The sequence below is a fragment of the Ursus americanus genome, chromosome 1, assembly GCF_024610735.1.
Source record: "Ursus americanus isolate L20-20 chromosome 1, mUrsAme1.1.p, whole genome shotgun sequence".
NCBI classification, from domain to species: Eukaryota; Metazoa; Chordata; class Mammalia; order Carnivora; family Ursidae; genus Ursus; species Ursus americanus.
The window spans coordinates 66,529,843-66,601,931 of record NC_142127.1 but is presented as its reverse complement, the minus strand read 5'-3'; the positions used below and the strand labels follow the sequence as shown (position 1 = coordinate 66,601,931).

The following is a 72,089-nucleotide window of genomic DNA, read 5'->3' as shown; positions in this document are numbered from 1 at the left end:
AGAGAGATAGTGAGAGAGAGAACACAAGCAAGGGGAGCAGCAGGCAGAGGGAGAAGCAGACTCCCCACTGAGCAAGGAGCCTGACGCGGGGTTCAATCCCAGCACCCCAGGATCATGACCCCAGCTGAAGGCAGATGCTTAACCGACTGAGCCACCCAGGTGCCCCTTGATCCCGCTAGACTCTACTAACTGGAAAATAAAACAATAGTGAGGGATTTCTTTTGCCTAACAAAATGACAGAGACTTTTCTAAAACGTGAGTACATGAATCTAGTGCAAGTACAGTTTCTGAACCATTGTAGACAATAATGAGGTGATGTGTGTGAGGGGCCTTCGAATGTTCACGTCATTTAATCCGATAACTGTATTTCTTGAAATCTGTCTTAAGAACTTTCTTAGGTAGGCATTCGAAATGTATAATAAGGCTATTACTTGCGGTATTTTAAAAGAGTAATAAATTAGGAACTATTGTCCAACAATAAGGCACGGTTAAACAAATTATGATGAAGCTATCGGATTGACTATTATACAGCCATTAAATTGAATCTTGAAAGATTTTTAATAATATCCAGGATATTCTCACAACATACTGCTTAGAACAAAAACAGAATACAAAACTGCATATATTACAAAATATATGCAAAAGAGGAGGCTAATAATGGTTAACTCGGAGTCATAGGATTTAGGTTATTTTTATTTTCTTTATTATACTTTATTTTAATAATAAATATTATTACTGTTATAATCATAAAAAATAGATAATTTAAAATTCCAAAGTGAAGGATAACAGATGTTGGACCTTGAGCCTCAGAATTCTAAGCAGGACGGAAAATAGAGTGTTACACGCCCCCGAACGGCAGCTCCCACACGTAAGCCGGGGACCAGCCATGCACATTGTTCTTTCCCAAACAAAGCCAGGCAGCAGCGTGCGCAAATCAGTACCTCACGGTTCGCACCGCCGCCCACAGAGGAGTAACAGAGAGCAAGTCCGAGCACAGAACTCCAGACCCCGAGGAGAAATGGGCTTTCGCCCCTGCCTTGGGGCCTCCAACGGATCACAGGCACAGTGTGGAGCCTCCAGAGCGAGAAGGAAGGACTAAGCAATGTGAGTTTTAATTAGATTCTAACACAGGAGGAAGGAACTAATTGGAATGGCTGAAGATTGCGTTCGATAAACACATCAGACTCAGCACAGTTCACAATGCGCCCTTTTATTCACTTGGCAAAACAAAAAAACACCCCCCCCCAAAACCAATAATATTAAATTTTGCTATAGGTTTCTAGAAGGAATACTCATTTCAAAGTGTGAGTTAGGGCTACCTGATGCTAACTTTGTCAGTAACTAATAGAAAGTTAGCTTTATGACAGCAAGGATATTTTGTTCATTGCTACGTGTCTGGTGCTTAACACAGTACCTGGCACCCAAGAGGTACTCAAGAGATAATTGGTTTTTGTTTTTGTTTCTGTTTTTAAGTAGGCTATGTGCCCAGTGTGGAACCCAATATGGAGCTTGAACTCACAACCCTGAGATCAAGACCTGAGCTGAGATCAGAGTTAGATGCTTACCTAACTGAGCCACCCAGGCATCCCTCAATGGATGACGGTTAAGTTCTTTGGACCAGTAGAATTACTATATTCTACCATCAGGTTAAATAGCTTATCACTTTCACAGGATTTGAACTCACTAACCAGAGCCAGTACTGGGGAATTAAGACATCGATACACTTCTCATACAGGAGTATTACTGTAAGGGAAATCCTGTGTCAAATCTGGAAAGGAAATTAAACCTCTTCAAATTCAGGCCCTTCCATTTAACACAGAGAACAAATGCCTCAGAGTCTAACGTAAGTTGTCCAAGGACACACCTCTGATAACGGAACCAAAGTGGAGGGGTCTTTCTTCTCCCTTGCCCACGCCGAATGCAAGCCTCGGATGCTGCCACATGGGTGATGTGGCAAGTGGAGGCATGTTCCATTGGGCCAGCTCCAGGGCTCTTACCTCTCTTCTCACAAAATATGACCCCACCACCATAGTAACCCACACTGTCTACACCCAACCCCTGCCATTTTTACATTATTAACTCTACAACTGAATATGGATGACATTACTTCTCTCAAGACTACTGGCAGAGATCCTTTCTCAAGTCAGTTGCCAAGTGATTTTGAACTCGGCTCAAGGCACGTCATATCTGAGGACGCTGAATACTGCAAGCCCAATAGACTTCCTGCTCATTGTAATTGCCTTGTTCATCCTTGAAGTCTCTGTATTTGACATTTTGCCATTGTCGGCTCATTAAATAAATTACTTATTAAAATAAAAGATCATCCCTGCAGTAAGTGCCTGGCCTGCTGACATCCTGCTGAAGAATGATGCGTGTGGGTTTTCAGCTTTGTCTGATTGTCCCGAGTCAGCTTGGCAGAGGCCACCGTCCCCTGAGCAGCCCCTGCAGAGGCTGGGGACACACAGAACCAAGGCATGGCACGCGTGGCAAGGCCGTCTGTGTTCACAGCGAAGGGAGATACTTTTACAACCTGGGGGCCAAAGACATGCTGTTTAGCCATTGCAAGCCACTTACTCTCCTTAGTAAAGTCTGGGATTTACGGATTACGTTTTTTCTAGTCAATAAAAAGAGCGAGGCAGATAGATTGCTGGGGTCACTCACAGAAAGATGTTGGCAGTAGCCCACCAGAGGCAGACACAGAGACAACACCATCGTGAACACACCTCCAGGCAAGAGAAAGACTTGAATTCTCTCACCTCTCACCTCAAAACTTTTTTTCCAAAACTAAAATTCAAGCAGTCAACATAATACATGAAAGATGAGATCCCCCCTCAGCCTCCCTCCAGGCTCCCGCCTCTTCCCCTGGAATGTGAAGCAGCAAATGTAGATTTCTGTGATTCTTTGCAAGGAGTACTGGAGCAAAGAAGGTCTTAGCTGAGCTGGGACTATGATAAACATTTTCATGGACCGCTGAGTCTCACTAATTGGATACTTTAAGGAAACCTGAGCTTTCTCTTCTTAACTTGTATCACCCCTTTAGCCCTGAACAACTAGTCCGAGCAATCTTTTAAACAAAAGAATGTGTGATCCTGGAGTATCTTTTCTTTTTATTTTCAAATGGATGACCCAGTGGTAATTGATAATGGCTCCGCATAGAGGAAGGATCACTGTTTTTTCCTGCTGCCTTCAGAACTGCTAATGAAGAGAATTTTTTTCCAGTATTCACCCTCGGTGAAATTAACATTAATCGAACATTAAGTCCTAAGGAAACGCCCACTAGAACTTTCACACTTCTCCCCCACAATCCTCATCCTACCAATTCTTCTGCTAACATACTAGGTGGAAAGATGTCTCTTCCTATTGTACCTAAACAAATCAGTGTATAGGGAAGTGATTTATCATTCATGAAAAGCAATCAGATTGCTTGGGGCTGACAGCTGTTCCCCAAATGCAGCTGAGAAACAGACCTTTGGCAAAGTGTAAAATTTGGAACAAAATCATATTACTGTACTTCAGCCGGCAACAAAACAGGCTGATAGTGAGCTTAATAAACAAAATCCCATGCAACCCGAAATGGATTAGCTAGGCTACACTTATACAAAAATAGTCATTGTCCCCATTTTTCCTAGGTTACTCTCAATCATACAAAACACCTAATAAAAGTGAAATATTCTTTTTAGGATTTTTTTTTAAGATTTAGACACATTTTTGGTAAAGACTCTTTTTTTTTCACACAGTTCATTATGGGAAATGAACCAGAAAAAAATGCTGAAACATGTACAGAGGTTAAAGAGGGACACAGCTTTTACTAGAAAAGGAAGAATTCCAGTATATTCTGGCTTCTGAGCCATAATTCATTTCATTTCCCATGTCGAGAATGCTTTCCCATATCTCTGCTTGTCTAAGATCTAACTGTCCTTTCAAACAAAATACACATCCTCATCAAACATCCAAAATGCTACAATTTTTTTTTTTAGTTTTATTTATTTATTTGTCAGAGAGAGAAAGAGCACAAGCAGGGGGAGCAGCAGGCAGAGGGAGAAGCAAGCTTCCCACCAAGCAAGGAGTCCAATGCGGGGCTCCATCCCAGGATCCTGGGATCACGACCTGAGCCAAAGGCAGACACTTAACCCACTGAGCCACCCAGGCTCCCCACAAAATGTTACAATTCTTAGATGATTTTCCCAACTGTTCTGACCCTCAGGGGTCTCACCTTCCCTTGAACTCGTGACATTTCTTTCAGCTGCCCCCTGTCTGCCCTCCTTCCCTAACTTCTTTTATTCCCCAGCCCACCCCTCCATTCAATTGCATTGAACCCCTTGCCCTACCCAAAGCAAAATACGCTCTTTTTATACCTCTGTGTTTCCCTAAACACTGATTCTTTGGCAAGGAAATGTCCTTCACCCTTTCTTGCTGGCCAGTCATATTCAGTCTTTGAGATCTCCTCAAATGTCCATATCTTCCTTCCTGTAATAAATATCAAATGAACGGCTATGATGATTTCTGCTTTAAACTTGTAGCTACTGGTGAAGACATGAAAAAGACAACCTCCATCCTAAAGACACCCACTTTTTTTTTTTTTTTAAAGATTTTATTTATTTATTTGCCAGAGATAGAGACAGCCAGCGAGACAGGGAACACAAGCAGGGGGAGTGTGAGAGGAAGAAGCAGGCTCATAGCGGAGGAGCCTGATGTGGGGCTCGATCCCATAACGCCGGGATCACGCCCTGAGCTGAAGGCAGACGCTTCACTGCTGTGCCACCCAGGCGCCCCAAGACACCCACAAATTCTTAGTATTAAAAACCCAAACCCTTAAATTCTTCTAAAAGTCACTGTGTCATGTGGCCTCTGTCACTAGCCTCCCCATCTGTCACTCATCCCTTAAGTCCTTGGGCTCCAGCCACGTCAGCTTTCTCTCAGGTTCTCAAACTCCCCACGCTCCTTCCAAACACAGGACTTTATACATCCCATTTGCTCCCGTCAGGCACTCATCTTCCACCAGCTAATCCCTGCTCTGCTTTATACCTCAGCCCCCATGTCCCTTTCTCAGGGACATCTTCTTCAAGTCTTTTGAAAGGCCCAATGCTCTTATTAAGTATTCTGGCAGCACTGTATGTCTTCTGCAAAACCATGATAGCAGGCCTAGTTTTACAATCGTTGATTTGCTTCTTTAATGCTTGCTTCTTTCAAAGGCTATAAGCTGCATGTACTACAAACTTTGTGGTATTTTACCAGTAAATCTTCAGGAACTGTAACAGTGTCTGTATTTGTTAATGTTCAATAGATACTTCCGGAATAAATAACCAAAAAAGTAGATATGTGAAATGAAAAATCCAGTTGGTATGAGAACAACAAAGCCCTTTATCATGCAATAGAATGCATGACGGAGGGAGTCCTGCATGATACAGGACCCCTGAGAAGGGTCAGATCTACAAGGAGGCCATTGATCGTTTTCATGAACACAATTTCATCTGACCATCAGACAGGGAAGTGAGACTGAAATCAAGGGGTGAATAGCAAATGAAGCAGTGGACGAGTAAGTGAAGAATCTCCTTTCAAGAAGTTCAGTTGTACGGTGGCCACAGGAATGATCTAGGATGAAGAGGATGATACACACGTACTGAGAAGAGTTAGAGAGATGAAGAGATTGGATAATCTGCATATCCAGGTTCCTGAAGATCTGGAGGGGATAGGAATTGGAAGAGAGGTAAAAGGAACATCCTCAGCAGGAACAGGGACCTCTTTTTTATTAAGTAGGAGTTAGGTTAAATGTATAGGAATGCAGCATTCGTTCCACAAATATTTATCGGGCGTCTACAGGTAAGGGGAATGAAGTACGTCTGTGGAGGAAGTGGAAAGGGATTCTAGATAGGGCAACGCCCACTGAGATGGCAATTGAGCAAAGACATACAAAAGACCAGAAATTGATGGTGTTCCATACTAACAGTTTCTAAATTTTCTTTGGGAGGCAAAGAAAGTTATTTGCTGACAGAGGAGCTGAGGCTCGCTTGAGAAGAATAGGAAAAGTTTCTATCAGCTGCTGTTGAGGATAGAAGAGGGAACTTACGTGGGATATGTGAAGAATTTCTGCAAGCATTGAAGAGTGGAGAGCAGAGTTTGAGGTCCATAGATTTCCCTGGCACCATTCCCATCCCATGGTCCAGTCCTAAGAGCTAAAAAGGCAAAGAGGTTAACTGATCCAACGAGTGGACAAAAATCCCAAGAAACCTGTGAAAGGATGATTCTTCTGAAAGATGCCAAAAACAGAACAGATGAACTTAGTAAAATGGAGAAAACCTTGCTTCCACAAAATCGCTCGAACAGCTAGTCACTCTCTCCTGTGACTTCCATCGCAAGGCCCTCCTACTTTCCACTGCAATGTTGAGTACGTTGCACTAGGGCACGTTTGTGGGTAAGAACATCTTACTTTCCTTTGGATCTCCCCCAAGGCTTTGCCCAATGCCTGACCAGGAGCAAGCACTTAGTATGCGTTCATTGACTTAATGAATGACATAATATATATTCATGCTTTGCTACCTTTTATAATTATTTATCTTTCCATGTATATCATCTGTTTTCTCTACTTTATCATGTGGGTTAAGAGCAGGAATCATGCCTGTACTTTTTTGTTTATCTAGGAGAGTGCCCTAGAAATAAAAGAAAGTCAATACTTTTTTGTTACTGCTGTTGAAGGGAAAAAATGATTAAGATGGTAAAGCAAGGTCAATTTCTGGGTTTCTCTCTCCCCGAAGCAGTCATAAACTTGTAGTTGAGTAACTGTAAAATTTTGAGACTAGAGCAGAAAAAATGATGTAATCAGAAGAACTGCAGTGACAAGTGTTGAAAAAGATGACTCCTTGTGTCTCCAACATCACCAAGTACTTCTAGAAAATTATTTTCCAGGATAGAACCATCCCCAGGGTTAAGAAGGACATTTTACAAAACCATCACAGCTTGATGGAACTACCCTTCGGAACAATGATTCTTCAGTTGTGGTACGAATATCCTCAGGAGAACCAAGGGTGATTCTGCAGATATGAGGAGCCCTGGGGTAATAAGCATGGTGCATTTCTAAATACGACTCAATGGCAAATTAAAACATATTATTAAAACTGAAAGAATTGCAGATACGCTATGAGGTAAAATATAAATCTTAAGGATAAATAGGGACCTAATTTGGGTTCTCCTCCTAGACCCAGTACATGAAATTGGGATCAGAGTTGGAGGGGTAGGAGGTGATATTCACATCAATTAGCTCTTCTAGCATTTGACTAGGTGAATTTGGGAAGTACCACCTCATTGTTACCAGCTCCTTGCTGATTTCATGAAACATCAAGCAACTTCTTAAGTCACTTGAATTTTTAGTGGATCTTACCACCAGAGAAAAAGTGCCTGTGAAGATGACTTTCTCACTCCCAGGCCATGTGTATCCCTTCTGATAAATCCATGAATTGTCCTCCAGGTGCAATCCAATCTTAAGTGAGTACAGTTTATTTGGGTCAAATAAACACCCAAAACATTCATTTGTCTTAAAAAAAAAAAAAGGTATTTCCATTTACTTAGATTCCCCCAAAGCTTTAACTAAAATGTTCATTTTATCGACCCAATGTAGACCCAGCCCTACAACCACGAATTCACCACACTGGAAAAGAACAGCTAGATTTCATGAATACCGCAAGGGTATTGATCCAAATTTTTAGTAGGCTTTTTCTCTCCTTCGACTCATTGATTTTCTACTTCCATGCTTATGGCTTTATGGTAAATGTGCCCTCTACTGTAATCTTAACCTGTACTTAGCAGCGGGTATTTATAAACAATGAATTAAAATAGAAATGGAGGGGCGCCTGGGTGGCTCAGATGGTTAGGCATCTGCCTTCAGCTCAGGTCAAGATCTCCAGGTCCTGGGATCGAGCCCTGCATCCAGCTCCCTGCTCCGTGGGGAGTCTGCTTCTTCCTCTGCCTCTGCCTCTCCCCCTGCTTGTGTGCTCTCTCTGTCTCTCTCTCTAATGAATAAAATCTTTAAAAGAGAAATGGAAAAGGTGGATCTTTGGGGTGGCAAATAAAAGAAACATGGAGAGTTCTCTTCCTTCTTCACAAACTCGTGCCACCCAAATCATCCCCCACTACCTTCAAAATTCTCCCATCCACAAGCCCCGGGAGAAGTACACCTTCTAAAGTGTCTTTACCCACTCAGAGAAAAGAAATGTACAAAGAAAACATAAAGGAAAGAGAGATTTACAACGTTATTTTTATGTAATGCTCCACCAAAACCCGGAAGTAAAGAATAAAGGATACCTGGGGATAACTTCTTAGAAACTTAAAATTAATTTACTATGTTTACTCTCAAACTCCTGCTTTCTCCCTTAAATATATACATCATTAAAATTCAATATTCAAACATATATGTGGATTTTATCTAAGGTAAATTAAATTTAGATGAGGTTGCATTTATGTTTCATTAATCCATTTATGTATTTATTATTTAATCATCAGAACATTAGCTAATGATTTCTAAAGATTGGATTGCACAAGTAGGCTTTTTATAAATCTCATAAAGTTTTTTCTTACTATCTTGATTATTTGAATGTTAGTCATTTTAATCAAATTACCTTATTCAATTGCCAAATGAGCCATTTTTATGGAAGGAGCTGAAATGTATTTAAAGGAAACCACAATAAACTTAAAAATTATTCTCATTGGTCTTAATATGGAAACAATTTAAAGCCAATTTGGTGGTGGTTTAGATGTTTTTCAATCAGCAGGATAAATTAAATTATTCAACAACAAATACCCAGAAAGTTTTTCCTCTATACATTACCCAGGTTAAGTAATCAAGGCATGCGGTCCCAGAGAAGGATCTCCTATCCAATTTACACTAAGATCTGGTTTCGGAAAGCCACTTCCTTTCATGCTTTTTCTCCCTCAAAAGCCCACAGCAAATTTTTCAAGGAAATTCACTGCCAACTGTCTTTCCGTAAAGTACATGTCTTCCTGGAGTACTTACTAGTATTTTTCCTCCATTACCTTTCCCTATTTCAGGTCTACCTAGCGGGCTTTACTACCGGGTATCCTTCTTCCTAGACAAGCACAGCATAACCCTAACAGCTGCCCTAAGAGTCCAGCGAAAGCCCACGGTGTTTGCAAAGTGCCTGTGTGTGTTCAGAGTAGTTTGAGTTACAATCTTTAGCTTTGATTCTCTGCTCTCTAAACAGCACCAAATAAAAAGAGACAGGTAGAAAGTACCCATTTAAGCTAACCTTTTCTATGTAATTTCACTTGAATTATTTCGAATTGGATTTCTACTTTAGCATGCATTTGCATATTTATTATTGGGCCCAGAAGTCAAGTTTTGAAGCTGCCTCTGAACTCCCTTTACTCGTCATAAAGGAAAGAGGAAAATAAAATTAGATTTTGACATAGATGAATTTATTTGCGTTTATTAAAGCATAATCTGAAATGGATGCAAAAGAGTCCCCAAATTAGGAATTATATCTGGAACATAAAGCCTATTTACGGGTAATATGTGCAATGTGCTATAATTTAAATCCGCTCAGCCTGTTCTGCCCCAGCCTACACTAGCAGGCCCTGGTCAGTTGTGTCCTAAATTACCCTGGACAGACAGGAAACGTAGTTGTCCTCCCCTTTCCTCTGCATGGCAAAAATTGGTTATGTCCAAAGATTGGGCATTTTCAGGGAGGTCCAAGAGATGTGCAGAGTGTCCAGTGGGGAAACTAAGTGAGATAGAAGAGGAAAAAAAACAAAAACAAAAACCAAGCTTTCTTCATCTTTCCCCGTTTCTACTTTCCTACACGGCACACATATCTACATAGTATGCCTCATATTTAATGGGGGTGAACAATAAATGTTCAATTAGCAAAATAAACAGCAAAGTAAAAACCTCAGACTCAGGTACAAGGGGCCCCGACTTTAGAGGATATGCACTGAAGAGGCGTCCCCCTCTGGCACTCCCCTAGCTTCATCCCTTCTCTTGGGGCAAGGGGACATGCCCAAAAGAAACCTGTACCCATTCTCTACCCTGACATGCTCTGGGAGTTGAAGACCTTAAGACCCCCTACCTAAATAACCCTGAGCCCCTTCCAGCGCCTGCCTATGCCTCCTCCCAGGGTCCCTATCCCCAGGACTAACCAGAAGGGTACACATACTTCCAGGGTGGCCAAGAAGCAGCTGATTGGGGTAAGTGGATGGCCTAGGGCAGAGTCCGGACCTATAAATTTCATTATCCACATGTGGCGAGGCCCTCCAAGAGCTGGAGGAGCCAGACAGAGGTGGGGAAAGGCAAGGAGGGAGCCGGGTGCAGGGTACCAGCAGTAGTCTCGCTCAGAACCCCTGGATTCTAGCTCAAAACTCCTCAGAAAAACTCCTTGGAATTCTAAATTTGAATACTTCTTAATCAACCCAAGAGTATATTTGTCGGAGGACAGAAACTGCTTCCAGTTCGTAGGCTTATTTTTTATAGTTCTTAAATACTTAGACACAGATTAGATAGACCTCCGCTTGCGCTCTCACCGGTGGCCCCATAAACGTTAGAGGCAGGTTTACGGAGAACAGGGAAAGAAAGAGGTGGGAAGAAGAATGGAGAAACAGAAGGAGAGAAAGAAGTAACAGTGAATGGCTCACGAGGAAGCCAGGATGAGGGGGTTTATCCTGATACATCGTACTCAGTGCCCTGCAAAATGCCGGGAACTTTTCAGCTGTTTAATATAAATTCATTGAGTGACCAAATGATCAATCAAGCGTTCAGTAATGAAGAAACCAGGCTAACTTCGCCGCACGGTTGGGACCGAACTGGGCCTCACAAACCTTTCCAGCATGACCCGCCAACTACTTATTCAGGCACCGGATCTCAACCGCAAGCATAAAAAAGACAAAATTGGAACTGATCTAGTGTGCATATGGAACTCTCCCGATAGATCGACAAAGCCTCTTACCGGAGAATGAGTCGGCCCAGGAAAACATGGCCTCATCCTGGGCTTCAGGCAGACCGGATCATCAAACCAGCAGGAAGGCTGGTTTCAGGACTTCTGAAACTGTATCCATGTGAGATGAAAACGTTAAATTCGGCAGGGACGATGGAGCCGAAGAGGCGGGATTCGGACTCGGACGTAAGAATATTTCAAAGGAAAATCAGTTTAGTCGCTGAATGTAGTTAGTAACATTATTCATTCAGAATTACTTGCTTCGACGTTTAAAAAATCTATTTTTGTACACAATTGAATAAGAAAGCGTGTTAATGTTTCTCTCCTGCCGTCTCTGTACCTACCTCTTCGCAGTGGTTCTCGATCCTCGTTCTCAACTTAGAATCACTTGGAGGTACTTGAAAAATACCAGGGCCTGAGACCCACGTGTAAGAATTCTGATTTAACTGGGAATTGGGTCTGGGCATTGGTATTTTTGAGAATTATTCCACAATATTCTAATATGTAACCTAAGATGGGAACTACTGAGCCCCAGGGAGTAGAGCTATTTGGTTCATTAACCTGGTAACAGCACTCTCCACTTGGAGGAAAAGGAACATCTAGACGGGAATGAAGATCCTCTGAGGAAGTGACCTGCAAAGTCAAAATCTGAGGAGATGGTTATTATTATACCATAGTTTGGTTTCCAAATACATCTCCTTGCTTTCATCATTGAAATTTATTCTGTGTTTCAAGGACTCACTTCCAAATTTTTCAAAATCACTAATTCATATTTTAATTTTCCAGAATAGTAGCTATCCCTTCATACTTAGATTCATCTGAGTAGTTAATGGTATTCTCAACTCTTTGAGCCATATAAACAGTAAGAATGTTTATTAGGTATTGAATAATATCACTCTTCTTTACAGATCTCAAACTTCAAGAAGCATGAGAAGCTCCAGGGCGTTTGGTAAAATCACACACCAGGCTCCACTCAGAGCTCCCATGCAGTGAGTCTGCAAAGGGGCTCAGGGGTTGGCATGTTTAACAAGCTCTTCAGATGATTCTGCTATTGGTGTAGCAGGCAACCCTTCAGAGAAATAGTGCTCTTGGGCCACTCTATACATAATCACTAGACATGGAAGATTTCTTCTCTTTCCACCACACCTTGGCATTTTGTAAAACAACGACACAGTTCTTCTAATTCCATCAGTCATAAGAAATTCAATACAGATTTCTTTTGCTCTTGTAATGTTACAGAATTCCAGATTCCACAGTATACTCAAATCAACTCTTATGAAATCTTGGTGAATTGACTCAACCTTACAAAAATCCTTGAGCCGATTGCTTACCCCATTATCATTCTCTACTACAGGGCACACAATACAGTACGTTACCAAATAATTAAGGATAATCACACATACGCCAAAAATTCGCAGGATACTGACGTTTTGAGTAACTCAGCTTACATTAATATCTTGAGAGTCATGCAGGATTTCATGGTCATTTCCTTATCTTTGGGGCTTTTCCTCAATGATAGAGGCTAATAAAATCGGTAAGGTGTCATTTGATTTTTTTTTTTTTAAGTACGTTCTACTGTGGAGCCCAACATGGGGCTTGAACTCACGACCCTGAGATCAAGACCTGACTCAGATCAAGAGTCAGGAGCTTAACCAACCAACCGAGCCACCCAAGCACCCCCGCATTTGACCTTCTTAAAGTATATAGGTTGTTTCCCAACCTGTTGGTTCTTTTAAATTGTTGCTAATTAATTGCTTGATGATTCTTTCCGCTTGCTTCTCAGGTATCAGTGGAAACTGATGTACGGCTCGGTATCTTGCAGAGAATTGTCCTTCAAGATTTCTCAGAAGCCAAGTCTGGCAGCTGTGCAACGACATCTGCAGTTGTTACATACGCCATAGGTCCAAGTCGTGCTTCGTTATTTTTTTCATGTACTCCGAACAATCCTATAAGGTAGGTGATATTATCTCCATTTTACAGGTATGGAGAGCAAGGTTCAGAGACCTTGTTTTCCCAAGGTCACTTCATTAGTAAGTTGAGGCTAGAACCCAGGTGTTCTGAATATTCATCCAATTCTCTTTCCACTGCGTTACCCTGCCAGTCATCTGGCTCTGCTAGTTCAACTGTGCCCAGACATTCCAGGTACTCTTTAATTACTTCTTTCCCAGACCTAGCTGGCCTGCCAATCTCCTCTCACAGCTGAGACTCGTGTTAGCCAAGTGTTCACATCTGACCGTTTATATTAGAGGCAGAAATGAAAACTACATTAAAAGCTTGTGCCATTTCACTGTCTTCTAGCATCACCTTTCCTTTCCCAGCTATCAAGGGATACCATGTGTTTTCCTGGCCATCTTCTCGTGTCTATTATTTTCATCATCTTTAAGTATTGGAATTGGCCACCGCTATTTGGTTGGCGCCATACTAGGGGCTACTGTGGTCACACAACAAAATGACAGTCTTAGAGTGCCAAACTCACACTGGCGGCAGCTGAGAAACAGGAGGGGAAGTAGATGTGGGCAGGAGGCGCTGGGCCAAAATTAGTGTGTGCTTTGACAAGGACCAGGTGCAGAATGGATGGGAGAGAGGCAGAGGTAGGGGATTCTGTTCTCCTAGCCCCAGTGCCTGGCTGCGACCCTGTACCACCCCTAGGAGTGGAGATGGAGACTCACGAATGTGGGTACCTACCTGTGCTGTTGATCAGCCCACCGCAATGGCTGCTGAGATGGGCACCCACTCTGGGCTTCTTAGAGAAAGCTCTTTCTGGCTCACCTTGGATACCCGGAATCGGTCTTCCCCCAGCTTCACCAACTACCCTTCTGCTCTACAATCATATGTACTAATTTTAACCGTGTTGGACTGTATTTCATGTTCAGTTGTTGAAGTTCATTTTTTAAAATTTTTTTTTAAAGATTTTATTTATCTGTCAGAGAGAGATTGAGAGAGAGCACAAGCAGGGGGAGCAGCAGGCAGAGGGAAAAAGCGGGCTCCCCGCTGAGCAGGAAGCCCAATTCAGGACTCGATCCCAAGACTCTGGGATCATGACCTGAGCCAAACGTAGACGCTTAACCCACTGAGCCATCCAGGTGTCCCTGAAGTTCATTTCTAACAAGACCTTACCATTTGAAGACAATTACTATTTTAGCCAACAAAACTATTTACTCAATGAATAGTTATTGTGATGTATGTGGAAGTCACTGTCCTTGGGGCTAAAGGAACAGAGACGACAAGACACAGATGTTTCCTGTCTTCATGGAACTGACATTCTAGCCATCATAGCTATTATTTACAGAGAAACTTTCACATAACCATGTTATCCATTTCCCATCAGTGTATGGTGTGCAATCATACGTCTGGTGAAGTGTAATTTTTACTGTTCCAAAGCTTGGTCCCAAGAGAGTCTGTATTAATTGGTTTTGGGGGTAAGCCCAAGCACTGATATATTTAAAAACTCCTCCAGATAACTGAATATGTCACAGGGACTGAGAACCAGCTTTGTTCCAGCATTTCCTAACCACCCCTCTGGATCCTAAGAATCATGCGGGAATATGATTAAACCTGGGCCCCAGACCCACTATATTAAAATAAGAGGGTTGGGAGGTTGTATTTTTAATAAGCATTCCAATAATGTTTATAATCAGACCAATTCGGGAAATACTGGTTGTTGTCAAAAATAAAATGTATTAATTGAAATGTGAATTAATCTATCATAAATTCTAGTTTTTAAGTTATATTTAAGAATTTGTAAGCAGTTTTTTATTATTAATGAGCCAGAATTTGCCTTTCTTATAAACATCATGCCATTGTTTTATGAAATGTCAGAATGAAGTGGAATTAAAACAAATATGGCCTTATACGTTGTTGGCCTTTAAAAAGCCAAATAAAAAAATGGACTTTGTCCTTGCATTAACACAATTACAAATCAGTTTGTTAAAATATGTTTGGTTTGAGAACATCTGATTTCTGGCTCACAAACTAACCTAAACATTTCTTGTTAAATGAAATTTAGTCATGACTTAAAATGTTTGAAGAAAAGCAGTCATCCAGAAAATTAAGGTCAACCAAAAACAGATGGCATCTATGAAATAGGGTGTTGAATTCTCTGTTATGCCAAGTAAAAAAATAAAACAAAATCTGTGTTAAAAGATAGTCCCTCTGAAATTTGTATGTCTTATCTCAGGATGCATATACATATTTTTTTAATAACCCAGACTTTTTAAATAGTAGCAGACCTTTCATGTTTCTTTCCAAGACTTCTGTTATTTGAAAATAAATTTCCAGGAAGCTTGGTGTTTGGAGGAAATACATTTTTATGTCACAAATCAGTTAGGTCTTCTCAGGGCCCATTACATACACTGCATTTCCATTTACATCCATTAAAAAGAAAATATCTTTTTGCTTTCTTACTGTACCCTTTTAAAGAACTTTATTTTCAGCCTAGTGCCGCTTTTGGAGAGAAACTTTTCCCAGTTATGATGCGTAGGGGGAAAAGCATCTTCTGGAGTCTCAGGTGACTAACCCGTCTAGACCCCCCACAAGAGGGTAGGCAGAAAAATTGACCCTGGCAAGGGAACCAAATGGGTTTTGGTGAAGACAAAAATAACAGATACTATTCTAGGGCAGAGAACACAATGGAGCAAATGGCCACTGTTGCAGAGCTTTTTCATCACTCATTTCCACTACATCCTTCTATCTTTCAGATATAATGAGCAACCCAGATTTTTCCATTTACGAATGGGGAAAACCTCTTTCTAGGGCACTGGAATGTGAAAGGCATGAATAAAGATGAAGAAATGGGCATTTTCATTTTGATTGGAGCTAAGTAGTTTAAAAAAATGATAATAGGATTGAAATGTATTTAATAAAAAATTATGCTGTGAATAATAAATCAGGTATTGTAATTCTGACAGTAAATCATTTTCTAGAGTATCTCAGTTTTTCGGTAGCATATGAGTTCAAAACGAAGAACTAGAAAATACGTTAGACTTTTTTTTTATACCGAAGGGCATTTTTTTCTTCTTCGGAGAAAAAAGAAAAGACAAAACCATGCCCTAAATTAATATTTATGGATAATGTAGTGTATAGTTTTAAAATTAAATATGTTGTGAACGTTTTTACAAATATTAATTTATTAATCATGACTAAATTCCTTTGTAGAATATAACAAAAATGCTATTAAAGTAGTCATATTCTTGTCCAGCTATCCAAGTGGCTTTTCCTGTACCAGACTTTATGTGAAGAGCTGTATATTTCATGATTATTCAAGTTCCTAGGAAGAATTTGGTCTTTTTCTGACTAATGATACCATTTGTTCCAAACATCTGATTTCCAAGTTACAGAATAAATGATTCACAGTATGGATTTATTCCAACATAACTTGCTCTCAAACCGCATTTTCTGACATCTCACTGAAATCTAATGATGTGAAAAGATATTCATATTATGTTATTAAATAAAATAATTTATCAAGTAACTACATGGTACCAAAATGTATAAATATATAGCTATAGTCCTAGCTATCAATATGTCTGAAGGAAATTAGAGTTGATTCACACTTTTTTTCCACAATTAACATGGCTTCCTATTATAATTTAAATGTTTTTATTTTGTTTTATTTTACTTATGGTATATGGCCAGGAATAGCCTTAGTGTGATAAGAGATAAAGTACTTGTCAAGATTATATTAAATATTTAATAATATTTAAATAAACCCATATAAACAGAAAGAATCAAGACCACAAAACTAGAGTTAGGCTTGTCATTAGAATTTCCAAACTCCTGATTAAGTCTTTTTTTTTTTTTTAAGATTTTATTTATTTATTTGAGAGAGAGAGAGAGATGGAGATAGCAACAGAGAGCACAAGAGGGGAGGAGAGGGAGAAGCAGATTCCCCACTGAGCAGGGAGCCCGATGTGGGGCTTGATCCCAGGACCCTGGGACCATGACCTGAGCCAAAGGCAGAAGCTTAACCAAAGCTGGCTGAGCCACCCAGACATCCCAAGTCTTTTATCGTCTGTTCAACCAACAGCTGGGCTCCTGTCTCCTTACAAACACTCACGACTACCCAATGCCCCCCTGGATGTGCACTAGATATCCGGGAGAACTGAAGATTTCCCGCAACAGGAGCAAAACAAACCGAGATCCCATCCTCAAGGAGTATAGAAGAAAAGAGAAGCCATATTCACAAATACCAACCATTAAAACAACATAGGATAAGCTCCTTAAAGGGAATAAAACCATGGTGTTACAAAATTTTAACACATTGTTCCATTGCCCACCCTTCCCTCCCTGGATGTCTTCATTGTCTCTTCCTTTGTACCGCTGATCTCTGCTGGCTCCTTGCCTCAATTGTGATAAACTTTCTGGTTTGTTCTGCTCTCTCTCTTTTATATCAACAAAGTTCTGTCTTTCCGTTTGCAAAATAAACATACACATTTCCTGTCCTATTGTCTTACTCCTTTCCAACATGGCTTGGTACTCCCCTCCCAAATGTAGGCATCTACGTAGAGCTACATTCAACAGTTTACCTCTGTGCTCATGCCCCAGCCCAGAGGCAGGCCAAGGCTTCTCCCTTGGAAGAGTCAGTCAGGACACTACCTCCTGAATAGCTTCCAGCACTTCTCATTACTTTCCCCAAGGAATTGCATACAGCAAAGCATGTGAAACGGGCAATGTGGAGGAAACAGTGTTAGGAATGGAACAAAGGTTGGTAGCAACCAATATTTCTTATGCAGAGTCGGAGTTGTAAATCTGTATTTGAATGTGTCTGATCTGTTTGACAGAGCTAAAATTATTAATATATTCACCTCCTTTCTTCCCCCACCAGTTTTAGGAGATGGCTTGCTTGCTGCTCACTGCCATGGCCTTCCTTGTACGGACACGGGGTACCCGATGAAGGTAAAGAACCAAGAAGGCATTGAGCTGCAGACTAAGGAATAGAATAGATCTGGAAGATTGAAGGAGAGAGCAGGGGAGGGCAGAGGAGCTGGCAGACCCAGGAGGAGGTGGGATTCTGATTGACTGTCTAGGAGAGAGCAAAGAGAGCTGGGAAGGGAGAAAGGGCAGTACTGTAGCCATATGGGTAATGGCAAAGATGGCTGTGCACCATGTGACGTGATTTCAGGTTGCCATCTCTTCAAAATACTTCAGCAAAAGCACACAGGAATTTTAAAGGCATTTTATACTTTATGTGGGTTTCTTTTACATCTGACAGAAGCAGAAAGACCTAGATTTCTTCAGGTTTCGGTGCCTGTTGATGTCAGGGTGAGTGAGTGGTGTGAGGAAGGGGAGTAGGCACAAGGGAAAGAAACACAGGAAGCTCATGGTGTCAGTAAGACCACACAGAGTCTAGTCCTTTAGTCCACAAGGCTTAAAGAAGACTCCATTTGGGAGCGATTTTACCCTTATTTCTGCTAGACGCTTATTGCTGCCAATCTTTCCCCACTAACAAGAAATGTTCTGCAGTGTCACACTAATCTATTTAGAAACTAGAGAACCGTGAAAATTCTGCACAAAAAATCCCAAACCCATGACGAAACAAACAGAAACGTGTGTGCTGCCGTATCTAGGTCCTTTAAAAGCTGTCAGTGTTCATTACAAAATATTCAATGACTGAATAAATATTAGCACAGATTCTTTTTTTTTTAAATTTCCGTGGAGTTAGGGACTAAAGGGGCATGAGGAACTCCGTTTCACTGATATGAATGATTCATTTCGTCCTAAGTAAACTCCTACTAACCAAGTTTATTATACCACTCCGTATCATCTGTTTGGTTAAAAAAAAAAGTAAAATAAAATAACAAATCTGTTAATAGGCTACAAATCTAAATTCTAAAAATTAATGTTGCATATTAAAAATATCAGATTATAAAACATAAATTTATTCTGGGATTAAGGAATTATGGAAATGCAAATAAACCCAAGAGAGAGACAGATAGAAAGAAATAATTTTTAAGATGGATACCATGAATCTTTTGACTTATCCTACTCACCAGAGAATTCTGATCTAGTTAACCCTGATTTTGCCCAGATCAGAAGCACTGGAGTCTGACCCAGCTGCGCTTCTGCTATGTCCTACGTCAATAGTAAAATTCAATGTTAATAGGACACATCCCATACACAGGCAGCTGACCTTTGCCTTTCCCTGATTCATTAGGCTCATTTGTTACCAGATTTTAACTTCACAAATCCAGAACTTTCAGTATCTCTTGCCAAAGGAATTCATACGGACCCCAATCTGTCCAGCAGTTCCTCTGTGGGATACGTCTGCAGAATACCCTCTGTTCACTGCAGAGCTTTCTTCCTCTGGAAGTTGAAGGTCTTCTGAATCATTATGAAAATGTCTGCTGAATGACCTCTCCTTTAGGAACTTCTAGAAAAGCTGTATGATGGCCCGTCATTTCCAAACGGATGGCCAAGGGAGTACATACAGTCTCACGGAGTTTCCCAATATTATTACAGCCATAATTACTGCACCCCCCAAATTCCTTCTACTCAGCTGACTTTAATCCTTCCAAAAATCATTTCCTTCAATCTTTCATTATAATTTAGAATCCTGTGCAAGTCCTAGGGAAATGGAGAAATATGGTCAGGCCATATGTTTTTTTACTGGGGAAAAAAAATGTTGATGAGGTGAGCCTGTCTATTTTCATTCTACTCAGCACAGGTGGGAAAAAAATCATGCTTTTATTATTTTGTTCTTCTCATGTGCCCTGTTTACCCTTGAAAAACAAAGACAAAATTGTGCTTCCTCCAAGTTTTACCTACTTACTTTCCAGGATCATTTATCAAGAAAGCAGTTGAATTGGGTAAAAGATTAGAGTTAGTGTTGGAAAAAAGGCAAAAGTAGGGCTCAGCCAAATAAACAGTCCCAGACAAGGTGTATTAGGAGGCTAGAGGAGGGGTGAGAAATGAAAGGAGTTCAAAGCTAAAGAAGGTTTAGGTACACAGAAGACACTCTAGGCTCCAAAGTCAGATGGGTGTGATATACCATGAAGTTTCCTTCTTGTTTGAATTGTCTGCAAGCTGAGAATTACATATTTATTGTTGACTTACCATAAAGATTTCTGTATGATCTCCCTTCCCAGGTGCATGGGGAATGTGGTTGTGGCCACTAATGGAAATTGCTGTGGGTCTGAAAGGCCTGAACGGGGATATGAAATCAAGGGGCAAAAGTAGCCTTGTCTGGGGTTGTTCTCTGAGTACCGAAAACCAAAATGTAAACATTCATAAATATGGAACCTAAAAGACCTCATGTATGGAGCAGGGCAGAACAGGTGGAAGAGCTAGGAGCACTCGAGAGTTGTATATGGCGCCAGTAACCTCTCGTGTGAGCATTTGGAAACACATCGAGGTGCTAAGATGCTACGGGTAGCAAGGCCTCGGTTCTGGGACCCGAATTTCCCCCACCTTACCCGGGAGTTTGGATCCTCTATGCCGCGCTCTACCAGAAAGCATGGGGGACTTCGTGCACGCAGCTGGCAAGCTTCAGCACCTGGCAGCTCGTGCTGGCTCTCACATCACACCCCTGCCGTCCTTGCTCACACACTGTTCGAGCCGTTCTTCTCTTCAAGCTCCCCGAGGGTTCCAATATCTCCATTTTTCAATAACTTTTCAAAACCCTTTATCATCAACCTTACCAAAAAGTCACATTTTTCACGTTAAAAGTAGACTTGACTCCCCCCAGATAAGTTTTGGCAATTTTCCTTTCCACTATTTGTTTATGGATATCTATAGATATCTACAGAGATGTATTTACAATCATCTGTAACCTAAAGTCCCGTTGACTACTCTTGCGCCTACAATAAATACTTACTGCTAAAGAGGCTCTGAGACGCTCTAAAACCCAGAACCCAATGTTGGGAAGCCACAATCTGGACAGCTCTGTTTTGGACTAAATTTAGTCCTTGATAATTCATGCGATGATAGTAACAAATATCTACATGATATTTTGTATTTTATGAAACGCTTCTAGAATACTCATCGTGTCATTTGGACCATACGACTCACTGAAGTAGGAGAGCAGAAATTCTTGTTACTCCCCAGTTACTGATGGGGACATGGAGACTCACGGTGATCACATGACTTGCCCAAGATGAACAAGTTTTAACTGTCAGAGCAGTGCCTGAGAACCAGGACTTATGACTCCGAGTCAAATATTCATTCCACCATTCTATAATGGTGGCCTTTTCCTGTCCTGAGCCTCCATTAGAATTAAAGTCTCAGACGAAAGGGCAGTAGCCACTTTGCGGCATAACCGAGCAGCTGAATGTCACTGCTGATGTCCCTGCTCTTGAGTCTTCATAGCTGTTTCGTGACGGCCTGGTCTTTACATCTCCTAAATGCTTTTCCTGTATGGGAAATGTCAGAGACAGTGGTTGGTCATTGTCATTTCACTCTTAATGATTTGATGGAGAACGTACAAGTGGCCTGCGGATACTCTATTCAGAGGTCAGCTTGAAGCAGTGAGTCACTGTAAAGATAAGCATTCAGCCATTATAGTCATTCATTTTAGGCAAGGATGCTACTTTATCATTTACCCTTTCTTCCTTGGAGCTGATAAAGAAAGGGATAACTCTTCCGACTGCTAATTATCATGACAGAGGGAGATCGCCTGGCTTTTACCAGCAATCAGAGCTACGGATTATGCTGGAGGGACCATGGATAAACTACCTACCCCGGAAGCCCCGGAACAGGTCCCTGAGACTGTCTCCCTTTGTGTTCATTTAAGTTAAAATGATGTTGGGCCACCCTCTCAGGGTACACCAAACTTGTACACTCAGCGTTCATATTAACTCCAGCTTCTTCCAGTGTAAATACAATGGAATATATTGGGAATACCCGGAACAGCCCTCTGTTACTCCCCCTCACTGTCATGGGTTCCCTTCTCTCTCCAGAGCAGCTTCCCTCCAGACTAGAGGGATAAGATGACGTCATCCTTTTTTAATAAGGACTTCTTTCCAGTGTTAAAAGAAAAAAGCTCCCACATGACAATACTTGTTATCTTGCTGTCTGTTGGATAAGAAAATAAAAAAGAATAAAAAAAGGCCTAGGTGAAAGCAATATTTGAGAAAACTTTGTTTTTATTCACCATGGTACTATCAATAGGCTTTTGGAAAAGCGAAGAGTATACGTATGCAACACGTATTTATCTTTTTGTCTGCTCGTGGACTCACAACCATCCCCTTCCTCGTACATCCTCCCACAACTGATCTAGAACTTTTGCTTCTCGGACTATCCCATCATCTAAGGTCTCCATAGCTCAGTTTTTCCAGGTATAGAAATTGGTCTTTACACACGAAGAGCACGAGGCCTCTGCCTGGTGCGAATTCATGCACCCCTTCGGCGACCATTTCTTGAGCCCCTCCTCTCCCAGTGCCATGTGAGGTCTATGTGAGCCTGGTTTCTGGGGGCTTCCCCACCCACGGATGTCCGAAGCGGCACTAGTCAGAACTGCATTCCTTTCCTCTAAAGCTTGGATTTCTCAACATTCAAATTTCCTGAGAAAGATAACACTTTTTTTTTTTTTTAAGATTTTATTTATTTATTTGACAGAGATAGCCAGCGAGAGAGGGAACACAAGCAGGGGGAGTGGGAGAGGAAGAAGCAGGCTCATAGTGGAGGAGCCTGATGTGGGGCTCAATCCCACAACGCCGAGATCACACCCTGAGCCGAAGGCAGACACCCAACTGCTGTGCCACCCAGGCGCCCCAGGATAACACTTTTAAGTTGTCCATTGCTTCCCAATCCGAAAAATCACCTGGGCACTTTTAAAAAACTATCAGTGTTGGGTCCCACCCCAAGCCAATGAGAGCAGGAGCCCAGACACTGACCCCTCTTCTCAGCTGCACATGTTATTGGGCATTTTCTCATCCAAAACACTCTTCCGCCGGCTGGACCCCTTTCCCTCATTTATTCAAAACACACTAATATTTATTGAGTACCAGGAGCCAAGCACTAGTTCTGCCCTTCTAGAATTTACATTCTCACTGTGGAGAAAGACAATAAAACAATGAAGTTAGCTCCTCTGGGGATCATCTCTTTTCTCCTATTTGCGGGCATCTGCCCCATCTCGGTATTACTCTATGGCTCTATGACTGGGGGCTCATGGCCATTGGCTCTCATCGTAGATTCTTTTCTATGTCAATATGCACATCACCATGTAGGATTTTTTAAAAAGAGTATATATAATTATAATCCACAAATCTATGTTTGGGATGACTAACCTTCATCCCGCCCTGAGAAAATGAAGGTACATTGGTTTCAAAATGTTTCCATCTCCAGAAATGTGGAACAAAGACAGGATTTTAAGTTAAGGGACCCAAATCCAAATTCTGACTCTGTCTTATTAGCTGTGTGGTCTCAAACTAGTTGCTTAACTTTCTAAGATCTCAATCAGTAGGAATGCGCACAGAGCACATGCACAAGATGAGTAGCCAAGACTGAACTGGCTCTGAGACGAAGACCACCCTCCTCTGTCACTTCTATCTCCATCATCAAAGGTGAAGACAGACCTCCAGAACCCCCTCCTCTTTACCACCATGCACAAGCTCTCCCCACCACCACCTTGATAACCATCTCAAACCATCTCATTTCCTCATTCATCTTCAGTCTATCAGCCACCACAAAACCTCCCAGATTCCCTCTCATCTCCACACACTAAGCCCTTTCAAACTCCCTACTTACCCTATTCTGTCACCTTCTCCCTTCCTTCCACCAGTCCTGAAACCCATCCACTGTGCCTTCTGAAATTCGTGGCCATTATTTGCAAAATCCCCTTATATTAATTACCAACAGATTTGCTGCATAGCAAATAGCTCTAAAAATTAGTGGCTTAAAAAAAAAAAAAAAACATTTGTTATATAGCGTAGTCTTGCCAGATTAGAAATTAGGTAATGGCTTGACTAGATCGTTTTAGTTTGGAGTCTCCCATGAGGCTGCAGTCCGTTGTCAGCTAGAGCTACAGTCATCCGAAGCTCTGGGGAGGAGAGATCTCTTCCCATGTAGCTCACCCTTATGTTGGCAAGTTGGTGCTAGTTGTTGGGGGGAGGCCTCTCGTCCTCTCCACAAGGACCTCTGCACAGGACTCCTTGAGTCTCCTCCTGGCCTGGTGGCTGGGTTCAGCTCTAAGAGAGCAAAGCAGAAGCTGCCGTGCCTCTCATGACCCTGCCTCAGAAATCACACGTCATAACCTCTGCAGTATTCTGTTGGTCACACAGCTCAGCCTGATTCAATACAGCAGACGGCTTTAAAAAAGGCTTACTTGCCAGAAGGCGAGGATCACTGGGTATCATCTCTAGTGGCTGGCTGCCACACCCTCTTTTCACAAACAGTTCTCTGAAGGCTCCCCACTCTTTGCTTTCATCAAAACCTGACTTTCCCCTAAGAACATCCCATCAGCCTCCCAGTTGAAGACTGCTTTTCCTTTTGTAGCACTCGGATCTTTGAGCCTAGAGATAGGTAGGTGTCATCCTTACTCCTCATTACTTCCAGACAATTCTCTTTCCCCCTTCCCTAAAAATGCCAGCTTAGATCTCACATCATCATATATCACACTCTGGTGAGGCCTCTGCCATCCCCCACATTTCTCTAGATTCTAGTTCCTGGCTCATAATCATACTGTCCAATACGACTCCTGTCGGAATTCCTGAAGCTATGGGCACAGAAGTGAATCATCATGCACATACCCTCACCTCTCAATTCCTTAAACTTCTCCATGTCAACCCTTCTACCACAGACTTAAATCCCATGGTCATAGCCCTAGACCATATCATTAGCAATCAGCGCAACCCCCTTTTTTTTTTTTAAAAGATTTTATTTATTTATTCGACAGAGATAGAGACAGCCAGCGAGAGAGGGAACACAAGCAGGGGGAGTGGGAGAGGAAGAAGCAGGCTCATAGCGGAGGAGCCTGATGTGGGGCTCGATCCCATAACGCCAGGATCACGCCCTGAGCCGAAGGCAGGCGCTTAACCGCTGTGCCACCCAGGTGCCCCCAACGCAACCCTTTTTAATGTTAATTGCATGTATTCTACCGTCTGACCACCACCTCCAATCTGTCCAGCTCACTTCTTCTACTACCCATCCCCCAATCATCTTTAAAACTCACTGGGACCCTCAATTTATCACCACCATTCCACTGTCCCTTACCCCTTAATGTTATACCATCCCCCTACACATCAGGCTTAATTCAATGACTAATCTTTATCATTGTTTCTTTATATACACCCTTGACTCATTTGCCTCTCTTCAGAGTTATCATACTTACTTGAAAAATTAGAGTCTTGGTTAAAATCCAGCTTTCTGTCCTATGCCTCACCTCCACCATACAACTGAATGTGACTGGAGAAAAACATACATCATGCTGAACGGTCTCTTTTTAAACTTTGAACAGATTCTCAAATATGCTCTTAATACCGTCGTAACTTAATTTCCCAAGGCCATTCAGCTTCCCACTCTCTTGAACAACCTTTTCACACTCTTATTCATATCAAATATTCCAAACTTCTTCTTGTCTCCACTATCCTATGTCACTAAGAAAATTAAAACAATCAGAAGAGAACTTCCAGAGACTTCTACCACCACGTTTATCCACCTGCCAGCCCTGTATTCACATACTTTGCCTCCACACCTGTTCCTCTCCACGATCCTACCCAAAGCCAGATCATTTCCATTCAAGCACAAGTAACATGCTGATGCTATTCCCATCTTTCAAAACAAATATTAAAAAAATAAAATAATAACTTCTCTGGAGTCTTCTTATTCTCCTGGCTATTGTCTCATTTTCCCCCTCCCTCTTGAACAAAAACTCCTCCAGACAGTTATTCTATAGCTGCTATCTGTATTTCCTCTCCTACCCTTCTCCATCAAAGCCATTTTAGTCAGATTTTTGCCTCACTACTCCACCGTAACCACACTGAACAATGTGAACAATATCCGCCATGTTGCCAAATCCCACAGCCAGGCCTCCCGTTGCTTGCCCTATCAGCAGCATTCAGCACAGTTGACCACTCCCTCCTTCTTGACACACTTGCTTCTCTTGACTTCCAGGACACCGCTCTCCTGTTTTCCACCTGTATCACTGTCTCCTTCTTCCTAACCTCCTTTGTTGGCCCTTCTTCTCTCTGACCCTTTATGTTGCAATGTCCCAGGGCTCAGTCCTTATTAGTCTTGTTCTCTTCTCTAACTACACCGATTCTCTCGGTGATGACAGCAATATCATGGCTTTAAATACCACCAATATGCTATTGACCTCCAAAGGTATATTTCCAACACCAACTCCAGATTTGTATGTTCTTGGATGTAAAATAAATATCTTAACACAACATGCCCAAATCTGAATTCCTGCTCTTACTACCAAAATCTGCTCTACCCTCAGCCCTCTCTCTTAGTTAATAGCAACCCCACCTTCCCATTCAACAGATGAAAAACACTAAAATTCTCTTTGAGTTTTCTCTTTCTTCTACAGCCCACATCCAATTCAACCACAAGTCTTGCTGGCTGTACTTTCAAAACATGCTTAGAATCTGAATGCTTTTGACTACTTTCTCTGCTGCTAGCTGGTCCAAGCCCTCGCCTCTCACCTAGCTCCTGCAATAACCTCTTAACATTTCTCCCACTGCCCCCTGTCCCTTCACAAGGTATTCTCAATGTGGCAGCCAGAGTGATATTTTTAAAACATTCTTATATCACTCTTCTGCTAAAATCCCTGATTTTCTCCCCATTGGCACAGAGGAAAAGACAATGGCTTCCTAGACCTTATGACTGACAAGCATATCACTCACCTCTCTGACCTCATCTCTAACTACTTTCCCCCTTGATCACTCCATTCCAGCCGCACTGGCCCTGCCCTGTTCCTAGAACACAGGCCAGACAAGCTCCCACCTTACCACCTATACTTTAGCTGTTCCTTCGGGGTAAATATTACTTCCAGCTCAGTTAACTCCCTCACCTCTTTCAGGTCTTTGCTCAAACGCTATATCATAGAGGCTTACCTTCACCACCTTATTTATTTCTGCAACAACACAATTGCACACACACACACACACACACCTTGCTAAGCCTCACTTACCCTTTTCCATTTCCTTCCCTTTTCTATGTCATTTATCATATTATAAGGTAATTGATTATCTTTTTATTGCCTGTTCACTATCTTTCCCTTCTCCCTACCTCCCTCCTCTATAATGCAAAATGAAAGTTCTTTGAGGGCAGGGATCTTTGCAATACTCACTGATCTATCCCAAACCTAGAACTTCATGTAACATATTCCATAAATCAATAAATGATGTCTTTCTGGAATTTACAACCCAGAGATTATAGGTATAGCTTCTATAGCTAATTAGTAGAAGAGCTAAAATTTCAACTCAGACATTATGAATACAAGTTGAAAGAAATAACCCTTTCTCAAACCCTTGAAACATCAATACTATTTATTAAGTTTTGACAACAAATAAGAATAAATACATTATTTTAATTAAGTGATTGATTATTAGGAGAGACAAGCATTTTTCGCTCTTCTTTGCTGAGTTAACTGTGAATTTTCAGTATATTTCGCACCTCCAAAACTTCTGTTTTGTGGCTTAGAATCATTGTGTTCTTAGAACTCCTTACTTTTTATTACCATTAGCAGCACTAGCAGATGATTTTCTTTTATAGCCTATTTTACACAAATAAACTAAGTTTTTATCACTTTAGGGGAGTTTGTGTGCATGCTAATGAGTATAGAACAAGACTGCCAAGTTAAAAATCAGAGGCTGTGCTGGACCGTCCCTTCCTCTGTGAGTCATTCCAGCACATCAGTGTTGCAAAGCCTGCAACCAAAATTCATTCCTCAGCAAAACTGCAGATCACTACGTGTTAAGTTGCTTGAAAATAGCCAAAAGCGCAAATATTTAAGGCTCAAGTTCCTGCACTGTAATTGGACTCAATCATTACAACGGACACCAGGAAGTAGGGGGTAGGACACAGATGAAAAAGAAAAAAGGATGGAAATCCCAATAGCTAGAGCTCAGTATTTAGAGCTAGAACTTTTTCTGCTCCAGGCAACCCTTTAACTCTTTCAGGTGGTGGCAGTGGGAAGGTAGCAAATGCAAAAATGAATTGTCCAAGTAAAAATGTCTTAATGTTACAACTATGACTCTTACAAATATAAAGTGTGTCAAAACTTACACAACTCATTCATGAGGAAATCAGCAGAATGATCAAGCTGGTTCAAAGAATATTTAGAGAACTGAGCAGTTATAGAAACTGAAGAAAGAAGGTTGGAATAAGATTACTAGATTAGACACAATGCTGGTGGATAGTCTACAAAGCAATAAAACTGTAACCTTGGGGATTATATTTTCCAGTAGACAGAAATCATTTGCATCTCTACCAGATAAAACTGTGCATGGCCATGAACTCCACAGGATGCAGGCACTAATTACTAGTAAATGATACATCAAGCAAAAGGAAGGATATTCCCCCAAAGAATTAAGTAATCCTTGGGTGGGCCTGTATGACACTGCAAGGACACACAGCCATCCCCTTGCCTTATTTCTAATTTTGGGGGGATATACTTTTTTAAATAAAACTAAAGTAGGAGAGCCTCCTTCCCTTAGTCACCTTTGGAGAAACACTCTATTCCATTACAATAGAAATGTGTCTGGTCTGTTTTGAGAAAAAAAACAAAACAAAACGAAAAAATGTTCTAGTTCCAAACCCTGAAAAGATTCTTTCAGACCACGACCTATTTTAGTAAGAGAGTAGTTTGTTTGAATAACGTATTTCTCCTACAAACAAGAACATAATTGATTAATGAATGAATCCCATATTTCAGTTTGACTTATATATTCTTTGTATGCGAAAAATTCATCCACTGCATTTTAGAACTGGAAGGCACCTTAGGGAGGAGTCTTGGGAGGCACATGATGTCCAGAAAGGTTAAGCAATTTGCCCAAAGTCGCACTGTGACCCTGAAACTGAGTTATAGAGAAACTTAAAGTTAAACAGAAAAACATAAGGGGCTATAACAGGTGAATTTCTAACTTCCTGCGGTTGGTCTACGGATAACTGTGATCTCTGACCCTCAAATCATGCTGCCATGGCAGAACACAGGCTTTATACAAGGAGCTCACGTTTAAGGACTGTGAAGACTTTTTAATTATTAGCAATCGTCTCCAATAAGTTGCACAGCAAAACAAATAGGTTAATTCATCTGCAGAAAAAGAAGAGTTGAAGGCTTAGACACAGCACCATTTACATTGGCTCGTCAAGTTATTTCATTTTTTATAATTTGATTTTCTTCTTTTCTAATTTTTTCTCCCAGGTCTTTTTTTTTTTTCCCAAAGAGAAATCTGCCTTACTGATAAACGCTTTCATTTAGAAAATAAAGCTGTATTGTTAAAATAATCAGGTTTTAGAAAAGATAGAGAGTATTATGAAACAAAAACGAAACAAAATAAAAAACAAGGGAATTTGACTACTGAATAACCTTGATGGCAGATTAGAATGCATGCCATTGCTCACCTCCTTTTTAATTCTCCTTATCTACAAATTGAATTTGGAATACCGGATGGGCTGACAGCGTTGAGAGAGAGTTTTGTTACTTAAAGTCGTTATGTCAGTCATGGTAATTATGTTTGGGCAATAGTAGTCTTTCATCATGAATTTGTAGAATACTGTTCCTTCCCCTATCAAAATGATTCATTTAAAACGAGAGATTTGGCATTGGAAGGTAAAGCCCAATGAGTGTTCAAAATTGGTTGCTAATTGCCACCTTGATTCTGTAATCCCGAAAGTTTCTTTGAAGAATAGGTTTTACACAACTTTAAGTTAATTCAAACCTACATTAATTTAAAACATATACATGCCACAGTGGCGCTTTGATACTGATGGAGACAAAGAAATCTGCCCAAAAAACAACGTAACCAAACTGGAATATCAAAATTCTGAAAAGTTTAGGAACAGTTGTAATATCATTTCAGCTGCATTTCAAGTTTTAACCCCATATTATCCTGTAATTATCTTAAATTCTGAGGACACGCTTAATACTTACCATCTAACTTGGACTATTCAAAGTATCTGTTTTATTGATACTCTAAATATACTATTCAAAGTGACTGAATAGCAATCTTTTCAAATGGAAGCTAATGATTCTTCTTCCATTTTCTCAAGGTTGTTAATAAACATTCACTTTTTTAAATAAATGAGTATATCCAAATACAGAACAGATGTATCAATAAAATTTGGACAGCTTGAGCTCCCCAAAGCAGTATTTCCTAATAGTTTTCTTGGCACATTCAAATGATTGCATATTCTCCTACTTTGGCTAAATGTAAACTAAAAGGAAAAGTATTATTAATTTGACACAAGTGCCCAGAGTGGGGGTTTTGGTGGTGCCAACCCCATGCTATGATATGACAGATTGGAGCCTTCAGAGAGCAGAGATTCTTTATGATGGAGAAACCAGCCCCTGAAGGCTGGGGAAACATCAGCATCCCCACTCCCCTAGAAGAGCGAAAGCTTTCAATTGTTCTTAAAAATATGGTGAAAAGACAATGATACTGTCCATTTTTTTTCAGCATCTAAATTAAATGTATGTGAAGGGCTATGCCTAGGAGAAAGAGGGAGCTGAAAATCCCCAGAATCTTAAAATCCAGAAACTTGTTTTGTTAAGTGAAAGTCACAGGTTCAAAAATGTCCTTTGGCCATTGAATCATGTCTGTGTTCCAGCTGACCTTTTTTTTTTTTAATACACACCTCCTTAAAGTCATTAGAAATTTATATCTTGAGCGATACATACCATTTTAAAAATAAAATTCCTTACTGGAACTCAGATACAAAGTCACTAAGGTCACCCGTTGACCTATTCTAGTGAATTGATGGACGCAGACAGTGATGTGCTGCTCCTTCCTCAGATCCCTTGATCCTGAATCAGGCGAGTATTCACACAGATTGAAATGGGAAAAGCATGGACGTTAGCTATGATTTTGGTGCCCACGGCAGCAAAGGTGCTAGCGAAACGCTCCTTAGAAGGTTTTGTTTGTCCACCAGCTTCACAGGTGATGAGATAGAAAGGAAAAAAAAATTTTTTTTCTTAGATAAAGAAAAAAGCCTCAAACTAGAAATGTCAAAGATAATCGAAGCCAAATGAGACATTCTAAAGCCAGGGGTGACATCATTGCCTTTCACCTTCCCATCAACAGACACAGTATATTTTTTAATGGAATGACATAAAACTATGTTTATGTAATTCTAAAAGAATGAAATATCACTATCTCATGAGATCCTGTTATTTCCCAAGGTATACATGCCCTTCGGGAGTTTAGATTAGAGCATGATATGTGCATTATAAAGATAAGCAAGGTGAAAAATGTTCTACTTAATGATAAAATTGAGCAAATACACTGGGAACATGACATGTCCTAAAGTTATCATTTATAACGAAAACAAAAGTAATCTGGGAATAAAGACTTTGAAGAAATAAGAGAAATAAATTCACAATCATGCAGACGGTCAATGTGAAGCTAGAAATTGAATTTACTAACGTATTTTATGCCCTGTTAGTAATAAGTTTTACAAGACCCTAGGTTTTCTTATGCTATGTTCAGTCTTTTTGTTGTTTTTAGTTGTTTTAGTAAATGGAAACATTTTATATGTAAAAGAATTGATATATTAATGAGTATAACCTACTAGAACACTATTGGCAGCATATGTTCAAGACATAAAATAAACCATTTAAAACACATTTAAATTACTCAAATTCTAGCTTTTTTTAAGTTTTAAAATTCTTTTTTTTTTTATAAATGATTTTTTATTATATTATGTTAGTCACCATACAGTACATCCCCGGATTCCGATGTAAACTTCGATGCTTCATTAGTTGAGTATAACACCCAGTGCACCATGCAATACGTGCCCTCCTTACTACCCATCACCGGTCTATCCCATTCCCCCACCCCCTCCCCTCTGAAACCCTCAGTTTGTTTCTCATAGTTCATAGTCTCTCATGTTTCATTTCCCCTTCTGATTACCCCCCTTTCTTTATCCCTTTCTTCCCCTACCAATCATCCTAGTTCTTATGTTCCATAGATGAGAGAAACCATATGATAATTGTCTTCCTCTGCTTGACTTATTTCACTTAGCATTATCTCCTCCAGTGCCGTCCATGTTGCAGCAAATGTTGAGAATTCGTTCTTTCTGATAGCTGAGTAATATTCCATTGTATATATGGACCACAGCTTCTTAATCCAGTCATCTGTTGAAGGGCATCTCGGTTCCTTCCATGATTTAGCTATTGTGGACAATGCTGCTATGAACATTGGGGTGCATATGGCCCTTCTCTTCACTACGTCTGTATCTTTGGGGTAAACACCCAGTAGTGCAATGGCTGGATCATAGGGTAGCTCAATTTTTAACTTTTTAGGGGACCTCCACACTGTTTTCCAGAGTGGCTGTACTAACTTGCATTCCCACCAACAATGTAGGAGGGATCCCCTTTCTCTACATCCTCTCCAACAATTGTTGTTTCTTGCCTTGTCTATTTTTGCCATTCTAACTTGCATAAGGTGGTATCTCAGTGTGGTTTTGATTTGAATTTCCCTGATGGCTAATGATTTTGAACATTTTTTCATGTGTCTGTTAGCCATTTGTATGTCTTTATTGGAAAAGTGTCTGTTCATATCTTCTGCCCATTTTTTGATTTGTTTATTTGTTTCTCGTGTATTGAGTTTGAGAAGTTCTTTGTAGATCTTGGATACCAGTCCATTATCTGTAGTGTCCTTTGCAAATATATTCTCCCATTCCGTGGGCTGCCTCTTAGTTTTTTTGATTGTTTCCTTGGCTGTGCAGAAGCTTTTTATCTTGATGAAGTCCCATAAGTTCATTTTATCTTTTGTTTCTCTTGCCTTTGGAGATGTGTCATGAAAAAGGTTGCTTTGGCTGATGTCGTAGAGGTTGCTGCCTATATTCTCCTCTAGAATTTTGATGGATTCCTGTCTTTCATCGAGGTCTTTCATCCATTTGGAGTTTATTTTTGTGTATGGTGTGAGAGAGTGGTCAAGTTTCATTCTTTTGCATGTAGCTGTCCAATTTTCCCAGCACCATTTATTGAAGAGACTGTCTTTTTCCCACCGGATGTTTTTTCCTGCTTTATCAAAGATTAGTTGCCCAAAGAGCCGAGGGTCCATTTCTGGGTTCCCTATTCTGTTCCATTGGTCTATGTGTCTGTTTTTGTGCCAGTACCATGCTGTCTTTGTGATCACAGCTTTGTAGTACAGCTCGAAATCCGGCATTGTGATGCCCCTAGCTTTGTTTTACCTTTTCAATAGTTCCTTGGAAATTCGGGGCCTTTTCTGTTTCCATACAAATTTAAGGACTATTTGTTCCAGTTCTTTGAAAAATGTCCACACATTTAAATTACTCAAATTCTGGCTTTTTAAAAAATGAGCCACATCAAAGAAAGCACCTAATCAGGTGGGACCATGTGGAAAGTGGTAAGTAGCCTTAGCCAGGCAGCCGGATCTCATTTTCCCTTCTAAGCCTTGCAGGCTAGATAGGTCTATGCTGCATTTTTCCCTGGGAAGAACTGGTATTTTCCTTTTTATAGTTCATATGTAGCAAGGTCAAGCTTGAATCTACTTGACTTTTTCTTTTTGTGAGCAGTAAGTCTCCTGTAACCAAGGCAACTGATATTGGCTCTGGTTACCTCTTCCATATTGGTGCATGGTCCAAGATTATATTCACAGACAAAATGAATATCTTTGATAACTTCAGAGCTCCAGTCAATATAGACCATCTTGGGAAGGCCTTTTCTAAATAAGAGGAGATACTTTACATTCTCCTTGTTTTGTTTTTTAATTCAACAAGCTATTTATTTATTTTTATTTTTAAATCTGAATAGTTTCAGATTTACAGTAAAGTGGAAAAGACAAGACAGAGTTTCAGTACACCACTCACCTATTAGTAACATCTTACATTACCATAGTCTATTTGTCAAAGGTAAAAAAGTGAACAAAAACAGGAAGACAAAAACCCCAAAGAAAACAAAAACAAAACAAAACAAAATCCTTGACACATTATTATTAACTAATCTTTAGGTTTATTTGTATTTTACCAGTTTTTCTATTAATATTCTCTTTCTGTTCCAGTGATCCAATTCAGGGTACCACTTTTTTCATGTACTTGTCATGTCTCTCTAGTCTCCTCTGGTCTATGACAGTTTTCCCAGTATTTCTTAGGACAATTTCCCAGCATTTGCCAACTTTCTCCACTATAAGTTCTAATTCCGCCATCCTATGGTCTATTATTTGGAATTCAGTCATTAAATGTAGCCAAGACTCAAGGCGGGGAATTTTCCACCATCTGAAGAGGAGAGCATCCCTACATATAAAATGGAATTCTCTTGTAAGGAAGACTTTTCTTTCTTTCTTTCTTTCTTTCTTTCTTTCTTTCTTTCTTTCTTTCATTGTTCAAATGATTTCAGCTCTTTCAGGTCAGCTTCTGTGTTTCTCTGACATGAGCCCATTCTTTTGTTTTTCTCTCCTAGGTTTTTGGAGCTCTTTAAACTATACCACTTATTCTCTTGGGTATCTCATCTAGTGTCTTGGCTTTAAACAACATCAGTATGCTGATGTCTCCCAGATTTGTAGCATTAGCTCAGCCTTCTCTCCTGAATTCTAAACTTCCATGCTCTTCTGCTTCCTCCTTGTCTCCACTTGGATAGCTAATAGGCATTCCATCTCAACAAGTCCAAATCAGAACTTTAAGTCTTCCTCTCCCACCCATCCCTGTCCCTCCATCTTTCCATCTTCCCTCCTCAGCCAATGATAAGTCCGTATTTCTTGTTGCCCAGGTCATATCTTACATCCCTCTATCCATCCATCCTTTCCCCCACTGAAAATATCACCACCTCTTGTGAGCTCCAGTGCTATCCGCCTGGTCCAACTCACAATCATCTCACCCCGGGGTTATTGCAGGAGCCTCTGCGCCAGTCTCCTTATTTCTTCCGCTCAAGTCCTCAGCCCATTCTCACACTGCTGTCAGGGTGATCTTTTTAAACATAAATTAGGTCATGCTATTGTCATCCTCCAAACTTTTTATTGGTACTCATAGTAACGGTCAAATTTCTTAGCCTAAGTCCTTACAGTAGCACACAGTTCTCCATACATCTGTTGTGCTCCCCCGCTGCCACCTACACCACACATGCATGCGCACACGCTCCCAGTGTTACTCTCGAATCCTTCTAACACTCTCCCCCACGTTCCCTCTGTGCCAGCTACACTGGCTTCTGTGCTATTGATCAGCCCACCAGGCACGGCCCTGCCTTAGGGTGTTCGCACTCACTGTTTCTTCTGTCCAGAATGCTTTTTCTCTTACATGGCTCATTCCTTCACCTCCTTCGGGTCTTTACTCAAATGTTATATAGTTAATGAGGACTTCCTTAGCAATCTCCCCTCCAATCACTGCCCCTCGCCTTCTTTCTCGACACTACTTATTCCAATTTCCGGATTTAATCTTTTCCATGGCACGTCATCAAACATGCTGTATATTTTAATCCCCCCCCCCTTGAGAATGCAAGCTCCTAAAAGACAAGTTTTTATCTTCTGTATTCATCACTGGATCCTCAATCCCGAGAACCATCTCTGCCCTTTTTAGGAACCCAGGCTCCAACCCCAGTGCTGCCAAAACCTAACACCACAATTTTATGCCATCATTGAGAACAGTATAGCACTACCTAATATTGAAAATAGAAACACTTTGTGCCAGTAGTTCGTGTCCTGTCCAATAGATGTTGAATATTACTGTGTTTCACTCAAAAATATAAAATATCCCCCTGCATCTCTATGTAACACGTTTGGGAAAATGCCTGAGTCCAAGTCCAAGGCAGAATATATACAAGATAAGCCCAAGGAAAAGTTCTAAAAACTACCAGAGTCATATCAGGAGAATTCTGGAACCAAATTGAAGGTATTCTCATTGGCCAACAATGGGACAGTTTGAGCATGATAAGAATAACAGCTCTAATGAATTTAAACACAACAATATGTTTAAATCCATGTGTTAATAATGGTGCACAAAAAAAATATAATTGGTCATATTGTAGATACTTTAAGTCATTATTTTGAAAACTAGTAAAAAAGTGAAGTAATCTAATATTTAGCCTCCCTTTCTTACATGAACTTGAGAATTGGTAACCAAACAGTAGATGAGAGGTATTTTTTTTTTACAAGTATTTCAGCTAGCTAGTAAGTAAAAAAGAAGGACATATAGAATATTCCCGTTTCACAATACCTAATAAATTATAAAGTCTAGACATCAATTATCAATGGCTGCTGGCATCACAAGAAAGAGAGAAAGAGAGGGAGACCCAGACACCATCTTCCTGCTGATAGAACACCACAATACCATCTATGAAATAGTCTTGCCAAAAAAGTTAAAATCAAATCATGAATCCAATCAACCTTCAACATCCAATCAATAATTTGCAGGAAAGATAGAGGACAGCAGAACAGACTAAAAGACACTATAGGGAAGCAATCAACAAATCCAGGTTTGCAGAAACTCTAAAACTCAGTTTTTTCCACAAATAAATTTCAAGCACAGAAGAGAGGGGCAGGGAAATCATGGGGATTTAGAGTGTATTAAAAGTGGCATATCAAATCTTTGTGGAAAATGCAGAATATTTAACTTGTGATATTAGAATTACACGCAGGATCTTGAAAAAAATAAAAGTAAATCACTTATACTGAAATAAGGTCAGGAAAAGAAAAGATTTACATATTTTTGAAATGAATGTACTAGAAATATACATCAGTGATTTGTTTTTCTATGATATTGACATACAGAGGGCCTATCTAGGCAAGATAGCAAACCAAAATCCTTATTAGAAAATAATTATCAATTTGACAACACACAAATTTTAAACTTTTGTAGAGAAAAACACCACAAAATATGTCAAATATAAACAACAAATTGTGGGGTGGGGGGAGCATCTGGGTGGCTCCGTGGGTTAAACATCTGCCTTCGGCTCAGGTCATGATCTCAGGATCCTGGGATGAGCCCAGCATCAGGCTCCCTGATCAGTGGGGAGTCTGCTTCTTCCTCTGCCTCTCTCCTCCCCACCCCATGCGCTCCCTCTCTCTCTCCCTCCCTCTTTCTCTCTCTATGTCTCAAATAAATAAATAAAATCTTAAAAACAACAACAAAAAAAAATTGGGAAAACATATTTGTAACATGCATATCAGAAAATGAGATAATTTTTTAACATTTAAAGAACCCTTAAAAATCAGTTTGGAAAAAAGCAAACACTCCAACAAAAAATAGATGAAGACATGAGACATCAATTCCAAGAAAAATAAATACAAAGAGATTCACTGCAGCTTTGTTCTTAACAGTCAAGTCTTAGGATCACATGTTCATCAGTGATGAAAATAAAAAATAGAGGGGAACATAAAAGTTAAAATAAAATTGAAAGACATATCAACCAATCACAATATGTGGATATTATTTGAGTCATGATTCAAATGAAAATCTTTTTTTTAAGGAATGATATTTATGAAACAATTGGAAATGTGAATATTGACTGAATATTTGATGATACCAAGAAATTAGTGTCAACTTTTTTTGGCCTGATAATGTTTATGTTTTAAGAAGTTCTTTTCTTTTAGAGAGTCACACCGAGATATTTATGAATGAAATTATATGATGTCTCAGATTTCCTTCAAAATAAATACGGAGGAAAGAGATGGGAAAGACCCTCAGTTGAAAGCTGGCAGAGTTGGGTGTTGAGTGCATTTTGGTTCATAGAATTATTCTGTCTACTTGATTGCACACTCAAAATTCTCATAATAAAATGAAGGGCTTTTTTGTTTTAGTTTTTGCGAATAAAGAAGACCCAAAGAAGAGAGAGCGTAGTTTGGTTTTAAGAGGCTTCAGGGTCAACTGCCTAAATTCAAATTTTAGCTCAATTACTTGAGTAGGTTCTTTCTCAGTTTTCTGATATGTAAATTGGAGGTAATAATAATACCCGCCTCTAAAAAAAATCAATAAAAATACAAAACAATAACATCCACTTCATTGGATTGTCATGAAGATGACCTTGAGATAACACCCCAAAATTATCAAATAGAATGCCATAGGCTTTGATTTCAGAACATCATGACATAGATGTAATTCTTCCTGTTACAGGCAGTATTACTTCTAAATTTTTCTCACACCATCCACAACAGTACAAGTAAGTAGGCTATCAGAAGTCCAGGATGAGAGGTGACTTTAGAAAATTCTCGGGAGCCTCTGGTTTGCTTGCTACAGGGGATCATGTTATTGCCAGACCATTACTCAAACAGCTTCTCAGAGACAGTCACGTGGCAAGAAGCCAATGACCAACACCAACTTGCCAACCATGTGAGTGAGCCACTTTGGAAGTGGGTCGCCAATCCCCAGATAGGCTTTCACATGGCTACTACCCCAGTCAACAACTGACTCAACCTCTGAAAACCCCCGAACTGGAGCTACCCAGCCAAGATGCTTCTGAATTCCTGGCCCACAAAAAAAGTAAATGCTGTGAGAGATAATAAATGTTATTTAAAACTACTAAGGCTTGGAGTACTTTGTTACACAGTGACAGATAACTAATAGACATATAAAAATATGTGAACATTAAAATTCACTGGTAAATATAAATTCAGCTGTAAAATGCTACTCTGGTTCGCATAATTCTCAGAAAAATGTTCCTGAATTTACTTCAGAGAAGTTCCTTTACGAAGTCAGTGCTGGTCATGGTTAATACGTGGATCAATTAATCTAAGAGATTAAGTACTGGCTGGAAAAAAAATGAATGTGCTTTCTTGGGATATATTATCCACTTGTTTGAAAACAAAGTATATTCTTGAAAAATAAATATTTGATTAAAAACTATCTAATGTAAAGCATAAGATGTAATATAGATTGTCAGCAACAATCTCAAGGCATGTGTAATTTTGGTTTGCGGTCAATTTTTTTCTCAAGAGATCTTAGTATTTTTGTTGGAACCATCTGGCAATACTATTTCCAAACATGCATTGGAAGTTCCAGTAGGGAACTTTGCATGGAGCTATGCAAATAAGGTCAGGGACAGTTAGAGCTATAAACTATAATTGACGAAGATTTTAGTTGAACAGAAGGTCCTCTATTTGCCAAGCACTGTGCTAGATGCTTGAAACAGAAAACTCAGTCAAGTGTGGATTTAAAAAAGCTCAAAGAGTCTGAGAACCCTTTTAAGCATAGAAGGCATTGATACAAGAGAAAATCAATTCAGAAAGGATGGGAAGAGGATAATAATGAAAATCACAGGCCACAAAGAACGAAGATGATTACAGAAAACAAAGGCTGGCCAAGAGTTGTCCAATGTCTTCCTGCCGAAGAGATTTTGGAGGCTTAGTTAACACCATCACAATGTCTATTAGTTTTAGAGTTTCTCTAATCTAGTTATTATATTAAATGTTGAGTTGTTGGGGAAGGTCATCAAAAAGACATGACCATGGGTCACCTGGGAACTGGACCCCAGCACTCAGGTGCTCTCCCCATCCCTGTAATGTGGGCTCCATTGCCTTTCCCACACCCAGAGGTGCTCCAAACACATGGTCTGGAGATAATGACATGATGTTGAAAATGCCTGCACAGTATACATGACTGAATCCAGTTTAGGCCACTTTTTAAATTTTTTAAGATTTGGTGGGCCAGTGCGGGGATCCATTTGTCTTGCTGCTGCCCAGTACAAGCCTCATATATAAGTCCCCTTTGCATATTAAAACTGCCACCTGCCAACCTGGAGTGGCCCGCCGCTGTCTTGGGTCTCTCACTGCCCTCCCTGAACGGGGCAATTTCAGATTATACTGGGAAGCTCCAGAGGGGGGTGAGAGCTGACAGAGCAAACTCAACTCTCAATTAACTCTCATTCCGTGCGGTGGGTTCTAGTATTCTCGGTACTTTTGATAACCACACAAGTTGTACTCGGGGAAAGACTTACACAGAAATATCCACGTCACACTACAGTTGAGTTTTCAAACCTTTAAGTTAAAAAGATACTAAAGAACTGTTTAGTAGATGTGCATATCCTAAACCCAATAATTCCCCTTCTAAGGAGACATCTTTAAAAAGCTTACATCTATGGGCAAGAATAAATGTAGAGAATACTCTTTCCGTTGTTTATAATAGGCAGTGTTGGGTAACTTTAGTGGGAGAAGTAAAGTATGGTTCTTTCTTTGCTTTTCATTTTAGGGTTTGCCTAGTTGTTCTTGCTTGTTTATTTTTCAAATTATCTTTATATTCAATTTGTCTAGCTCTAGGGGAAATGTTCATTAGTATTTTTGCTGGTCTTGCCTTAAATTTATATATTAACTTAAAAGAACTGACATTTCTATGAGGTTAAGCCATTCTATCCAGGAATAAAGAATATCTTTCCACTTGTTTTTCTATTTTTTCTTTCATATAGTTCACAGAGACATCTCTCTCTCACTCTCAGGTTATGGATGTTGGTGAGGTGAAGCCTGATGTGATTGAGGGGAAAGGGTGGGCACATGACCCTGGTTCTATCCATCAGAGTAAGTGTTGCCTTCAGGAATAGGTATATGACCTGAACTGGACCAGTGAAACCACTTGAGAGTTCTTTCTGGATTTATTAGGAATGAGAGACACTCTGCTAGTATTAATAAGTTAGCCTTCGGTTGTTTGCGAAGACTCTACGAACAAAGCCAACACCAAGAAAAAGACAACTCGAGTGATGGAGTGAGTCAGGTGCCTGACAACAATCCTCACACACCAGGATCCAGCCTTGCCTGATGGTGCTTGCTGGAGTCAATACATTTATTTTCTTTAAGGCAATTCAAGTTGAATTTTTATTTCTTGCAACTGAAAGAGACAACATGACTAATAGAATACTTTTTTTTATTATTTTGGAATTCTATGTAGAGCACGACTCTATTGTTATCAGACCATTTCTGTCTTTAACTTTGGAACTTTGGTCACTCATATCTCACTTCATCTGGATCAAAGTCTTGAGATAGGGAAAGGGGGAATTAAAATTTCTAAACCCCTTTCTCCCCGGAGAGAGCTCAGATCAGCAGCCACACGGATCACTTTCTCTGCAATCTGTTTTGTGTCTATAGCTGGACAAGAAGATCTTTACTTAGGGGCATGTAATTAAACTTGTAAACATGTAATTAAACATGTAAAGAGCTCAGGAAGAATGAGCTTCTCAGGACCTGTCCTTTCCAGCCACTAGACAGTTTCCTGTGCATAAGACTCCTGATAACAGTGAGTCTGATGTGTCCTTTATTTCTGAACATAAAGATCAGCCTCCCAGTTACTGCTTTGCAAAGCAGAGATATGCTGTGCTACTGATTAAACACATATAAAAGACAGAAGGTATGAACCTGGAGCAGTTTAAATACGTGCAACCAAAAGCTACGAGGTATCTGTAATATACCTGTCCTCGTTTCCCATATTCTGCTGCTTATGTCTTGCACCACAAAACACAAAGAGCCCAGCAATACAAGAAACCCAGCAAATGTGCAGGCAGCATTCCCAGCAGGGGCCTCAGCCTCTCACAGCGTGGGGCTGTGCGTCTCGGTGATGTGAAAAGCCCGTCTCAGACTGACTTGCCAGCTGATGCTGCAGCCTTCTTACAGTCTGGATAAGCAATCTCTATACTGTCACTTTCTCACGTGAATTTCACAAATGGTTCACATGAATTTGGCACAACCTAGCCATCCAGAATTTCTGAAGAAATGACATTTCTATCCCTGGAAATGAAGAGTAAATTTGTAAATGTATTTGGGGATTTTGCTTTAAATATTGTTACATATTCCAGTTACATTGTATCTATTGGCAATTATAACCTTATTTCTCCTTATCTGTTCTATGTTATAGAACATATACTCTCTAAAGAATGTGTCAGAATCTCTAGAAAACTGTAAGTTATTACTTGCTCCTATCCATTCCTCCTACCTTAAATTACAGATTTATCATGGGCTTTATTTCTTGAATTCTACACTACAATTCACTCTTTATTCCATTCTTCATCCTTCATTTTCTTCCCTTTTTCATTACCCTTCCCTCTTACCATGCAAGGTCCTTTTCTGGACTCTGGATTAATGTTCTGTGCATATGTGGATTTTGGTGATAAAGTTAAATTAATCTGTTATAGGTACATCAACTTGACCCTAAGCTTTGCTTACTGGAGGATTTAAATGTATTCATATATCTTGATGAATGGTGGAGCAGGCAAACCAGGAGTCCATTTGCAGCAGAAAAAAAGAAAAGAGAAAAGAAATTATTGAGAAAGAACTCATCCTAAGAGAAGAGAGAGCCAAGATGCACATTTCTGTCATAGGAGCGAAGGTGGTAAGTCCTAAACAAAAGGACTATAATAAAAAAGTGAGGAAGCCAGGTAATGTCACCATCATGGTCGAGTAAGAGACCCCAGCCTCTGTGTCTCCCAAAACATCAACAATTACGCAGCCATCCATAAGCAAATGTAGCTCTGGAAGAGCTAGGAGTTCACTTAAGAAAGTTCAGTGACACGGTTGAACAAAAATCTTCTAAGAATAACAAGGCTGAAAAGGACGGAAGAATAACTCCATTTTCCCTGCATCATCTCATCCTCCAGGCTGATGTTACACAGCAAGAGGGAACTTCCTAGCTCAAAAGAGTCCCCTTACCAGAAAAAGGAGAACAGGGTGAGCAACCGACTTCTCCAGCCTTTCATGACACATCAAAAAGGACCCACTTCAGTCTCATCTTATCCAGAGGCCAATAAAACAAAGACATCTAGAGATGTCTAGGAACAAGGAAGAAGGGCAGGGGCCACGAGTAGCAGCCATGCAGGGGGAGTGACAGCAGTTCCTAGGGACTCCAGCAGCTTTCACTGCTGAAGAAACCAAAGGCCAGCGCAACTGCCACGGTCCCCTTACAGATCCCACCACTGGTATTTACACACACACACACACACACACACACACACACACACACACACACACACTTTCCCATTTGTAAACACCAGTCCCCTCTCTGTTTCCTCCCCAACCTTTCCCTCCATGTACCTCCACCAAAACTTGGATTTATACTGGGGGGCAGCCCTAGCCTCTGCTGTGGTATAAATGCAAGATACTGGCCTAAACCTCAGCACCGGATTCCCACCACACATGCATTCAGGGCTAGCTTCCCCTCTGCTTCCCTTCTGCTTCCCCTGCCTGCACGTGCCCATGGGGAGACCCTATAGCTATAGTGGTGCACACCAGCAGCCAAGGCCTAAACAGCTGCCAATATGGCCATAGTTGGCCCCAACACTTGCTGCTGGCCCTGGCCCCCACCACTGTATGTGTGTCTGCATTCGGCCCGTGCCACTATACAAACACCTAGAGCCAGCCCCATAACCAAGCATATGCACACTACTAGCACTAGCCACAATTCTCCCTCACTTGGTACCTAGAGGTGCTACTGAGGACCCTCAAAAACCCTTGTAACCACTGCAGCACCCACACAGTGTTCACAAATAACCATACAGTTGTCAATGTCATGGACCCCAACAGCCTAAGCCAACAGGACAACATGCTCAGTCCCCAGACCTGGGGATAAGCCCCAAATTTGGTGCCCCAGATCCCAGGCAGCACTCAACAACATGTGCCCACCCTTAGATGAAGGTCTTTCCATACCAAAGTCAGTCCATAAAACCCGAAAGAGGTTACTGCTTCTTCGAATGTGCAGATACCTAAACAAGCCTACAGGAATCATGAATAATTAGGTAAACATGACACCACCAAAGGAACACAGTAAACTTCTAGTAACTGATCCCAAAGAACTGGAGGTATATGAATTGCCTGACAAAGAATTCAAAATAATTTTTCAAGAGATGCTCAGAGAGCTACAAGAGAACAGAAATAAACAGTTTAATGATATCAGGAAAAACAATACAAGATCAAAATGAAAAGTTTAACAATTAGATAGAAAACATAAAAAAAAAACAAACAGAAATTTTAGAGTTGAAGAATACAAGGACTAAACTGAAGAATTCAATATAGAGCTTCAACAACTAACTAGATGAAACAAAAGAAAAGAATAGGTGAATTCAAGGACAGATCATTTGAAAATACCCAGTCAGAGGGGCAAAAAAGGAAAAATAATGAAAAGGAATGAAGGAAACCTATAGGACCAATGGGACACAATAAAAGAAACAACCTATGGATTACTGGAGCTCCAGAAGGAGAAAGTGGGGATGGTGGTGCCTGGGTGGCTCAGTAGGTTAAGCAACTGCCCTGACTCAGGTCATGATCCCAGGGTCCTGGGATCAAGCCCTGTGTTGGGTTCTCTGCTCAGCAGGGAGTCTGCTTCTCCCTCTCCCTCTGTGCTCTCTTGTGCTTTCTCTCAAGTAAATAAATAAAATCTTAAAAAAAAAAAAAGAAAGGAGGAGGAAAGAGGGAGAAAGGAGCAGAAAGCTTATTTAAAGCAATAATGGCTGTTAACTTGCCCAAACTGAGGAGAGATTTAGACATTCAAGTTCATGAAGCTCATAGATTCTCCCAAAATTTAAACCAAAAATGATTTTCTCCAAAACACGATAATAAAATCAAAGACAAAGAGAAAACCCTGAAAGCAGCAAAAGAAGTTGTCACTTACCAGAGAACCCCCAGAGGCTATGAGCACATTTCTCAGCAGAAACCTTACAGGCCAAGACAGAGTTGGACAATGTATTCAAAGTGCTGGGGAAAAAAATGCCATTCAAGAACACTTTTCTCAGCAAATATGTCTTTCAGAATGATAGATAAAGACTCCCAAACAAAAGCTGAGAGAGTTCATCACTAGACCTACTTTACAAGAAATGCTAAAAGTTCTTCAAGCTGTAATAAAAGGATGTTAGTTGGTGCTGTGAAAACCTACGAACAAATAAAACACACTGGTAAAGCTAAGTATATAGTTAAATTCAGAATTCTCCAATACTGTAATACATAGGTATGTTAATCACTGAACTCTTAATATAAAGTTATTAAAAATAGCTGTAGCTATAATAATTTGTCAACAAATACACAATGTAAGAACATGTAAATTGTGACATAAAAACATAAAAGGTGGGGAGGAGTTAAATGATAGAATTTGGGTATGCAGTTGAAGGTAAGTTGCTATCAGCTTAAAATAGGCTGTTATATCTATAAGATGTTTCATGTAAGCCTTGGGGTAATCACAAAGCAAAAATCTATAGTAGATATAATCAAGATAAAGATAAAGGAATCAAAGTATACCACTATGGAAAATCATCATTTCACATAAGAAGACAGCAATAAAGGAACAAAGGACCTAAAAGCAGCCAGAAAACAACTAACAAGATGGCAACACTAAGCCCTAATCTATCAATAATTACTTTAAAGGTAAATGGATTATATTTTCCAGTCAAAAGTCATAGAGTGGCTGAATGTATAAAAAACAAGACTAACTGTGCTGCCTACAAGAGACTTACTCAGCTTTAAGGATACACATAAGCTCAAAGTGAAGGGATGAAAAAGATATTTTATACAAATAGAAATCAAAAGAGAGTAAGATTAGCTATGCTTCTATTACATTAAACAGACAGTTCAATTAAAAACTTTAACAAGAGAAAAACAGTCATTATAGAAAGGTTAATTTATGATGATTGGAAGTTAATTTATGAAAAATGTATAATAATAAATTGTATAAATATATATGCAACAAACATTGGATCACCTAAATATATTAAGTGAATACTAAAAGATCTTAAGGGAGTAATAGAAAACAATACAGTAATAGTAGAGACTTCAATATCTCACTTTCAACAATGGATACATTATCTAGACAGAAAATCAATAAAAAAACATTAGACCTGAGCTATACTTTAAACCAAATGGGCCTAACAGACACATATAGAACATTCTATCCAACAGCAGCAGAATACACATTCTTCTCAAATGCATACTGAACATTCTCCCGCATAGATCAAATGTTAGGTCACAGAACAAGTCTTTCACAAACTTAAAAAGACTGAAATCACACCAAGTACATTTTTTGACCATATGGTATGAAACGAGAAATCAATAACAAGAGGAAAACTGGGAATTTCACAAACATGTGGAAATTAAACAACACACTCCTGAACAACCAATGAGTCAAAGAAGTAATCAAAAGGGAAATAAAAATATATCTTAAACAAAAATGGAAACACAACATACCAAAATTTATGGGATATAGCAAAAGCCATTCAAGGTGGGAAGTTTATAGCAGTACATGCTTATATAAAAAAAAGAAGAAAGAAAGAAAGAAAGAAAGAAAGAAAGAAAGAAAGAAAGAAAGAAAGAAAGAAAAGAAAAGAAAAGAAAAGAAAAGAAAATATCTGAAATAAATGACCTAACTTTAAATCTCAAGGAACTAGAAAAAGAAGAGCAAACTAAGCCCAAAATTATCAGAAGGAAGGCTATAATAAAGATTAGAGCAGAAATAAATGAAATAGAGAATAAAAATAATAGAAAGAAATCAACAAAACTAAGAGTTTTTTTTAAAAAGATAAATAAAACTGACAAACCTTAGCTAGACTAACCAAGAAAAAAAGAGAAAGCACTCAAAGTTATAAATGAAAGAAGAGACATTAAAACTGATAACACAGAAATACAAATTATTATGAGAGTACTATGAATAATTATATACCAAAAATTGGGCAAACTAAGAGAAACAGATAAATTCCTAGAAATATACAACCTACTAAGACTGAATCATGAAGAAATAGAAAATTTGAACAGACCAATAATGAGTAAGGAGGTTGAATTAGAAATAAAAAATCTTCCAACAAAGAAAAGCCCCAAGACCAGATGGCTTCACAGGTGAATTCTACCAAACATTAAAAAACAAACAAACAAACGAATGAACAAAAAAACTAATACCAATTCTTCTCAAAATTCTTCCCAAATATTGAAGATAAGGAAACACTCTCAAAATCATTTTATAAGGCCAGCATTTCTCTGATAGCAGAGGCAGAAAAGGATACTACAAGAGACATATAGGCCAAATCCCTGAAGAAAATAATGCCAAAATTTTCAACAAAATATTAGCAAACCAAACTCCACAGCATATTAAAAGGCTCATAAAATATAATCAAGTGGGATTCATCCCCAGGATGCAGGATGGTTCAACATACAAAAATTAATAAATGTGATGATGTATCACAGTAATAGAATGAAAGATAAAAATCATGATCATTTCAATAAATACAAAAAAGTATTTGACAAAATTCGACATTCTTTCATGATAAAAACCCCCAACAAAGTGGTTATAAAAGGAACATACTTCAACATATAAAAGCCATATATAATAATCCCACAGCTGACATCATACTCCACAGTGAAAGTTTGAAAGTTTATCCTCTAAGATTACAAACAAGACAAGTATTCCCACTATCACCACTCCTATTCAATGGAGCACTGGAAATCCTAGCCAGAGCAATTAGGAAAGAAAAAATAAAAGGATCCAAAACTAAAAAGAAAAAGTAAAATTGTCTCTGTCTGCTGATGACATATCCTTGTATATAGAAAATCCTAAAGACTCCACCTAAAAACCTTTAGAATCAATAAATTCAATAAAGTTTCAGGATGCAAAATCAATATACAAAAATCAGTCATGTTTCTGTACACTAAATAAACTATCTGAAAGAGAAATGAAGAAAACAATCCCATTCATAATAGCCTCAAAAAGAATAAAATACTTAGAAATAAATTAAACCAAGGAAGTGAAAGATCCATACATCAAAAACTATAAGACACTGAGGAAAGAAATTGGAAAAAACATAAATAAATAGAAAGATATCCATATTCATGGGTTAGAAGAGTCAATTTTGTTAAGATGTCTATGCTATCCAAAGCAATCTACAAATTCAATGCAATCCTATGAGAATTCCAATTTTTTTTACAGAAATAGAAAAAATAATCCTAAAATTTATATGAAGCCTCAAAAGACCCAAGTAACCAAAGAAATCTTGAGAAAGAAGAACAAACTTGAAGGCATCACACTTCCTGGTTTCATACTATATTACAAAGCTATAGTAATCAAAACAATACGATACTGGAATAAAAAGAGACACATAGGCCAATGGTACAGAATGGAGAGCCCAGAAATAAGCCCATGTGCATGTAGTCAACTAATACTTGAAAAGGGAGTCAAGAATACTCAATGGAGAAAAGATTGTCTCTTCAATAAATTGTGTTGGGAAAACTAGATATTCATATGTAAAAGAATGAAATTAGACCCCTATCTTAATACCTCTCACAAAAATTAACTAGAAAGGGAGTAAGGGCTTAACTGTAAAACCTGAAGCCATAAAACTCCTAGAAGAAAACACAGGGAAAAAACTCCAAAACATTGACCTTGGCAAATATTTTTTGGACTTGACACCAAAAACACAAGCAACAAAAGCAAGTAACAACTACATCAAACTAAAAAGCTCTGCGCGGCAAAAGAAACAATCAGCATAAGGGCGCCTGGGTGGCTCAGTTGGTTAAGTGTCTGCCTTCAGTTCAGGTCATGATCCTGGGGTCCCAGGATTGACTTCCACATTGTAACTGAGCGGGGATCCTGTTTCTCCCTCTCCCCTTGCTCTTCCCCTCCTGCTCATGCCCTTGCTCTCTCTCTCTCTCTCAAATAAATAAAATCTTTTTTTAAAAAAAGAAACAATCAACATAATGAAAAGGCAAACTATGGAATGGGAGAAAATATTTACGAAACATATATCTAATAAAGGGTTAATATGCAAATATATATGGAACTTACACAATTCAATAGCAAAAAAAAAAAAAAAAAAGTCAAATAATCCAATTTGGAAATAGGCAAAGGAATGAATAGGCCTTTTTCCAAAAAAAAAAAAAAAAAAAAATCCAAATGCCAACGGATACATGAAAAGATGCTCAACATCACTAATCACCAGAGAAATGCAAATCAAAACCACAGTGAGATATCACCTCACACCTGTTAGAATGGTTATTATCAAAAACAAAATAAACAAACAAAAAACAAGAGATAACAAGTGTTGGTGAGGACATAGTAAAAAAAGAACACTTGTGCACTATTGGTGGAAATGTAAATTATATAGCCACTATGGAAAACGGTACGCAAGTCCCTCAGAAAATTAAAAATAGATCTGCCATATGATCTAGCAATCCCATTTCCAGATATATATCTAGAGGAAATGCAATCACTCTCTCAAGGAGTTAACTTCATTCCCATGTCCATTACAGCATTTTTGCAAGGGCCAAGACATGGAAGTAAACAAAATGTCCATCAGTGGAAGAATGGATAAACAAAATTTAATATATATACACAATAGAGTATTATTCAGCCATAAAAAAGAAGGAAATCCTACCATTTGCAACAATATGGATGAATCTTAAGAAAATTATGCTAAGTAAAATATGTCAGACAAAGACAAATACTGTATGAGCTCATTTGTATGTGTAATCTTAAAATGCTGAAATTAAGAGTAGAACTGTAGTTCCCAGGGATGGGTGCGGGATGAGCGAAATGAAGATATGTTGGTCAAAGGGTGCAAACTTCCAGTTATAAGAGGAATTCATTCTGGAGCTCTAATGTACAGTGTGGTGACTATAGTTAACAATATATTTCAAGTATTATATACTTGAAAATGGTTACAAGAGTAGATTTTAAATGTCACAATAACAACAACAAAATGTCAGTTATATGAGATAATAGATGTGTTAACTAACATTACTGTGGTAAACATTCCACAATATATATGTCTATCAAATTATCACATAGACACCTTAAACTTACACGCGGTTATATGCGAGTTATATTGCAGTAAAGCCAGGTGGTGGAAAGAATGAGAAATGCTGAAACAGAGGCTTGGAAGAGTAGAGTGGTTGACATGGAAGCCATCAGCCGTGGCAGCATCAGAAGAGGGCGCTCTCAGTACATATTATGCATGCTCTCGAAGCCCTCGCTGCCCTGGGCCACTCTCAGCTGCCTCACTACCACATCTGGCAGTCTCCAGTACTAAGCAGTACTCGGTATTAAGGTAGTGAAGCCAGCAACAAGAAAGTACTAGAGCAGTGAAGTCATCAACTAGTAAAACTGACCATCATGAAGGATATCAGTGGACACGGCCAGGGGCATGGGTGTTTCATGCTCCAGCAGCAACAGGAAATATCATCACACCCAGGGTCTGGAGGGAGCTGTCTCCCCAGACTCATCCCCAGAAGCTGAGTTGGCAAACCTGTGCCTGTATTACTCCTCATTATTAGGCCAGCATCTAACACAGTACCTGACACATAGTAGGCGTACATTGAATATTTGTGGTATGAATGCGTGAATAATGGATGAATGAGTGAATGCATGAAGGGATGAACTAGAAAATATCTACATCACTGGATACGTGTTTTAGGTTATCTTTAAAAATGTATGAAGGGAATGTTTGTGAACACTTAAAATTCCAATCAAGGCGACCGAGGATAGTCTGAAGGAGGCAGAATTGGCATTTGATTGTAAGTAGAATGCTAATCAAGTATATTGGACTCACGTTTGAAAGAAAAACCACATGAGAAGATGATCAGCCATGTAAGCAGGGGAAGGAGGATCCCAGAGGAAGACAAGGTTTACAAATAACTCGGCAAGCGTTATCTACAGAAAAAGAAATTCTGACTGAACACTAACATTTTGAATTCCTTAGCAACATTATCCCTAGAGTACCTCAATCTGTCCCAGCTGGGGGACACCTCTTGAATCAAATCATTCCTGATATTTGGATTCCTTGCTCACCAATCTTCTGCCAATCCAGGCTTTTTTATCTCTTGACAGTTACAACGCTCTCTAAAACTTGACTAACTTGTCCATAGGTAACAAGCCTTTGAGAGCCCGGTCAATGTTAAGCCACCTGAAGAGATGGTGCGATCTCAGTATGGGGGCAAAATAACATTTCTGAGCCCCAGGGCTGAGGACTAGCTATGTCCTGATGGTGGCGGAACTCCCAGAGTGAATGCTAAGAGGGACTGGCCAGCCTCTTAGTCGTCTCTGCGTTGCCCTGTGCCTTTGCCAACACAACCTGTCTCCCAGAGAGCCAGAAGAGGAGAGAACACTACTCGTCAACTAGTGGTTTCTAATCAACACAAGAAACATCCCGGAGTCCTCCAAAAGTACGCAAAGAATCTTTAAATCTCTGAGTTTTTCTACAGAGAAAATAGAAGCAAGAACCAGAGAAAATCCATTCTGTGTCTGTCACTATGACTCTATACTTTGTTGGGCCAGTGTCCCCAGTCAACTTTGTTTACCCTATATTTATCCCAAATCTAATAAAATTCAATAGTCACTTACTCTTTGTTTCTGGGCATCTCATCAAATCACCAATTACCCCCAAAATACCAAGTTCATAGTTCACTGAGTATCTTGGTGCCTCTGAAACATTTGACATTGAAGATTACCAGCTCATCATGTAAATTTCTTTCTCATTGGGCACAGTGATATGACAGCCCGCTGCCTCTCTCCCTTTCTCTTCAGTGCCTCCTTCACTAATTCTAATTTTTCCTCCTCATGCTAACTGGAGTTTTGGTCTTCAGACCTCTACTCTGTCCTTCCCTCTAGAGTGTCCTGACCCATTTCGACTACTTCAACACTCAACCAATATTGATTTATTGAAGAGCTCCTGTGGGATATACTGCCATCTCCTTACTCAAGCTCAGCACTGACTGGTGTCCTGACCTTTAGGTCCACGCCTATAACAAAACTTCTGGACATTTATATGTTGATGGCTTAATTTTGTCTCTGACAAAGCACAAGAAAAACATTATTTATAGATTCACAAGTAACAGGATACACAAATCAAAGTAGCCTAAATATGCATGAACATTATTGACTTAAGCCCAGGTATAAAATAGATTTCAGGATTCTGCTTCTCTCTCTCTCTCTCTTGGGCTCTTGGCCTTAGCACCATCTTAGAACTTCCTCGCCATGACAGCCAAGTGGAGGAAGGAGCAAATGCACAGGCTGCAGCACAAATGAAGAAAGATGGGGCAGAGATGTAAGTACACCACTAGCTTTTGTGCCACAAAGATCATGGAAGCAAAAAATGGAAAGGTGGAGGCCAGGGACACTGGTACAAGTTGTTAACTGCATGCTCCTTCCAGAACTTGTTTCAGTGGCTCTAGAATGTCCATCACCATCCAGTCACCACACTCACCACTAAGAAACCCACCTTGTTTATACCAAGGAAGTCCCTTTTGACATTTTGTCCTGGACCTGTAACATTCTGGACTTGTAGTGCTCTCAGTTGTGGCCAAGAATAACACATATACAATAAATCATCTCGTCTGCCAAAAAAAAAAAAAAATCCTCAGATGAGTTTCTTCATGGTAACAACATGGTTGCTGCAGTTCAAGAACTCAAATGCACATCTCAGATTACAGAAAAAAAAAGCCAGCCTTCCATAGCCACTGAACAGAAATTAAGGGCTATGTTCTGACTAGGGAATTGGGGTCAATACCTACCTCTGTATGTATCTGTGGCCAAAAAATGCTTTGAGCCATTAATTTAGGCCACAGCTCCAGGCTTATTCCTGAATCAGTTACTGGGGCAAGGAAATGTGATCATCATGGTTAGCTCAGGCTGGCCAGAGCCCTTCTCTGAAGCAAGAGGGGAGGCCAGTCCTACCAAAAGCACGGCTGCTACATAATGGGACAGGATGGAATGGATGCCAGAAAGGCAACCAATAGTTTTAGCTACATCTTGTCTATGTATTTGGAACCCAAGTAAAAGGAAGAATTCTTTATAGTTAAGTTTGTAAATAGTTAAGCGTTCACTTCACTCCTCATGTATATTAATCAGTTTAAATGATAGAGTTCAAAAGTGGATTCTTTATATCTCCAACTTCTAACAGAAGTATACCAAACATAATTAAAGCAGTTAATGATGATTTGAGGTCATTGTGATGCAAATTTATTATGGTACCAATTACAATACAGTGACTGGCCCCAGTAGTAACCGAGCTGTGCGCGGCTGTGGCCCATTAAGTGGCCCCAGAGTGCTACGCACTTTAACAAATTGTATCTGCTTTCTATGACTTTTCTTTCTTGGCCCTTTCTCTAAATTGCTATTTCTAATCTACAGTGGAATTAGGCACCACATAATGAAGCTTTCAAACATGAGTATAAATTAAAAGTAAAAATGAAAGTGCCAGGGAGGAAATACACCAAAACGCAAACCGGTTGCTTGAAGAGGAACATTAACTTGTTTTTATTTATGTCTGTTTTCTCATTATTTTTTTTCTATAATGATTAAGAGTAACTTTTATGATCTCTCTCACGCACACCAACACACATGGAAAACTAACAAAGTCGATCGGATTTGGCTGGTGACCTCGCATTCCCCAAGTGGGAAACTGCCCCCGTTATTACTTCTTACAGCCTCTGACAGTTCCTCCGGCAGATTCCTCTAGTCTCGCTTATTTCCTATTGCCTGGTGTGTGCTGAGTCAGGAAGTATACACGCTTGAGGAGAAGAGATCATGGAAAGTCAGAACCTACCAGGGGGAAGGTCCACTGCCTACCTACCGTGAGGCCTTGACCTGGTGGTTCACTACCAGGCAGAGGCTGGCCCTCAGCCTTACAGATGGGGGAACCCAGTGTCGCCTGTGCCTCAGGGTTGGACAGATCATGAGGATGATGACTCAACACTGTGGAAACTCAGAAGTGACATGTGTGCTTCTTACCCAGAATACCAATTTAATGACAGATAATGAAAAGAGATCTGCTACTCACAAGGAATTTTTCTTCCGGCATAGAAGCCATATGGGGAGTCAAATTATAATTAGAAGATTGATTTGGTAAGCATAAAATTAGAACAAACTACAAAGTGGCAAGAAGTTAAAATAGTCTGGTACCTCCATTCATCATCACGCTGGGTCATATCTACCAACCACACCAGCTGCCTAGTAAGGCCCTAGGCCACTCCAAACACTGTGTTTTGGGCACTTTCCAACTTTGTCTCCATGACTAACCATTTTGTTTAGTTCATTACCAAACAACCCCCTTACTAGTGAGCCATCCTTTCTTTAGATGACTTAATACATTCACAGGTTATGGATAAAGATCATTGCTCTTAAAATTACTTTACATACTTCTCTTTATAAGTGTAGCTCTGGGAGAGCCATTTTCAAATTGTAGGGCTGCCTCGTGGCTACCTCCCATTCTATATACTACATTCAACCTCCAAGAGAGCTAACATCTAAACAGAAAAGGGTTCAAGTAAGTATAAAACCAAAATCTGTTATTCTCCCTGCAGCATCTCCACCAAGTCAACTAGTTCCCCAAACTAACATTTTTTTTTAAATTAAGAATATGCTCACCTTATACTCTTCTCCCTCTGCTGCCCCTTATTCTTGGGGTAACCAACTCTTGTTTGCTCCTCCTTCTCAATGCCTTTCTCATCCACTGTTTTCTTTCCACTCCCATTGCCCCACTTTTTTTTTTATATCAACCTGAGTTACTGTACTAGTCCAGTCATTTCTTCCCTTGCCTCCTGTCTCTTTCCTTCTACCCTCATCTGCATATTATTACCCTATTAATCTTCTAGAAACTTTCTCATTCAAGAGACTCAAGGGCTCCTTACTACACATAGAATTAAAGGCAAAGCCTTGGACCAGTGTTCAAAGCCCTCTGTAATTTGGTTTTTCTGTTCTGTTTTGTCTTTACTTTCTGTGACTTCTCAACATGAGCCTCTATTTCAGGCTTTGTACACTTGCTGTGGATAAAGGAAAAAGTCAAATACAAACAATGCTTATGTTTTGCAATGCAAATTTATAGAAAAGAAGTCTTAGAAATTAACACTAGCAGACACCATTTGCAAAGTTTCATTTTAACAGCTTGTTCAGCTTTTATTTTCTCATTCCTTGTATTTACCTTCACAGACACATACATCCACTCATAGAACCACGGCTGCTTACTAGGTGGTCAACAGGTACCCATGGTTTCAGTCATGCTTTTGAAGGAGACCTAAACCTGATTAAGGTAGGTCGTAAACCAATGACACAGACATTGCATAACTCATATTGACTTGTAATGTACCGTCATTCAGAAATATCCTGAAACAAAAACGTTCATGACATTTAATGTGAAAGCGACTCTGCTAATTTCTTATGTAGGATATGACCTTGAGGAGCATAATCTGAACTGTCAATTTGGTCACCTTTCAATAAGAGCCCAACACAAAGGGATTTGAGCGATAAAGGGAACATATTGACTCGTGGAACTCCAAAGTCCAGATATGGCCACACGAGAGTGTTCAAACATGGTCACTGGGACACATCTCCATATCTCAACTCTGCATTTCTCCATGTAGATTCTTTCTATATAGGAGAAAAGATAGTCACCAGGAGCTTCAGGCTTAGCGAGCCCAGCAAAAAAAATGGCTTCATTTTCCCGATAATATCTATAAACATCCTAGTGTGGGTTCTTATTGGCCCAGCTCAAGTCGTGTGCTCATTACTGAACCGACCGGGGGCAGGGGAATAAGTTGTCGACTATGCAGGATTATTCCTGCTCCTCGCTGAGGCCAGAGGATGCAGTCAGCTCCATTGAACTACATGAATGGAGAAAATGTGATTTTCTCAAGGAAAATCAGGATGCTGTCATCAGAAGAAAGAAGAACAGCTATGAAACAAACCGGTGACTACTAGGGCAGATTCTTACTCTCATGAACTTGCCTATTTTCACTTATTTTAATATGCTCAATAATGAGTCCCACAAATTTATAATCAAAATTTAAGATGAAGTTGGCAATTTCTATCAATTTTTCTAATATACATATCCTTAACCCAGCGATTCCATTTCTAGGAAGAATAGCTATGCTAGTAAGTGCTTTCCTGTGTGCCCACCACTGGCCTAAACAGATTGCATGTAACGGCACTCTAGGATGAAGTGGTATTGTATCCACTTTTGCGATGGAGAAGTTAAGCTTAGAGAGGTTAAGTGATTTAAACAAGGTTGCACAGCTAATAAGAGGGAAAGCCAGAATTCAGCCTTCAAAGTCTTGAAAACTATTAGTTACTTCCCTCTTAAGCCTCTGGGGCATATAGTCTCATGAATTTATTCTAAGAAAAAATATGACAGGTGAGAAAAGATGTATGGCCCAGGATGTTATTTATAAGTATTTGTCCACAGAACTCAAGTGTGAAATAAAGAATCAATAAATTATGTCAACCTACATATGTCCCTTCATTATCAGCAAATATATACTAAGTTCCTACTTTAAAAAATGATCAAAGATTAATGTTTGGTTTGGTTTGGTTTGGTTTGGTAAGGCTGTGAAATTATAAGTTTGTTTAAACCAGCTTCCTGAGCTACAAAAGCATCCACAGTCAAGGTTAATCAAACACAATAAGGCCTTGTGTATTGTTTTGTATCTATCACTATGTCAGTTTATCATTTAGGAAAAAACTGAGTACTTAATCTGTACGACCACTCAGAATATATCTTTGTATGTTGTAGCTGTCTGCCGTCAGGCCAAAGGGAGCTTTAGGCTAAATTATTTAACCTTGATGATGCTCAACACTGGAACATTCCATCAGATGGGGAAGTGAGTGGTCTGGGAGCCCAAGAGCTGCTGGGTTTAACCGCTGAACCCCAGAATGAGAAGCTTCCTTTAGCAGTTAGGAGTCTTCACTCTACCCCAGTCTCGAATCAGGGCAAAAGAGGGGGCAGGACAGCAATAGCCCTGAAGCTATTCAAGAGTTTAGACTACTAGTGAGGAAGTCTGGAAAAGTAGATATACTGGTCTAGGTTTCTGTCATGCTGCCTGGACTGGGTGGGAGCAGGGGGAGCTCGAACAATGTATGTCACTAATGCACTGTTGTTACTTTTTTTTATATATATAAGATTGTATTTATTTATGTGAGAAAGAGAGAGTGGGGGGCAGGGGAGAGGGACAAGCAGTCACTACACTGAGCGTGGAGCCCCACGCAGGGCTGGATCCCAGGACCCTGAGATCACGACCTGAGCTGCAAACAAGAGTCTGATGCTTAACCAACTGAGCCGCCCGGGTGCCCGTGTTTTTACTTTTTAATTTTATTTTGTTTTTTTTTTTAAAGATGTTATTTATTTATATGAGAGAGAGAGAGAGAGAACACATGAACTGAGAGAGAGGGAGAAGCAAACTCCCTCCTGAGCCCAGAGTCTTACCCAGGGCTCCATCCCAGGACCCTGAGATCATGACTTGAGCTGAAGTCAGATGCTTAACCAACTGAGTCAAGTTTTTATGGACCTCAGATTTTGCTCTTTTTTCTTTCCTTTTTTTAACCTCTTGTAGTACCTAGAAAGATCAATTAGTTTATAATCAGTCTCTTTTTCACCATGCCTCCGTTTCTCATTATCCCCAGGACTGTATCCTCAGCAAATATAACCCTAAAACACTCCTGAAAAGCACATGAAGGAGAAGCTCATTTGCAGGAGAGTAATGATTTAGTCCTGTGAACTTTTAATTTGCATAATCCCCTTGCCTTTCCCCAGTTTCTTAAAGTCTTTGATATTTTTTTTTTCTCCAAATGACGGGGGTTGGGAGAAAGAATTAGGTAAGCATCAAAGTTCTAGCTCTTGTATTCTCAGCTATTACATTAATCTTTAAGATTTTCTCTCCCATTTATTAAAAATCAGTGACTCGTCCAACTTAACACAGAAATCCACATCAAAGTTAATTAGAATCTTGGGATTCTAATGTTTGTCTCTTCCTTTATTAATTCCTAGAAGCTTGAAGCAAGCCTCTGTGTGTGATTGTGGAAGAAAGAACAAGAGAAGCCAGTAGATGCGACCAACCAGAGGCCAGGTTCAGAGCTGGACTGAAACTTGCTTAGTGCAAAGAAGGCCCAGCCCTCGCGGCAGCCCCCTTGCTGGTCAGGTCAGCCTCCTGTGCAACTGAGGTGAGCCCTGACCCCAATCTGACAGATGGAGGATGGAGGTAAGAATTAAGCAATGGAGAATAGAGCCCTGCTTGCTAACGTCTTTTTTTCTCCCTCCTCTATAATCAGGAAAAGCAGCCAATTATTCTTACGAATTGACTTTCTCTCCTTCCTTCCTGTAAAGTTTAAAAAACAAAAACACCATGCAGCTTTGCAAAACTTCTACTGGATGAACAAGGGTTGGGGGTGGGGCGGAGAGCAGGAGATAAGATAGGAGCAAGAGGGAAATGATGGCGCAGCGCGACATTTTTACATTTGGTTTCCCAAAGTGTACCTAGATACAAAATGCAGGGAAAGGACATGAGTAGAACAGGGGATTCGATTTTGCACACTTACTAGGGAGTAACTGACAGCAAGGGTTTCAGGACTTCATTGCATAATGATTTTGCTTTAGGACATTTGTGCAGAAAATCACACAAAACAAACTGAGAAAACTAGTTTTCTTCCCAAACTGCTCTTGAGAAGTGTAGAGGAATCTTCCAATGTATTTTCTTATTTTAAAAAACTCGGTGCATTAACATTCTAAAGTCTAAAGAAAATACAACAGGAAATCCAAGAAACTCACGCTTAGGCCCCACAAAAGGCTCGAATCACCCACAGATAAGACCAGTTACAGTTTTAAAGCATAATTAATATATTTCATATTAGGACATTTGAAACCGCTTTTTATAAAGTCATATACTTCCATGCTACATGTAAGAAGATAATTCGAAATTGACCCAAAAAAGTCAATATTGAGTGTAATCCTGGAGGGCTGATGCAGGCACTTGGCTCCCTGGGAAGTGTTCCCCAGCCGGAGAGCTCTAAAAGCCCCCCACAACCTAAGGGCCACCACGTCTCTGCACATGCACGTACTCACCCATTGTGCCCCGAACCCGACAGGAAACAGTCTGCCAGTTGGCAAGCCCCTGAACTGCCAGGTGAGTCCTGAGAGGCAGGTAGGTAAAAAAAAAAAAAAAAAAAAAAAAAAAAAACCCACCACCCTGTGCTTTGGTCTGAGCAGTGTTTGACCCTAGAGGACTCTCGGGGCAACGTGCTAGTGCTCCAGAACAGTCTGCCGTTGACTGCATCAGCACTTCCCCTTTAGCCCCAGGATCCAGCCAGCATGGCAGGGCCAAGGACGCGTTCCCAGCACAGTTGCTGCACTGTATTCAGGACTTCCTCCCACCCTGACGACTAAGGCCTTGTTCTGGGTCAAGTTCCACATGCTCAGATCCTCTCCTCTCAGGATATTCCTCACCCTCTCCCCCCACCTTCCTCTCCCCCTCAAAACACAAGGTCAGGCAATCTCACCAGCTCGATCCTCCCCAGCCACCAGCCAGCTCGAGGTCGTTTCCCAGGGGACTCTTCTGCCTCCAGTCAACAAGAAATACAGGCAAGCTGAAACCCTGGAAGTAGCGATAATTCCAAAGAAGAGATGAGGGGAAAAAACACACACACAGAAGGTAATGGAACTTTCAGTCATACTGACGAGTGGCCACAAGACGGCTTTGGATCAATGTGTGCTTCAAGCCATTACACAGCACAGCTAAAATGTGGGGTTAGGAATGGGCACAAATGGCGCGAACATGATACGTAATTTGTAATATTCACGTTTTCGCCTAAGACCAGGAAAGACCAAACTAATGCTCCACCATTTGCATAGCCAAGTTTGTGCTCTTATGGCAGCTTTATCACATCTCTATGCGTTACTGTCTAGTTCCTTTGAGATATGAAAAAGGTTGCTTTCCGGCATCCTTCCCCCAGATGCCACATTTAAACTTCTTCACTTTTCAAGGCTCAAACCACCCTGATTTTAAGGAGTTATTGTTGTTTTGTATGAAACAAAATGATAAACATTGAATTTTGACACACCCTCTGTGCAACACTGATTCAACACATTCAAATGAGACATTTGTTTGGGTTCAATACATATAATAGAAATTGTACAGAGGAGTCCTGTTTTATGCAGGGAGAGGGGCTAAGGTCAGCATATAAAACCATATAGCACCTAAGTTTATTGAAAATTCCCTTAAACTAATTTAGAAAGCATAGTTTCGCAAGTACAGCCCCATGCAGTAATATACAGTTGACCCTTAACAATGGGGGTTAGGGGCGCTGACTGGCCTGTGCAGTTGAAAATCCACGTATAACTTTTGATTCCCCAAAACCTAACTACTAATATCCTGAGGTTGACCAGAAGCCTTGCCAACAACATAAACAGTCAATTAACACATATTTTGTATGTTACATGTATTATATACTATGTTATTATAATAAAGTAAGCAAGAGAAAAGAAAATAATAGGGAAAAGAAAATACATTTGCAGTATCATACTGTATTTATGGGGAAAAATCCACATAAGTGGACCTCAAGTTCAAATTTGTATTGTTCAGGGGTCAACTGTGTATCGCTTACAAATGATTCCACTTAATATGTAATAGACATGAAAAATATCATTTTCAAAAATTTTAATTCCATAAGAAAAGAGAGTGAAAAGTTGATATTCTTCACCGAGTTTGAGATGAGGTAGTGGGTTTGCATTTAGAGTGTGTGTTCTATTAAAAACAAAACAAAACAAAACTCGTGTGTTTAAGAGCTAGAAGCCCACAAAGCAGCAAGATGCTCCACTCTGAGAATCACACGAGAACAGAGACAAACCCGGGGGAGCACCGGTTGTTGGTGTCACGGTGGGTGCACCACTACAATGACTGTTGGTGTCTTTCTCTCACTTCTATCCTGTTTTTATTGTTTTGTAGGCTGTGTGCTTGTTAAGCCAAGCACTTTTAGTTGAATTCTCGTAAATTAAAGGTGTATGAAATGCAAGTCCACCACAGAAGGAAAAAATAGATACCAGATTGATTACCCGGCAATGCTCGCTTATTTATCTATTTAACCTAAATTTGAAATCTGACTCCTTTTTGCCAGGGGATTGAATCCTCCTGTTGTCACTGCCTCACACAAACAGATGTCCATACACACATGCGTACGTGCACACTTGTGCCACACACATGCGCACACACACACACACACAGTGTTACCATCAAAGGGACGGTCAATGAAACACCTCCCACAAAACCTCCAGTCAAGGTTCATTCACCCTCTTCGCACTGGTTGTTAAGCTCCTTGGCATCTACGGCTGCCACCTCGGCGTCTCCGTGTGGTAAGAGTCACCACCGCCACCACCAAGATGTCTTCCCTGTGCCCCTGCAGGTGCCTGCGTGTGTTCCCCATGTGCCACTGGCACTCAGCTCCTCTGGGGCCCCATGTGCATCCCACCCCCAGGCCAGGCCCTGCTGCTGTCTGCATTTTTGCAATTGCCACCCCTTGGCCCCTGCCCCCACTCCAGCCCGGCTGGCAGAGCCTCTGTGATCGATGCTACCACTGCCTCTCCCTTAGAAAGACAAGAAGCAGAGGAAAACAGATGTTCTCAGGTACAAGGCAGCTCTCTCTTTGAGAGTCCAAGGTCTGAATTCCTGGATTATGCGGAATCTCGGTAATACTCCATCAGGGGGGTAGGAGGGGGCCTCGCCAGCAGCAGGACAAATTTCAAGTTGGGCGATGATGGGAAAGTCATTAACATGAAATAAAAACAACAGACACTTGCATAGCACTTAGAATATTCTAGGCAGTGTTTTAAGTGCTTTACACCCATTAACTCACGCAAGGTAATTATTTTGGCCCCTTTCAATATTAAGAATGTTTGTACCTATATGGCCTGGTAGCCACAGCCCCAAATACTTCATAGGAAAAAAATCCTTTACTCTCTCCTAACCAGTCAGAGGGACGGTTCCACCTTCCCAGTCAGGGCATATTTAGATTATATTGTCTTGATACCTGGCTTCCCCCAAATTCTGAACGGTCCTAGATTGCTAGATTATAATGTAAAGCTTTCGCTTCCTAGGGACAGATAATGTGTCCATTCACATTTTTAAGCTTTTTTTATAATAAAAATTAGTAGGTAAAGCTTATACATTAATACACACATGTGCATACGCATTTATATGTTTATCTCATATATAAACATATATATCTCATAAACCTCTCTCATATATAAACACATATCTCTCTCACATATATATATGCATGATATATATATATATGAGTTAAACATATATAAAAATAGAAGAGTATAATGAAACCTTATATAACTGGTCGTATCTTCAACAGTTATCAACATGTGAATAATCTTGTTTCATCTAGAGCCCCACCCACAGAATTGTTTTGAAGCAAATCACAGCCGTCCTGTTATTCCATTCATAAATACTTCAGTGTGCCAGTTATCAGTTTAATACTCTTCAGCTCCAAATCCACATTCTTTGCTCCAATGTGTGATACTGGAGCTGGACCCCAAGAATATTTCTCTTTTGCCAGCAAGCAAGATGTTAAGCCTGGTCTGTAGAGGGCACCAGAGGGACATTGGAAGAGAAGGGGGACTCTCTTCCAGGTTCCACTGTCCCTGCTTGTCCCGTCCTCGAAAGCAGCTACAGCTCCTGGGAGGCCCAGTGGCGCTCAGTGAGTTCTGCTGGCATTTTAACTAGCTTCCCAGGGGGTCTCACAGTGTCCAGCTGGCATCTTCCCATGGAGCTGGGTGGTCACCCCCAGCCTGAGGCACACCAGTGAACTGCTCTGCTATCAGTCGGCCACGAACTCAACCTCTTCAAGGAGACCCGGATCTCATCACTGGAGTGTGAGCGGGAGAGGGGGCGTGGGTCCTCCCTTGGGTGTTCTGTCTCTTCCCTGGAAGTAGTGGCTGCTCCTTATATCTCTCCTTGCTCTATTCTTCAGTGTTTGCTTTACTCCTTTGCAGTTCATCTCCTCTTACTAATAATTCTTTATATTAAACTCTCTCCATTCAAACTACTGTGTGATTTCTATCTTGACTACGTCAACTAATACAGAATGTAATGCCAACAAAATAAGGACTCTTCTAACACACCCACAAAACCATGTCACACTTAATAATATCTAATCACTGTTCAGATTTCCCCAACTGTCTAACAAATACATTTTATTTGGTTGTTGCTTTTTCAATCAGAATTTAAGTAATTCATTTGACTGATGTTTCTCTTAAGCGCCTTTTCCACAACCACCTACCCTCCCTCCTTGTTTTCCTTATAATTGACTTGTTCAAGAATCAGGGCTGTTGGTCTTGTAATTTCCCATTGTTCAATTCCATCCTCTGTACCCCGTACATCCTACAAACTAGTAGTTAGATCTAGAGACTTGAGCAGATTCCGGTTCAGTTTTTTTTAAAGACCACTGGTGATAGTACTTCTTATTGTTTCAAATGAGGAGGCGCATGATGTCTAGCTGTCTATTTCTTGTGATTCATCAGGGAGGTCCTGAATTGTCAACTAGATCCATCAAGAAATTTCTCACCAATTATTCCAAAAGGATTTTAGAAGATGTTGCTTTTTTCTAAGGAAATGCCTTTGACTTCATAGCATTATTTCCCATTGGAATTTGTAATTATGTTTAGAATTTATAATTTTACTTAGCATCTTTGATTTTATATAGCTTTTATGATTCTTGATAACTTTAACAAAATTGTTTATTTATCTTGAATATATATACACATATATATAATTAATTCAGAATAACAATATCACTAACAATATTTCTTCCTAATTCATTTTTAATTTAGGATATATCCACTAAGAATGCATAGACAAAGGACTGTCTTTTTACAACACTTGAAATACTTCTTCTCTGTTGTGGTTATATATAAATGAATAAATATCATTGATTTCATTTTGCTTTCGCTTTAGATATGCATTTTATTGTGACTTTATATATATGGGTGTGTTTTATGAACCCATATGCAAACCATTTCCGCGATTCTAAAGTTATAGCTACAAAACAAGAAGTATTTGGTGAAGTTCAGTTTCCATCCATGTCCCCTTCCTCTTAAGAAATAATTATTTGCCAATTTGTTCATTTTTAAAATTTAAAGCAAAAATAGTCATTCCCGTTTTTTAAAAAAAAGGTAGCATACTACACATACTGTTTTATATGTGCTTTTCACTTAATATATTCTAAAAATCACTTCATAAAAGTATGAAGAGAGATTTCCATTGCAGCTGCTTAGTATTCCACTGAGTGAATGCACAGGAATGTATTGAACCATTCCTGAACTGGTGGACAGCAGTCGTTTCTACTCTTTTGCTATTATAGGCAATGCTTCAATAAATATGTCTTTTTATATTTTTTGCCAATGTGTCTTCAGTATTGTATCAGTTAGCTTTCGCTACATATAGCACACCACCTCAAAACTTAGTGGCACAAAGCAACATCATTATTAGCTCAAGATTCTGTAGGTCAGCAATTTTGGCTGGGTTCAGCCCGGTCCTTCCTTCTGCGTTCTCACTCATGTGACTGAAGTCAGCTATCAAGTCAGCTGAAGCTGGATCGTCCAAGATAGACTCATTCACATGTCAGGAGGTTGGCAGGCAATCGGCCAGGTTGCCTCAAGCGGCCTCCCATCCTCCAAGAGGTGAGCTAGCATTCATCTATGTTCTCGTGGCACACTCAGAGTTCCCAACACATCAGGAGAGAGCAAGCCCCAAAGCTCAGGTACTTTTCAATTTTCTCCTTGCATTAAGTTTGCTCCTGTCCTAGGGCACTGGAGCCCATTGCCACTGGGAGGATGAGACTCCCCAAAGATGTGCAGACAGGCAGGGGTATTCCAGTGGTCATTGCAAAGAGTTGGCACATGGATAGATGCCCCAGAGGCAGGATGGTCGGGTCACAGGACAGTCAAATGTAAAATTGCCAAATCCCACCCCTAACCCTAGAGATCAAACAGTTTGCACTCCCTCCAACTATAAATGAAAGTGTTTCTCATAGTGTCACCAAGAGTATGTTTTCAAACTTTTATATTTTTGCCAAAACTTGAGGAATGGCATCTCAATGCCATTTTAATTTGCATTTCTCATTATGAGGTTGAACATTCCATTCCTTTCATATGCTTAGGGGCCATTTGAATTTTGTGTATGTGTGAACTGCTTATATTTTTTGTCCATTTTTCCAGAGTGAGTGGTCATCTCCTCTTTTACAAGTTTTTTTATATATCAGGAATATTAGCCCTTTCTCGAGGACATAAATTACAAATATTTTTTGCAGTTTGTCTTCACACTTTATTTTTTAACTATGCAAAGGTAGTTAAATTTACCAATCTTTTTTTTAATGTTTGTGGATTTTGAGTCATTGTTAGAAAACTTTTCTCTATTACCAAATAACGGGGGAATTCACCCATGGCTTCATTTTAATATTTGTGGGGATCGGGGGCAGGTCTCCAATTATCCCATTTTCCCTGTAAGGATACGACCTATATCATAGACTAAATTTCTTTAATTGGGTCTGTATTCAGTTGACGTTTAAAGTATGACTAATCCTAGGTAACAATGTGAATTAGTCAAATTCTTTATTTCTATTCTCCATTTTCCCCTTCACTATAGTAAAGCTGAATCTATACTCCCTTTTAAAACCAAAGCAAACTCTATCTCCTGTCCAGCACTCTCTGGTGAGTCAGCAGCAGCCTCCAAGCTTCCACATCGATACGTAGTTAAAAGTACAGGCTCTGCTGTGTGGGACTCTGTCAATTCCTGGTAGTGTGATACCAGGCAAATTACTCAATCCTTCTAAATCTTAGTTTCTATCTGTAACTTTGGATAGCAAAACTTCCCCCACAGGTTCATTTAATGAGATAATCTAGGTAACTCACTAGCAATAGTACTGGCACATAGTAACTACTCGATAAATTACAGGTAGCCAATTAAAGTAGCAGAGGAGAAGATCCTTAAGCACCAAGTGATTGAAAAAAGGAAAATATTTAAGATTGGAAAATGTGGAGTTGAATGCAGAAAGAGCTTTGTTGGCAATAATTCATCTATGTCATGTATGGGCACCCATGCATGAATACACTACTAAGCTGGGAAACAAAACAATTGTATGTTTCATTCAGGGATGCTTTTCTGTAGACTGAGTAGTAGGGTCTTTGCTTGGCAAAGAATTGATACACTCTTGAGTATGCCAACTCTGAATCCCTAACTATGAAAAGGCAAACCCTGAGGAGCAGAAGGCATTTTTGGACAGCTCAGACCTTAAGAAAATTAGAATTTTTAGAATAAAACCCTGCTGAATAGCTGAGCACCTGACCCGAAAACACTGAAGGTCCAGTGTATCCCTTCTGCTCCCAGCACTCAATGTACCTTCTACACCTGCTGCGTCTTATCACGTCCTGCCAGAGCCTTCCAGCTCCATGAGAGCTGCTCAGGACAAAGTGGCATGCTCCAGGGAGCCAGCTCCTCCCAGCCCCAGTCCTAGCGCTGCAAGTCCTCCTGCTCAACTGGTCTCATCCCAGCAGTTTCTGCCTCAAGAGTCTAGGATGCTAAGTGTCAATCTCGAGGGGAAAAAAATAGATACTAAGGGCAAAGTTAGAGCTAAATTGAAATGAGACAGGATTAAAAAAAAAATTCCAAGGTTTTAGGATTACATTTTTGAGATGTGTGAGGCTGGGTTTGGCAGTATTCTGGCACTGTTGGAGTTATTTAAGTAGAGCTGACCTTGGCACATATGAAACTTTCCCCTTTGGTTAACAATGTTTTTTTAAATATCAGAAGAGTTTACTGCCCCTGGGCCATGCGGAGGGGGGTTGACTTGGGAAGGACATGAGAAAAGTTTCTGCAGTGATGGTAATGTTCTGTATATCTCAAGAGGGGTTTGAGTTACATAGGCATGGTCATTCACTAAAACTCACAAATGTGCGCCTAAGATTTGTGTATTTCTTTTTATGTAAATTCTACACTAACAACTGCAAAATACCGAACTCTAGTGAATAAGCATGCTGAAATAAATATTTATATGTCTGTTTACTTGAAACGTATTAAAAACAGATGAATGAATGCGATGGATAGATGTGATGAAACTAGTCAGATGTTAATGATAAAATCTAACTGGTGAATGCACAAATGTTTACTCTAAAACTCGTTCAACATCACTGTATGTTTGAAATTTTTCATAATAAAATGTTGGGAAGTTATCCAGTGCTTTATCAGAAGCAAACCCCTCTGCATTCTGTGCGCACAGCAATTCTGAGGACTGTCACTGGGAATGGGGAATTCCTTCCAGTGTACCCTCTGCCCTCCCCTTGGCCACTGACCTCCTCTCTGGCACAAACCCTGGCCAACATGTCCTCCCTCTTCCTCTGCGCTTTCATAACCATGCCCTTACCCTCTGGACAAAGGTGAATGGAGAAACAGCACAGGTACTCCTCTATTGAGCAGTACTTTGTGAAGACTCAACCTTACAATGTTGTCATGACAAATTGTCAGGGTACGTACTTTTCTGCACCTGGAGAAGACTGCAAAAGCTTGTTTACACACACACACACACACACACACACACACACACACACACACCCCAAAGAAAACCAACCTAATTGCAGTAACTAATGTAAGTTGCTTAGTATTTCAGGTTTAAAATTATAGGAGAGATCATCTTCTCAAGGCATGAAAAAAAAAAACGATCAGTATTTGCCTCTTATTTCCACTGCTGGTGGAAAAAGAGCTTAACATTGGCTGAGCACCCAATATGGTTGTGATGTTTTGCATACATTGGCTCACGTAGTCCTCACAGCCCCATTATCCTCATTTTACAACAAGGTTCATAGTCATGGAGCCAGTGAACAGTAGATCTAGGACTCAAACCAAGATCTCCTCAGCTCAAAACTATTTCTTTTCACCAAAGCACACTGTCAAGGACATTTAAAATAGGTTACGTCCTGCAAAGCTAACATCACTACCAGAACAGCAGCAGTCGTTTGGCTAGGATTTTACAAATAAAGGCAGTTTCAAGTTCTACTTCAACTCTTTTTACCCAAACACCACCCACCAAAAGGTATTTTTAAGTTTACACTCCCCACCAGCGTTGTTGATAAATGTAGTAAGAACACAAAATTTGGCCAACGTTTCCATATTTTCTATAGCTTTGGGGGCAGTTCCGGGTTTAATAAATCCGCTTAAGGGATTTTACTTTTGATGTCACAGTGTTGCTAGTTCATAAATTAGAATTAGATGGCTCAATTACTCCCTAATGATCTTCTATATCATGCTTAGACCATCAGACAAAAATTCTTATCTAAAGGAATAATGGAACCCTTCCTCCACATGTTAAGCCAGATTCCTAAACTACAGAACCTCTATCGTCATCACCCAGTAGATGGCACTACTTGTGCTACTGTTTTTACTCCTTTTCAGTCCTGGGACCTGTCAGAGGTCTTCAGCTCCTACTAGGGTTATAAATATTTGAAGCAGAAGACTAGCAATCAAATAATGCCTTGCATATTACTTGTGGAAAATTTTGGCTGTGTAGAGAACAGGATTGAGATCTGTAAGCGGTGGGCTCTATTAGGCATTCTTAGCAATGTTTATCATGCCTCCAACCCCACTACTACTTTTCACTTGGGCCAGCCTCTCTCCACATAATAAAGTAGGGGACTGAGGAATGCTCTGGGGTTAAAAGGAAGGTAGAAGATGCTATGAACAGCTATTTGCTGAGATAAGCAATAATAAAATCTATTTTCAAAAAAGTTTAATAGAAACCTAGGGTGAAAAACTTTTTACTTTGATACAGGCCCAAATGCAGTTAGGTGACTACATTATAGATGATCTGATTTTAATACTGACATAATTTGAATTCTATTTGAACCCAATTCAAAACTCAGCAGGGCTCACCTCCAGAGGCCATACTCATACTCACTTGAGACTACCCTGCTTTCCTCAATTCTGCCCTTTGGAGACACATGCTTCCAACTATCTTTCCATGTTTTGCAGACCAGAACTTTGGTATATTCTAGCCTCACAAAGATAAAAGAAACTATATATGCATTTCAAAACAGTTATTTCTGTGTTGAGAGAGATATCAAGGGCAGGAGACAAGAATCTTCAGGGTCACTATATCAAGAGTAGCTCTACCAGACCTACACTTGCAAATCCTCCTTCTGATACAACAGAGAAGCAACTCCTATTTCTAACAAGTTCCTGGGGGAGATCTACCGGTGGCTTATAAACCACTGTCAGTTTCACTCAACATACTTTCAAGATATGGACAAGAAACTGAACTAACTCTTCATTCAAAAGATTTTGATGGAGTAGAAAATTTACTGGACTTCTGGTTAGAAATAGTTTAAAAAAAACCGGTTTCTGAAGACATGCCAAGTGCTTCAGTTGAGGTTGTAAGTACATGCCGTGGTGAGTACTGTGGTGTGAAAAGCGGCTTCTCAAGACACCCAGGTCTACTGCAGCCTTGGGTTGGCATGGTCCTAAAACTTGGGGAGCCACACTAGTTGTGGGTTACCTATCAAGGCCTTTCAAAAGGTTTAAATGTCTACTAGTCAACTTGTTAAAATGTTCATTTTGCTACATAACCCCAGTTATCTCATAGTGGTAAAGAGCCCTTAGGAACATCTTTGGGTCTAATGTTCTTAATGAGGAAAGTGCTACATAGATGGCTTCTTAGGGACAGTCTGTGGACTTGATTTTCTCTAGTCTGTTTGTGATCTGTGCTTTGAGAAACATCATTCAACTCTTTTAGCTCAGAAACCTGGAGTAATGTGGTTGTATTATTTGGACACAAAGTCTGGTGTATCCCTAATAAGACAAAGGAGTTGGGAGAAAAGTTGAATATGCCTGGAAACGTTTTCCTAAGCTTCTCCCTCAGGACCTAACAACATACCATTCACGACAGTGTTATTTTCCAAAGGTCACAATTAGATTTCCTCAGCAGCATACCTTAACTGTTAATCATTACAACTACTTTGTGAAATGTGGGAGTGGTCACTACCCCAACATTTAATCATTGGCCAAAGCCCGGTTTTCACCACAGCCAAGTGCATCTGCCTTTACCCCTCACATAACCCCCTTTTCTACCAGAAATGTTAAGACTCTCATCAGATGGAAAATTAAACAAAGGCAAAATAGATTTTTATAAAAGCCATCATAGGGCAAGTAATCCCAAGAAGCCTAGAGGTAAAAAAGACTGACGCTGGGCAAACGTTCCATGTTGATACTGCTTTCCCATGGTTTCCAAGGTTTGTTGTCTGGAGAACCTTTCCAAATACATTAAAGAGAAGGATCTTAAGAGTCACGGGAGCCTAAAGTTGCTTGGAGCAAACCGTAATTACTTTCATAACAGAAAAGAGAAGTCATTTCAGTAACAGGAATGCCAAATCTATATAAACTTAAAACCACCATTGTGTCTTCAGACTGTTGGAGAACACTGCCAGTGGGTACCGTGTACCTCTGAGAACACTGTAGGGCCAGGTAACCAGCTTCCTACTTTAAACGTTTTCATAATTGCAACTTTTTTTTCCACTAACTTCACATCTATTTGTTCTCAGCATCATCCCTTTGGCATTACTCAACCCAGCAAATTAAACATTCTTTTAAAATGTTAAATAATAGAAATACAAGTGACAAGGATTCAGTACTACAAATATTCAGGGCATCAAGTTAAACCGTCCTCAAAGTTAAAGCAGATTACTTTAAAAAAAAATCAACAAAACTACAGGAACAAAGCAAAAAAGGGTGTTATATATAGGAAAAGCTGTGTAAGTGCCCATGGGAAAGACACTGCAACCTTCACTATTACACATCACGCTCTGGCCGTATGAGGTTCATCTTCTGTCTCTGAATTGCAGCCACCACCCAAAAACCTGGCCCAGAGAGGAGGGGCCAGCTGGCTGGTGAAACTTCAAACCACTTCAGAACTGTTTTGTAGAAATGAAATGGGACCCAATTCTAGTAGGTGTGTATTTCTATACTAAATGGTTTTTGTTTTTGGTAGGTGTCGAGACATTTAAAAATGCGCAGGTGAAAGCACCAGGAAAGAGGAAGGTAGAAAACTTTCTTCCTCTTCTTGCTGAGTACCGTCCAAGCAGACTGGTAGGGCAAATATTCATTATGGACTGTAATTCACTTTGCTTTGGTTTTGGAGGCTTCCCTTAAGAAAAAAGAGATTTGTTAATAAATGATAAAGAACACAGAACAACAAGATTAAATTACTGAGGCAAATGTCAATTACAACAGTAATTAGATCGTTCTCTATTTAATCTCAACTTGTTAAAGGATAACAGTATTTCCACACCTAATGCTGCATTTTTCCTATTCTTGAGGTATGATTAGATGACAAACATTTGACTGCCTATTATGTGCCAGAAATCATCTTCATCACTTAACTAGAAAATCTTCAGTAACTCTCTAAAGGGATAATATTACTTTCTTGGGTTTATAGTTTTGGAACTTAAGGCTTATAGAGGTTTTAAGTGTGATAATTTGTCCAATATCATAGGTGAGGAGACAATGGGCTAGAACTGGAAGCTCAGCTATCCCTACCTGATAGTTTATGTTTCTGAACCCCCAAATTCTTTCTTTTAAAATCATCTTCAACACCATATTTTCCCACAAATAACTTACAGTATTATTGCTCCTACCTTTACTTAAAGAAAAACGTATGTGCTAGTTTTTAGTAATTTTTTTACTCCAAACATCTGTAATTTTGTGAATATCTTAAAAAAATATTAGTCACAAAGCCAAATTAACTATAATCATGAGTTAAGAATAAAGGGAGAAACTTCTTTCTAGCATATAAAAACCCTAGTTACCAAAGTACTACGAACCATGAATAAGCTCCTTGAGATTACTCATCACCTACCCCTTCACTCTCCACGGTGTCTAATATACAGTGTGTGTGGAAATTTGTTAGATACACTGAATTAGAGCAAACAAATATTCTGGCACCAACTTTCGTATTCAAAGGCTATGGAGTTTTTAGAAAACAGTCTACTTAAATTATTTTGTGATTTCAGGTAGGGACAAAAAGCGACAAATACAGACTGCTTAGCAGTTGCCGGACTGAAGTCATCATTACAACTACAGTAAAATTTACTGGCTCTCCACTGGAAATCATTGATAGAGCAAAAATAAGGGAGGTTCCGTTAACATGAATGCAAGTTTTATTCGAGATAATATTGAAGAACTGAATTCTAACAAAGGAAAAACTTACCAGTTATCCACTCTATAGTAAAAAGTGGAACTGGGGACCATTTATAACACATAAATAAATTCTACCTTTACATTTCTGAATAAAGCTGTATTCACTTCTTAGAGAGAGCCATTTAACTTTTGCTGATAAGGCTTTGTGAATTGTGTTCAGAAACTT

General features: G+C 39.9%; 1 protein-coding gene across 3 annotated transcripts in view; it reads right to left on the bottom strand.

Moving 5' to 3' along the window:
* Positions 1-70,734: 70,734 nt before the first annotated feature.
* NABP1 (nucleic acid binding protein 1) overlaps positions 70,735-72,089 on the bottom strand; it is a 9,809-nt gene continuing 8,454 nt past the window's right edge. For 2 of the 3 annotated variants that reach the window (XM_087862209.1, XM_045806366.2), the window contains one exon: positions 70,957-72,089. This exon is cut by the window's right edge. The gene's annotated coding sequence lies outside the window, so the exon portion shown is untranslated. Of the gene's footprint in view, positions 70,872-70,956 lie in introns of those variants that run through there. The other variant, XR_006781186.2, reaches the window with a different exon arrangement.